We start from the raw sequence: 72,089 nt of genomic DNA, 5'->3' as shown, positions 1-72,089 counted from the left end.
GGTTATTCCACAAGGCAGCACAACAAAGCCGAGTCTTTTGTGCCAACACTTGAGAGTGTGGCATTGGATGGAGGGGGAAGGGCTGGGAGTGCTGAGGGCAGGAATACAGTGAATTATCTCCTGGGGCTGCCCGCCTTTTAATGAAGCAACACAGAGGAGAAACTCCAAGCCAATTAACGTTTCTCAGCTGTCACAGCAGCCTGACAGCAAAAATCATGGGATCAATGGGGATTGTTCACCCTGGAGAGAGGAGGAGCTCCAAGGTGACCTCACTGAGGCCTTGCAGGCCTGAAGGAGCCACAGGAAACAGGGAGAGGAACTGGGGAAAAGGAGTGGAGGGACAGGAGACAGGGAATGGCTTGAAGCTGACAATGGGTGGATTTAGATGGGATATTGGGAATTAGGAATTGTTCCCTGGCAGGGTGGGCAGGGCTGGGATGGAATTCCCAGAGCAGCTGGGGCTGCCCCTGGATCCCTGGCAGTGCCCAAGGCCAGGCTGGACACTGGGGCTGGGAGCCCCTGGAACAGTGGGAGGTGTCCCTGCCATGGCAGGGGTGGGACTGGGTGGCATTTGGGGTCCCTTCCCACCCAAGCCATTCTGGAATTCTGGGATAAACCCTGTTTATTAAAGGCAGGCATCTGGAACTGCATTTACCTTGTGCTCTTCATGCTAAAGGACAATTATCCAGCTTTACCTCTCCCTCAGGATTTCCCCCAGTTTCTTTTTCCTCCATGTTTTTTTCTGGATGAAGCAGCAGCGAGTTCATAAAGAGAGGAAGGGATTTAAATGAAGTGATGGACGAGCTCGGTGTGCAGGGGGAGAGTTTGGGGATGCAGAGGAGCCTGGCTGAGCCTCTCCTGGATCCCTCCCGTGGGAGCTCCAGGAGGGTTTTCCATCACCTCCTAAGTGCCCCATGCCAAAGGTTATTTCACTCCTTGCAACCTCTAATAGAGATTTACTTGAAGCTGTAAAGCAGAAAAATGTTAGCCCGTGATTATGATTCCCTTTACGCTGAGTCTGACAGGAGCCTGTAAATCCAACATTTACATCGGAAAAAACTGCTGAAAACAGTAGCCAATAAAATCCCAAACACCTCCAGAATCAGGGCAGCTCCACACCCAGGAATCCCAGGGGAATCTTAAGGAGAAAAGGGTGAATCTTTAAATTTACAAGGAGAAAGTGTTAGGATTAACACTGCACTTCCTAAGGACATTTTAAACTGCAGACAGGGATTTGTGCAGGTACTTTAAGCTCAGCTGTAGGATCGGTTCCAAGGTTTAAAAGTCTCACTATTCCTTGTGTGCCCAGCACAGACCTGCTCAGCTGCTGCCAGCAGAAATCCAGAAGAGCTTCCATGTCACTGTCATATTTTCTGGAAAAATCCCTTCACCAGGATTTCTTCTCCTGGGAAGCTGAGAAGCCTCAGAGAAAAATGAAAACAATAATTATCTGATCTGCTTCTCCTGTGTTTGGCTGCTTTGGAATGTGGCTTGGACATTGTTACCAACTGGTCATTGTTTGATTGGTTTCATGTGAATTGTTTTTACTTAATAACCAATCATGGTCCAGCTGTGTCAGGACTCTGGCAAGTCATGAGTTTTTAATTAGTGTCTTGTTAAGCCTTCTGTAAGTAGTGTAGTTTTAGTATGGTTTTAGTATAGAACTAACATAATATAATATAATATAATATAATATAATATAATATAATATAATATAATATAATATAATATAATATAATATAATATAATATAATATAATATAATATAATATAATATAATATAATATATAACATAACATAATATAAATAATAAATTAGCCTTCTAAGAACATGGAGTCAGATTCTCAATTCCTCCTAGGTCCTGGGCACCCAGCAAATCCCACACTTCCACACCCAGCAAAGGCAAGAACTGCAGCCAGGGAATTTCACCACCACTCTTCCCACAGAGCAAATTATTCCAAGGCCATGTTCAGGGGTTAGCACAGGCTCTGGAATTTCCTTGGGCTGAGGGGGACAGGAACAAACCTGGACAAAAGGAGGAAATTCTCTGGCCTGTATGCAGAGGCTGAGAGGAGGTGTTGGATTCAGGGACTTTTCCCACTCCATGAGAAAATCCCAAATCCTCCTCTCAGTTGTCACCATAGGACACAAAACAACATGGCATGGACTCACTGCTCTTCCAAGGTAAAAAAGGGACCTTTATTTTTGTGACCCCAACATTTCTAGATTTCCAGAAGTGACCCTGGATTGCAGGGTGACAGTGCCACCTCTCCAATGACACTGCACAAACCAACAGCCCATCAAATTTCTTCTCCTCCATAAAAGAATGCAAAACAATGAGTTATTTACAGAAAGTGTGTGAGGAAGTTCCTTACAAGAATGTCAACATCAGAAGGCTTGGAAAAACTTAAAAACTCAGGGAAACATTCAGTGCCACTGAACTGAGCTGCACAGAGCAGACTTGAAACTGAACTGGGCAAAGTTTCCCAATGTCCTTTCCTGGTTTTCCAGCATGAAAGGGCATGAATGGATTGACATGAATTACTCCTCAGTAATGAAAGGAGAAGGGGGTGCTGAGCTGAGCATGGCTCTGTGATCCCAGCACCAACACCCACCCCTTGGGCTGAATGCCACGGGAACAGCAAACCTGTCAGAATTCAGGACACCCCTCTGGCTGTCCTGGATTGCCAAGACCCTGCCAGGGGGCTCAGGGACTCTGGCACAGAGCCCAAGATGCCCCTGTGGGTTTGATTATGACCCATGGAAAAAATGACCAACCTTAGATGAAGATCTGTAATCCACAAAAGTATAAGTAGAATAATAATTATGTTTGTCACGAGGTAAAAAATAGATTTTTTGGTTTTTTTTAGAAAGGGGGTTCAAGAGGCAAGATGGAGGGATCTGAGCATGTCCAGCCTTTCTCCTTCTTCTCCTTGGCCTCCATCTTCTGCTATGATGGTGGCACTTTTAGATTGGTTTAGGGTAGAAGCTCCCTGTCTAGCATAGGTGATAACTATTGGGAAGTAATTGTAAATAATTAAATATGTTTTTAGTATAAAAATATAACACTGCCCTGGGGCAGGCAGAGTGCCTCTGTCTGTCCTGCTGAGTGGACCTCGGCTGGACAGGAGAAAGAATTTTATAGATAAGACACAATAAACAACCTTGAGACCGAGAAATGAAGAGCTCTGACTCCTCCTTCGAGCACCAGGCTGGGAAAAGAGACTTTTGAACACAACTCAGGGTCACTGTGAGCAGCAGAGAGCCCGAGACAAGCCCTGCAGTGGGGTAGGTAGGAAGGGCCTAAAGCCCTGCAGGGACAGGGACAAGGACAAGGCCACCCTGCCCTGCCCCAGGTTCTCCCTGCCCCGTGCAATATTCAATATTACACTGTGAGCCAGGGCTGCCTGTGGCTCAGAGATACCCAGACAGTCCTAAGCAGCCAAATGGGATCTTTGCTCTCCCAAAGAAGAGACATTTCCACTGCAATCTGCAATTCCTGCCCTTTTCACTCCTCTGCACATCTGCCATGAATCTTTTATGAGCACTTCATTAGGATTTCAGGGAGGCTTTCTCCAGCCAGGAGTGAAATATTCCAGCCTTGGTTTTATGGAGTGGTACAAAAATGGGAGTATTCAGTCCATGGTTTGAAGTTTAGAAACGGCATTTTTAATGGGGCTTTCCTTAGGTGAGTAAAGTTTACTCTCATGCTTTACTTAGACTTTATTTTCAGTTCGGAGCTGTTTTAATGCCTTGTTTGACACACAATAAGATGATAAATATAACTCATGTTTTTCTCCTGCACGATGCTGTCAGGAGGATGTTCTTATTACTGGCCTATTCCTGGAATTATGGGCGCTTTTAAAAACACTTCCTTCAATCCTTTATGAATATTTTCATGGAAATCTCTGGAAGTTTCTTGAAAAGTTTCAGTGCTATTTCAGTGCATTAAATGTAGTGAGAGAATTTTCAAGGTTCAGTAATTTTTTTTTAAGGGAACTTCTATTAAATTTGGGATTTAATATTCCAGACCACAAAAAAGCCTCTGTTTGAGGCTTCCAGGGCCTGAAGGGGCTCCAGGAGAGCTGGAGAGAGGCTGGGGACAGGGGATGGAGGGACAGGACACAGGGAATGGCTTTAGGCTGGAAGTGGGGTGATTTAGATAGGATTTTGGGCAGGAATCATTCCCTGTGAGCGTGAGGAGGGGCTGGGATGGGATTCCCAGAGCAGCTGGGGCTGCCCCTGGATCCCTGGCAGTGCCCAAGGCCAGGCTGGACCCTGAGATGGGAGCACCTGGGACAGTGGGAGGTGTCCCTGCCATGGCAGGGCTGGCACTGGGGGGGATTTGGGGTCCCTCCCACCCAAAGCCATCCAAGGTTCTGTGCAGAATTCCCAGATTTCTGCCCAGCAGAGGGAGGGAAGTGCCTCTGACATTCCCTGGCACTGCACAAGCCCCAGTGACCTTCACAGGCAGAGCCTGGAAGGGACAAACTGGAAATTTTCATCGAATGTAAATTCGGTCCCTTTTGTTACACAATTGAATCTGCATAATTTGCTTGGTGCTCCAGCCCTTTCCTGCTTTCTGTATTAAAGGAACATTTTCCCTCTAATAAACGCCAGTGTAGGCTCAGTGCCTGTGAATTCTATGGAATTAGGCTGATTTTTTCCTCCCCTAATAAGCAGGAGAAGCAGCCTGATTTTTTATGACACACTCAGGTTTGGGTTTTAAATTTTAAACAACTGAACACAGAATTAAGTTTTGCATTTAGCTGAGCTCCAAATCCCATAACCAGCGGTGCTAAGTCTACAGAGCTTTGATGATATTGCTCCAAAGGACCCAAAGACAATTATTGGCAAAAAGTCATTTTAGCTTTAGTGTTCCCTGGTTACTCAAGGCTGGGTTAGAAAGGAGATTGGGATGGTTTGGTACTTTGTTTTTTGGGTTTTTTTTTTGTTTTGTTTTGTTTTTTGTTTTTTTTTTTCTTAATTTTATTTTATTCTTTTTCTCCTACCTTGATGTGGAAGTGCCTGGAACTCCCTGCAGCCACACGTGCTGGGAGATGAAGTTTGAGCAGGGAGAGGCTCCATCCATCCCCTGCTGCTGCTCCAGCCCTGCAGGAAGGTTTGCTCCTGATGGAAACCACTGTAATCAGAGGGGAACTCCCTGCCCTGAGCCCCTGGAGAGCCTCAGGATTCCAGGAGCTCAGAGTTTGGGAAGCACGGCAATGCCAGAGGCACAGGGATGCCCAGAGGGATGGGAACCTCTGCAGCCAGCCTGGGACACCTGGGGGGGCTCACCTGGACAGGAGCAGCTCCAGGGAGAGCTCAGAGCCCCTGGCAGGGCCTGAAGGGGCTCCAGGAGAGCTGCAGAGGGACTGGGGACAAGGGATGGAGGGACAGGAGCCAGGGAATGGCTGCCAGTGCCAGAGGGCAGGGCTGGATGGGAGATTGGGCATTGGGAATTGTTCCCTGGCAGGGTGGGCAGCCCTGGCACAGGTGCCCAGAGCAGCTGGGGCTGCCCCTGCATCCCTGGCAGTGCCCAGGGCCAGGCTGGGTCTTGGCTCATTCACCAGTTACAGTGGGAGACTCCAAGAGCTCACACCTCTGAGCCACCAAACATCCCAAAGTGCCTCTCTCAGGCAGCTTTCCTTCAGGAACTCCACAGCCAGAAATATCCCAGAAATGCCCCAGAAATGCCCCAGAATTGCCCCAGAAATGTCCCAGAAATGTTCCAGAAATGCCCCAGAAATGCCCCAGAAACATCCCAGAAATGTTCCAGAAATGTTCCAGAAATGCCCCAGAAATGCCCCAGAAACACCCCAGAAATATCCCAGAAATGTCCCAAAAATGCCCCAGAAATGCCCCAGAAACATCCCAGAAATGCCCCAGAAATGTCCCAGAAATGTCCCAGAAACACCCCAGAATTGCCCCAGAAACATCCCAGAAATGTTCCAGAAATGTTCCAGAAATGCCCCAGAAATGCCCCAGAAACACCCCAGAAATGCCCCAGAAATGTCCCAGAAATGCCCCAGAAATGTCCCAGAAATGTCCCAGAAACACCCCAGAAATGCCCCAGAAATGTCCCAGAAATATCCCAGAAATGCCCCAGAAATGCCCCAGAAACATCCCAGAAATGCCCCGGAAATGTCCCAGAAATGCCCCAGAAATGCCCCAGAAATGCCCCAGAAACACCCCAGAAATGCCCCAGAAATGCCCTGCCAAGGAGAGGCCGTGCAGGTGCAGCCAGCAGCCCATAAAATAAAATGTAAATGAAATTCTCCTGCCCAGCAGCGCTGGCATGTGAGCAGCTCCAGGCACAGCTCCCCAGCCCTGTGCTCCCCATCCAGCCCCAAAGCAGCAGCACAGGGAGACCCCACCTGCAAAGGCAAAATAATCCAGAAAATGAAGCAGCCCCGAGTTCTGGGGTGGGGAATGGCAGGAAATCCAAGGGGCTGGGCTGAGGGAACACTTTTCCTTTGAGCTGAAAGACAGAGATTTTTCTTTAATATTATTACACCTGCTTGGAGCCGCTGTAATTACAATTGAAATTCAATTTAATGATGGCACAGAAATGCCTGTGTCAGCCTGATCCCTTGAATTTATCACTTCCATGGACACAAACCTGGGAGGCAAAGCTGACTCAGAAACCAAAACGCAGTTTTGGGTTCTGATGGGATCCCTCATGCTCCTCTGGGAGCCCTCACACCCCTCTGGGATCCCTGAGACCCCTCTGGGATTCATCACACCCTTTTGGGATCACTCACACCCTTTTGAGATCCCTCGTACCCTTTTGGGACTTCTCATACCCCTCTGGGATCCCTCACAGCCTTTTGAGATCCCTCAGACTCCTCTGGGATCCCTCACAGCCTTTTGGGACCCCTCACACCCTTTTGGGACCCCTCAGACCCCTCTGGGACACCTCACGCCCTTTCGGGACCCCTCTGGGACCCCACACACCCTTTGGGGATCCCTCACACCCTTTTGGGACCCCTCTGGAACCCCTCATCCTCTTTTGGGATCTCTCACACCACTCTGGGATCCCTCACACCCTTTTAGGACCTCTCAGACCCCTCTGGGACCCCACACACCCTTTTGGGATGGCACTGCAGGAGGGCTGAGCCCCATGGGATGGGGCTGTGCCACCCCCTGGCCCACGGTCAGCACTGTCACAGCCGCATTTTCTGAAAAATCCTTTTGCCAGGATGTTCTTGCTCAGAGAACTCTGGGCTGGGCATGGTGCTCACAGGGGTCCCAGGATGAGGGAAGAGACCAGGATCTGACTCCATGTTTCACAAGGTTGATTTATTATTTTATGATATATATTACATTAAAACTATACTAAAAGAATAGAAGAAAGGATTTCATCAGAAGGCTGGCTAAAAATAGAAAAGGAAATAAATAACAAAGGCTTGTGACTGACCAGAGAGTCTGGACAGCTGGGCTGTGATTGGCCATGAATTAGAAACACCCACATGAGCCCAATCCTAGCTGCACCTGTTGCATCCCACAGCAGCAGATAACCATTGGGTACATTTTGTTCCTGAGGCCTCTCAGCTTCTCAGGAGGAAAGATCCTAAGGAAAGGATTTTTCATGAAACATGTCTGTGACAGCAAAGCTGCAGGGATGTTCTCCCTCTCTGAGCTCCCCCTGGCCAAAGCTCAGCAGTCCCAGGTAAAATCGGGGCTCTCCACACCCAGAGCGGATTCCCAGGACCAGAGGCAGGAGTGGGACTCCAGGAGCCCTTGAAGAGCAATCACAGCCATGTCAAAGCCTTTGTCACTCAGCAGAGAGATTTAATACCTCGTGTCTCTTGGAAAAGCCATTCCCGCTCTGCTCTGGCTGAAGGCAGTCTCTGAGTGTCTGTCCAAAGGAGAGGGAGCTGATATTTTACACTTATTGCACTTGTCAGGGCACAATGGCTCACTCCCTGCCTTCTGGCAGACACAAACCCGTTTAAAGGGAGCATCAGCCCCATCCTGCCCTGCCCTGCCCTGGCAGTGCCCTCCTGGAGGGTGCAGGCTGTGCCAAGGGGGTGAATGTGCCTTCTTCCTCACCCCCACAGGAATGAATTCCTCACCAATCCTCCCAGACAGTGCTTGCAGAGAGCCCCCCAACCTCCACCTGCCCTTCCCAGCCATCTGCTCTCTCCCTTGGGCTGGAACAGGAGGCACAGACCAGCCCACAGCTCCTGAGACGCAACCCACAGCTCTGGGAACACAAACACAACCCACAGCTCCTGAAACACAAACACAACCCACAGCTCTGAAACACAACCCACAGCTCCTGAAACACAACCCACAGCTCCTGAAACACAAATACAACCCACAGCTCCTGAAACACAAATACAACCCACAGCTCCAGGAACGCAACCCACAGCTCTGGGAACACAACCCACAGCTCCTGAAACACAAATACAACCCACAGCTCTGAAACACAACCCACAGCTCTGGGAACACAACCCACAGCTCCAGGAACACAAACACAACCCACAGCTCTGGGAACACAAACACAACCCACAGCTCTGAAACACAACCCACAGCTCTGGGAACACAAACCCACAGCTCCTGAAACACAAATACAACCCACAGCTCTGAAACACAACCCACAGCTCTGGGAACACAAACACAACCCACAGCTCCTGAAACACAACCCACAGCTCTGGGAACACAAACACAACCCACAGCTCCTGAAACACAACCCACAGCTCCTGAACACAAACACAACCCACAGCTCTGAAACACAACCCACAGCTCCTGAAAAACAACCCACAGCTCTGGAAACACAACCCACAGCTTCTGAAACAACCCACAGCTCTGGGAACACAAACACAACCCACAGCTCTGGGAACACAAACCCACAGCTCCTGAAACACAACCCACAGCTCCTGAAACACAACCCACAGCTCCTGAAACAACCCACAGCTCTGGGAACACAACCCACAGCTCCAGGAACACAACCCACAGCTCTGGGATCACAAATCCACAGCTCTGGAAACACAAATTCACAGCCCTGGAAATACAATCCGCTTCTCCTTTCCCCTCCTTTCCTGCAGGGGCCAGGCTGGCCCCCACCCCCCTTTCATCCTGCCTGGCTTCCAGAGTCAAACTGTGCCCCAGCTGATGCACACAGTGTTTGGCATGAGTTCACAGCCTCTCTCTCCTCCGAGGCAGCACAGCCTTTGAGCTGTTTTCATGTTTTTTCTGCTGCTGCTGTTTTATTTTTCTCTGAGCAAACCGCACACCTTGAGCGGTTCATTTATTCTGCTTTCCAGGAAGGCTGGCTGGGCGAAGGATGAAGCATCACCCTCAGCAATAACAGCTCTTTGCTGGCTAACCCATCAGAATGAGTTCCTAAAGAGCCTTCTAGGAGAGCAATGAGCTCTTTGTTTGGCCACCACAGGCCTGGCAGGCTCTGACAGCTACAGAAGGAATTATTCAGGGTTTTTAGGACACGTGCTTTGCTGGAGCACTGCTCCTTTATAAAACAAACTGAGCTACCAGTGCAACCCCACCCTTCAAATAGCCAAAAACCCCCAACGATCTCAGAGCCGTAGGAGCATCTTTGATGCCAACAGAAATGTGAAATATTGCTGGGGAAATGAAGAGGAGAACGTTTCACAAGGCTGTCCTCCTGCAGCTGCAAGTGCCCAGGGCACACCAGGGCAGTGTGCTCCTGCTGAAGCACTGGCAGCTGTCTCACACCTGACGGAGGTGAAAAGGTCCCTGGAACAGCCACCAGATCCCAGGCCAGGACTGGGAACCTGGAGAAGGAACCAGCAGGGAGTCACCCATAGCACACCCAGGCAGCAGCCCGGGCACAGAGGACAGGAAATATCTCTGTTTATGGCACCAGGAGTGCTCCACTGGGCTCTCCTCGATGGAATAAATGCCATTATTCCTTCCTGCAGCCCCAAACTCTGAGCTGTGAGAGGCTGAAGCCTCAGGAGGGTGGAAGCAGGGCCATTGCCACTGAAGTGAGACATTGGCATCAGCTTTAGGGTCCAGGGAGGGAGAGCTTCCCTCCAAACACAACCCAGCAGAGCTTCAGCTTTGCTTCTCTCTGAAAATCAGCCCCAGCAACATTTCCAGGCAGCCCTGAGGTGGAAGGAGTGAAGACCATTGGTATCTCATGGGGATGAGGAAATGTGTTTGATCACAGTGCTGTGGAGAGCTTAGGCTCACCAGAACCAACTGGGGAGATTTCCATAAAATCCCAAATGCTTTGGGTTGCAGGGACCCCAAATCCCACCCAGTGGCACCCCTGCCATGGCAGGGACACCTTCAGGGACACTAAATCAGTCTGTGCCAAGCCCCAGTGTCCAACCTTGGGCACTGCCAGGGACCCAGGGGCAGCCACAGCTGCTCTGGGAATTCCACCCCCACCCTGCCAGGGAACAATTCCTTCCCCAAAATCCCATCCAAATCTCCTCTCCTTCAGCTTCTGGATCATTCTGCATTTTTCTCTGCGCATTTTTCTTTATGGTCAGCCTGTTTTGCTGGGAGTTCAAAAGGCTCAGAAGCACAAACCCACACAAAATAAACAAACCGAGCAAACAGAAAAACCCCAGCAAAGCCCTTTAGCTGTTTTCCCAGCAGCGTGTGAGCAGCAGATGCCACGTCCCCGTGCCATAATCCAGCTTTGCTAAGCCTTGTGGAACTTCCCTGATTGCCACTGGCCGAGTGCCTGCCCTGGGTGCTCAGGGAGCTCTCTCAGAGCTGGTGGCTCTCCACAAGCTGGTGTTTGCAGCAATCTAACCCTGTCCAACCCAGTCTAACCCAGTCTAACCCAGTCTAACCCAGTCCAACCCAATCTAACACAATCTAACACAATCCAACCCATTCTAAACCAATCCAACCAAATCCAACCCAATCCAACCCAATCTAACCCAATCCAACCTAGTCCAACCCAGTCCAACCCAATCCAAGCCAGTCCAACACAGTGCAACCCAATCCAACCCAATCCAACCCAATCTAACCCAGTCCAACCCAATCCAACCCAGTTCAACCCAATCCAACCCAATCTAACCCAATCTAACCCAATCCAACCCAGTCCAAGCCAATCCAAGCCAGTCCAACCCAATCCAACCCAGTCCAACCCAATCCAACCCAATCCAACCCAATCTAACCCAGTCCAAGCCAGTCCAAGCCATTCCAAGCCAGTCCAAGCCAGTCCAACCCAATCCAACCCAGTCCAAGCCAGTCCAACCCAGTCCAACCCAATCCAACTCAATCCAACCCAGTCCAACCCAATCCAACCCAATCCAACCCAGTCTAACCCAGTCTAACCCGATCTAAGCCAGCACCCCTCAGCTCCCAGCAGAGCCCTGAGCAGCTCGGGGGCTGCCAGAGGCAGGCAGGGGTGCCTGAGGAGCTGCTGCCCTGAGCTTCCAGGGATGATAAAGCTCCTCTGCTGGTCCCTGCCTGGTTTACAAACCTGGCTCCTGCTGAGCAGAGCATCTCTGTCCCTGGGCATGGGACCCCAGCCCGGGAGGGTGTGCTGGGGGTGCTGGGGGTGCTGGTCCTGGCAGGGCTGCTGGAGCTCAGGGGGGCTGCAGGTGAGGAACAGGGAAAGCCAAAGGCAGGAACAGCCTTGGACACCTGGGGGGCTCACCTGGACAGGAGCAGCTCCAGTCAGAGCTCAGAGCCCCTGGCAGGGCCTGAAGGGGCTCCAGGAGAGCTGCAGAGGGACTGGGGACAAGGATGGAGGGACAGGAGCCAGGGAATGGCTGCCAGTGCCAGAGGGCAGGGCTGGATGGGAGATTGGGAATTGGGAATTGTTCCCTGGCAGGGTGGGCAGCCCTGGCACAGGTGCCCAGAGCAGCTGGGGCTGCCCCTGCATCCCTGGCAGTGCCCAAGGCCAGGCTGGACCCTGGGGCTGGGAGCACCTGGGACAGTGGGAGGTGTCCCTGCCATGGCAGGGCTGGCACTGGGGGGGATTTGGGGTCCCTCCCACCCAACCCATCCAGGATTCCAGGGTTCTGTGCAGGAATCCCAGCAGATTTCTGGCCAAGCCAGGACCCACCAGGATGGGGCCCCCACACCCAGGCCCCCTCCCACAGGGACAGAATGCTCTCAAATCCAATGCCACCCTATAAATTAAACAACTCGTAAATATTAAAACCATAAATTGAAGATCTTTGCTGGATTTCACCCCCTTTGCAGAAGCACTTTTTTTTTCCCAGCTGTTTCTCTGGTTTGATTTTTGTTTTCTTTCCATAACTTTATGATTCTAGGGCAGAGCAAAGCTCCCTGGTTTCTGTCAGCCTTTGCTTGCTGGTGACTCAGGTGTTCTGGGGGGAAAGCCAAGCCAAGGCTGCAAATGGAATTCATTCCCAAACTCCTGAACCGCTCCTGAAGAGATGGAAAGCACAGATTTACATCTGCATAGATTTAAAGTACATCTTCATCATATTTGGAGCTCTAGAAGAAGCTTGTGTGTGAGCAACACCCCAAACTCATCTTGTGGCTTTTGTTTCAGAATCCATTTCAATAGCAATCAGGCACTCTGAATTTTGAAGGAATGGTATCAGAAGCTGTCAGGAATTTTGCAGGAATGGGAACAGAGGATGGATACACTCAACTTTTTCGATATTGAAAGATTTTTTGGGTGTTCTTAAACACAGACATTAAACTTTCTAAAGACATCCTGAGGTGCATAATTGGGATGGGAGAACATTCCAAGAGAATGATGAATTAATTATCTGTGAGTGAGGGAATCCTGGGATCTCTCAAGGTGGAAGGGACCCTCAAGGATGCCTGAGTCCACCTCTGCTCCTTACCTGAGGTAACATCTCCCGCTTGCCTCTGGAGCGAGTTCCTCACCCAAACCCAGGCCTGTGACCTCACCTGGTCCCTCCTCTTTTGTTTTCAGCCTTTTTCACTCCGAGCTCTGTCCAGGGAGAGAATTCCACTGCTTTGTCCTGCAGGATAAATGGGAGCCTCCTCCCTGTGCTGGATGGTGACTCCTGGGATGCTGAGGGGAAGGAGCAGCCTGGTCCTTCCCTCTGCCCACCTGTTCAGGAGGGGCCTCCTGCAGTCAAACCCCTGCAAGGGTGCTGGGGAAAAGCCAATAAATCCAGCAGCAACCTCCAAAACCAAGGGATGAAAGGGAACTGGAAGGATTATTTTCTCCATCCTACCTTCTCACAGTGCTGGGCAGCACTGGGACACTCCCAGGAATGATTTCCCTCAGCAATCTCAGCCCTGTTGGGCACAAATCCTGTTTTATCCTTTGCACAGCAATGGCTCCAGGGCAGCCAGGGCCAGGCTGTGCTGGGGGCTCTGGAAACTCAGCCCTGGGAGCCCTTTTCCAGCCAGGGATGAGGAGAAATGCCCTATGGGGTGTGGGGCTCCCCCCAGCCCAGGGTCCTTCCCCATGGGGCACGGGCAGCAAAGCAGCAGGAAAAGCAGAAAGAGAAGAAAATTGGGTTGGTTTTTCTCTGAAAAGGAGAAAGAAGAAGAGGAGGAGCCACAGTTTCATATTTGGCAGTGCCATAAATTGAGGCCAGCTCAGGTGGGTTTGGGAAAGCCTGGTCTGGTGGAAGGTGTCAGGAGAGGACAAGGGGGGGAAGCTTTGAACTGACAGAGAAAAGCTTTAAACTGGATGTTGGGAAGGAATTGTTCCCTGGGAGGATGGGGATGGAATTCCCAGAGCAGCTGTGGCTGCCCCTGGATTCCTGGAATGTCCAAGGCCAGGCTGGAGCAGCTGGGACAGTGGGAGGAGTCCCTGCCCTTGGGACAGGGATGAGCTTTAGGATCCCTCCCAGCCCAACCACTCCAGCATAAATCACAGCCCTTTGGTATTTACTTGCAGCAGAAAGACTCACCAAGGCCAACTGGCTCCTCTTGGAGGCCAGCACCAAACCCAGCCCTGCACAAACTCGGGAAGGATTGAACTGGAAAACTTCCAGGCTCTCCTGCAGCACTGCACACTGGATGTCAGGCACCAGCAGGGGAAAACTTCCCCTTTGAATGCCCAGGCCTGCTGGGACTCCTTTGTAATCCACACTCTCCTCCAGGTCTTTTGAAGCTTCACTTTAGGCTGAGTTCAAGTGAGTAGTCTTGATTTGTGATTCCTCACGGCATTTTCACTCTGGAGCTCTCTGTTGCTTTGTTTGCTTGGAAAAGAGGATAAAAAACAGAGAGTGAAGGGAAATCGCTCTGTAAATCAATGCCTGGCGAGCTCTTAGCTGAGAAATGATTTTATTTATTAAAGATGTGAAAATCCCCCTTCCATTTCACACCTAAATCTTCACTTAAGCAAGATAACTCCAGTCCTGGGTGAGGAGCAAGCAGGAGAAGGAGAAATGTTTGGGAGTAGCACAAATGGTGGGGGCTGAGCTCATCAGGATTTTATAACACACAGAACAGAGACAATGGAGTTCACAAAGCCAGAAAGAGAGAATAGAACCTGAAATATGGCCCTAAAATCTGCTCCATCCGTGCAACAACAGCTTTCCCAGCTGTCTGACAGCTGTAGAGGTGTTCCATCAGGAGGAATAACAGGAATTTGTCTGAGGCCAGTGGTTATCTTGTCCCCAGTTTGGTTTTCTGACTCATTCAGCCATCAAAGGGCTGAGACAGGCACAGGATGAGGAAGGGTCTGGGCAGTGCTGACCCCCAGCACGTCCCCAGCTCTGCTGTGTGCAGCCTGCTCAGGAGCTGCCCTTCCCCGGCTCCTTTCTTATTTCTACTGAGACAAATAAACGTTCCTCTGGTCGTGTTTTGTAGTGAAGCAGCATCATTTTAACATTAACCCATTCTCTGCTGGAGAAATCAAAGTTCTGCAGGGGCTTCCAGTGATTTGGGAAGAGAAAATTCCTCTTTTAACATCACTTACTTGATTTAAGTTTCCTTTTTTTTCATTTTAACTGTAAAATTCCCATTGAGCTCAAACCAAAGAGGGTTGATTTTCAGTTATGGGGTTTTTTTAAGCAGGAGAAATTTTGGAAATGAGGAAAGAGCTGCATTGGCACCAGGGCTCGGTTCAAGTCCTGCTGCTTCTCCATCCCACAGCCCCTTTCCCCATCCATAGGGCGGGATGGGACACTGGGGGGAATGCTGGGTGCAAGGGGCTGGGCTGGGATTCCCAGAGCAGCTGTGGGGGTCCCTGGCAGTGCCTGGACCCTGGGGCTGGGACACTGGCACTGGGGAAGGTGGCCCTGACATGGGATGGACTTTCAGGTCCCTTCCCCCCAAAAAAGCATCTGGGGCTCCATCCCATCTCAGGGCAGGCTTTTCCCATGGGATCCTCGCCTTGTGCAGGCCCCCAGCCCCAGCCCAGCTCCTGCAGCTCCCCTGGCAGGGCAGGGGGACCCCTGGGGCACCCCAGGGCACAGGAGGGCCAGGGAGAGCTCTGGTCCTGCAGGGAGAGTGAGAAACAGCCAGGAGAAACTGCAGGCCAGGGAGCCTGCAGGCCCTGAGCAGCACTGCCCGGAAACCCCAAAATGCAGGGAAACCCCCCAAAGCACAGGGAACAACCCAAAATGCTGGGAATCACACAAAATGCAGGGAAACCCCAAACACAGGGAAACCCCCAAACACAGGGAAACCCCAAAATGCAGGGAATCACACAAAATGCAGGGAAACCCCAAAATGCAGGGAAACCCCCAAACACAGGGAATCCCCCAAGGCACAGGGAATACCCCAAAATACAGGGAATCACACAAAATGCAGGGAATCACACAAAATGCAGGGTATCCTCCAAAACACAGGGAAAAACCCAAAACACAGGGAAACCCCAAAATGCAAGGAAACGCCAAAATGCAGGGAAACGCCCCAAACATAGGGTATCCCCCAAAACACAGGGAAACCCCCAAAATGCAGGGAATCACCCAAAATGCAGGGAATCACCCAAAATGCAAGGAAACCCCAAAACGCAGGGAAACCCCCAAAACACAGGGAATCCCCAAAACAGAGGAAATCCCCCCCAAAACTGGTCCTGCAGCCTACAGCCCTCCTGCCCCAGAGCAGCACTGCCTGGAAAACCCCCAAAATGCAGGGAATCCCCCAAAGCACAGGGAAACCCCAAAACACAGGGAGTACCCCAAAATGCAGGGAAACCCCAAAATGCAGGGAATCCCCCAAAGCACAGGGAATGGCGCAGAACAGAGGGAAACCCCAAAATGCAGGTAATCCCCCAAAATGCAGGTAATCCCCTAAAATGCAGGGGATCCCCCAAAACTCAGGGAACCCCCAAAACACAGGGAATATCCCAAAATGCAGGGGATCCCCCAAAAGGTAGAGAATCCCCCAAACTGCAGGGAAACCCCAAAACATGAGGAACTCCCCAAAATGCAGGGGATCCCCCAAAACGCAAGGAATCTACAGCAGTTCTGGTTCCAAAGGGGTGAGTTTCTGTGCCTGGCTGGGATGGGGAAACCCCTAAAACACAGGGAATGGCCCCAAAATGCAGGGAAAGCCCCAAAACACAGGGAAAGCCCCAAAGCAAAGGGAATGCCCAAAATGCAGGAATTGAGTTTCAGAAGGGGTGGGTCTCTGTGCCTGGCTGGGATGGGGAATGGCCCCAAAATGCAGGGAATGCCCCAAAATGCAGGGAATGCCCCAAAATGCAGGGAATGCCCAAAATGCAGGAATTGGAGCTCAGAAGGGGTGGGTCTCTGTGCCTGGCTGGGATGGGGAATGGCCCCAAAATGCAGGGAATGCCCCAAATGCAGGAATTGGGGCTCAGAAGGGGTGGGTCTCTGTGCCTGGCTCCAGCATCCTCCCCATCCCGGGGCTGTTGGAACAGGGGCTCAGGGAAGGGCAGCTCCTCCTCTGCTGCTGGCTGAGGAGCCTTAGGAAGCTGAAATAAAAATGTTCCTCCTGTTGTCGGGGTCTGTGAGCACAGGAGAACCACGGGAGGCACCACTGCAGCCACAAAGTCAGGAAAACCAGCACAGTGCCAGCACAGCACTGTCATGAACAAGTTGTAACAATTGAATCCATTATTGAAAGCTAAATTTCCCCTATTTTCAGCAAGTTCTGGTGCCTTTGGGATGGATTGTGCAGCTCTGTCCCCTCCAGCAATAAAACCTTAATAGACTGAAACTTTTCAATTGTGTGGCAGGCAATGGGATGCAGTTTCATTTTATAAGGGGCCATCAATAATACATAAAAAATATTGTAAAGCACAATGTGATTATTTTAATTCCTCAGAGCAGGTCTGCAGAAACAGGGGGTGAAGTGCAACACTCAGCAGGGGCCAAATGCAATTATTTATTCCTGCAGGGGCCAAATGCAATTATTTATTCCTGCTAGATTCCACTGGAGCTGGTCAGGCCCTGCTGTTCCAAAACCCTCCCTCCAGTCTTGGTGCCCAGAGAATTGTGGATTCCTCATCCCTGGCAGTGCCCAAGGCTGGGCTGGATGGGCTGGGAGCAGCCTGGGATGGTGGAAGGTGCCCCTGAACGTGGCAGGGGGTGAGATGGGATGAGCTTTAAGGTCCTTCCCACCCAAACCATGCAATTCCATCTTAATTAAATAATAATATAGGAAAATTAATATAATATAATATAATATAATATAATATAATATAATATAATATAATATAATATATACTGTTCTATGATAATTATTACTATAATAATATTATTTATAATAATAATAATAGTTATATATAATCCCTCTTAATTAAACCCTAATATAATATAGTAGTTCTAAAATACCACCCCTGCTCAGTAAACTGCACCAGGCTCTAGCTTGGAAGAATGAACTGGGCAGGAAATAAATCCTAAATTGAGTTTTTCAACCAGAAACACCTCTTGGGGCACAGGCAGGGGCTTGAGGACCCATTTTTCCATCCTCCAGAGCTCTGATCCCTGGCCAGGGGCACACTGGGGACAGCCCAAGGGTGTAGAGGAGTTTCCTGCAGGCAGGCCTGGAGACCCCTTGCTTTTGGTTACAATGCATTATAGACTTTTCTTTTGGTCACAATGCATTATAAATTTTTCTTTTGGTTACAATGCATTATAAACTTTTCTTTGCTAAGCATCTTCATACAGTAGAACCAATCTATCCCTTAACTATTATCTATAGCCAATCATAACTGCTGTAATTACCATATTCCTGTTACTGTTCTCCAATCACTCACAGTCAGTACATTACAGTTTAAGCCAGAAGTTGTTTTTCAGTTTTCTTGCAGTGGAAAATTCTGAGACCTTTTTTCTATTTTCAGCTTTGCTGCCTTGTTTGCCTGTGCTCTCTTCCTGCTTGGTAAAAACATCTTCTTGTTTGGGGTGGGTTTATCCTTTGCTCTGAGCCATAAAAACCCCTTCTAACTCACACACCCTGTGCCTCCTTGGTTATCCAGTGACACTGGCTCTGCAATTCTTTTCTTCTATACCAAAACTCGCTTCCATCTCTATTCCTTCATCAGACTCTACATTTAAAAATCTTTCTGCTAAGTTTACACATCTGTGAGACTTTCCTGTCAAACTTCCATCCTTCCCAGCACAGGAGCTGAGCCATCTGTGGCACCCTGCCCTCCTGGGTGCCCAGCACAGCTCCAGCTCCCACAGCCACGCGCTGAACGCTCTGACACTCACAGCTCCTGCTCCAAACCCCACGGCATCGCCCACATCTGCCCAAAGACAGCTCATCCAGATGGCAATGGCACCTGTGTGAAAATGTGAGTGACACACGCAGGGCCCGGGCTGCCAGCTCTGTCCTCCCCCTCCACGCTCTGTCACGCGCTGGGCTGGTGTCACTGGGGATGAGAGACTGGGGCTGGGAGAGCACCTCCTCTGTGCAGGGAGAGTGGAGAAACAGCCAGGAGAAGCCGGGCCTGCAGGCCTCCTGCCCCAGAGCAACACTGCCTGGAATGGCCCAGAGCACAGGGAATGGCCAGAGCACAGGGAATGGCCCAGAGCACAGGGAATGGCCCAGAGCACAGGGAATGGCCCAGAGCACAGGGAATGGGCCAGAATGCAGGGAATGGCCCAGAGCACAGGGAATGGCCCAGAGCACAGGGAATGAGCCAGAATGCAGGGAATGGCCCAAAGCACAGGGAATGGCCCAAAGCACAGGGAATGGCCCAGAACACAGGGAATGGCCCAGAATGCAGGGAATGGCCCAGAGCACAGGGAATGGCCCAGAGCACAGGGAATGGGCCAAAGCACAGGGAATGGCCCAGAATGCAGGGAATGGCCCAGAATGCAGGGAATGGCCCAGAATGCAGGGAATGGCCCAAAGTACAGGGAATGGCCCAAAGCACAGGGAATGGCCCAGAACACAGGGAATGGCCCAGAATGCAGGGAATGGCCCAGAGCACAGGGAATGGCCCAGAATGCAGGGAATGGCCCAGAACACAGGGAATGGCCCAGAACGCAGGGAATGGCCCAGAATGCAGGGAATGGCCCAAAGCACAGGGAATGGCCCAGAGCACAGGGAATGGCCCAGAACACAGGGAATGGCCCAGAATGTAGGGAATGGCCCAGAGCACAGGGAATGGCCCAGAATGTAGGGAATGGCCCAGAACACAGGGAATGGCCCAGAATGTAGGGAATGGCCCAGAACACAGGGAATGGCCCAGAACACAGGGAATGGCCCAGAATGTAGGGAATGGCCCAGAACACAGGGAATGGCCCAGAGCACAGGGAATGGCCCAGAACACAGGGAATGGCCCAGAACACAGGGAATGGCCCAGAATGTAGGGAATGGCCCAGAGTACAGGGAATGGCCCAGAATGTAGGGAATGGCCCAGAACACAGGGAATGGCCCAGAACACAGGGAATGGCCCAGAATGTAGGGAATGGCCCAGAATGTAGGGAATGGCCCAGAACACAGGGAATGGCCCAGAGCACAGGGAATGGCCCAGAACACAGGGAATGGCCCAGAATGTAGGGAATGGCCCAGAATGTAGGGAATGGCCCAGAACACAGGGAATGGCCCAGAATGCAGGGAATGGCCCAGAACACAGGGAATGGCCCAAAGCACAGGGAATGGCCCAGAGCGCAGGGAATGGCCCAGAACACAGGGAATGGCCCAGAATGTAGGGAATGGCCCAGAACACAGGGAATGGCCCAGAGCACAGGGAATGGCCCAGAACACAGGGAATGGCCCAGAGCACAGGGAATGGCCCAAAGCACAGGGAATCCCCCAAAATGCAGGGAATGGTCCAGAATGAAGGGAATGGCCCAGAACACAGGGAATGGCCCAAAACACAAGAAAACCCCTAAAACGCAGGGAATCCCCCAAAGGGGTGGTCAGCTCTTCTGGCCAGGCTCCTTCCTAGGAAGGCATGGATTTGGGGAAAGGGGTTTGGGTGGATTTTGGGAAAGGTTCATCCCCAGAGGGTGCTGGCTCTGCACAGCACCCCAAAAATCCTGGCTTTAACCCTTCCTGTCATGGAGACTCCACACAAACCCTCACAAGGAACATCCCCACATCCCAGGAAGTCCCTGGAGTCTGGACAGGTTTTGGGATGGGGTTTGAGCCTTTGCAAACCCCCACAGCTCCCCTGGAACCTGTCTGTGCCTCCAGGGAATCCAGCCCAGGAACAGGGTCCTGGAACCTCCTTGCTGCTCTGCTTCACGGTGCAATTGCCAACAGACAAAAGGAAACATGTTTGCTGCATGAGAAATGTGTTCCTAGCTCAGGAGAGGGAAGAAATCTTCATTTTCTTTAAAGAATGGCTGGAAAATTGGATATTTCTGAAAAACAAACCCTGTGAATATCAAGCAGCCGAGTCCCTGAGGAGCAGCAGCTTCCCAAGGAAGCCTCAGAGAATCCTTCCAAGCACACAGCATGAATAATTCCTGAAATCATTATCAGGGGAGCAGACTGGGGCTCCACAACCTCCAGGGAGGGAATAACACAGGGAGACAAACCTGAGCCTCTGCCATTCCAAGGAGTTTGGTGACAGCCAGGGGGAGTCCCCAGCCCTGGAGGGGTTTCAAGGTGTGTGGATGTGGCACCTGGGGACATGGTGGCCTTGGCAGCGCTGGGAGTGGCTGGACTTGGTGTGCCCAGAGGGATTTTCCAAAGAAAATGATTCTGTGACCCCCCTGTGCATCCCCTGGGGACAGGGATGGTGACAGGCCCTGGCAGCAGGTCCCTGGCACCCACCCCTGTCACTGCCCAGCCAAGCCCGGGATTTTGGGGCATTAAAGGCCACTTAAACCCTGCACTGTCCTTGGCTCTGAGGCATCACTGAGCACTGCAGACAATCTGTGTCACCCTAGGAAAGGACCAGAGCCAGGATTGCCCCACACAAGGCCAGCAGAGGGAGGGACACAAGGAGCAGGGGCTGAGATGGCTCCAATTCCCTTCTCAAGAATCATCCACACCTCCATCCATCCATCATCCATCCATCCATCCATCATCCATCCATCATCCATCCATCCATCCATCATCCATCCATCATCCTCCATCCATCCATCATCCATCCATCATCCATCATCCATCCATCATCCATCCATCCATCATCCATCCATCATCCATCCATCCATCATCCATCATCCATCCATCATCCATCCATCCATCATCCATCATCCATCCATCCATCATCCATCCATCCATCCATCCATCATCCATCCATCCATCATCCATCCATCCATCCATCCATCATCCATCATCCATCCATCCATCCATCCATCCATCATCCATCCATCCATCCATCCATCCATCATCCATCATCCATCCATCCATCCATCATCCATCCATCATCCATCATCCATCATCCATCCATCCATCCATCCATCATCCATCCATCATCCATCCATCCATCATCCATCATCCATCCATCTCCCATCCATCCATCCATCATCCATCCATCATCCATCCATCCATCATCCATCCATCCATCCATCCATCATCCATCCATCATCCATCCATCCATCATCCATCATCCATCCATCATCCATCCATCCATCATCCATCCATCCATCATCCATCATCCATCCATCATCCATCCATCCATCTCCCATCCATCCATCACCCATCCATCCATCCATCCATCCATCCATCATCCATCATCCATCCATCATCCATCATCCATCCATCATCCATCATCCATCCATCATCCATCCATCCATCATCCATCATCCATCCATCTCCCATCCATCCATCACCCATCCATCCATCATCCATCCATCCATCATCCATCCATCCATCCATCCATCATCCATCCATCATCCATCCATCCATCATCCATCATCCATCCATCATCCATCCATCCATCATCCATCCATCCATCATCCATCATCCATCCATCATCCATCCATCCATCTCCCATCCATCCATCACCCATCCATCCATCCATCCATCCATCCATCATCCATCCATCCATCCATCATCCATCCATCCATCCATCACCCATCCATCCATCCATCCATCATCCATCATCCATCCATCATCCATCATCCATCCATCCATCATCCATCCATCATCCATCATCCATCCATCATCCATCCATCCATCATCCATCCATCATCCATCATCCATCCATCCATCCATCATCCATCATCCATCCATCCATCTCCCATCCATCCATCCATCCATCCATCCATCATCCATCCATCCATCATCCATCCATCCATCCATCCATCCATCCATCACCCATCCATCCATCCATCCATCCATCATCCATCCATCCATCCATCCATCCATCCATCATCCATCCATCATCCATCCATCATCCATCATCCATCCATCCATCATCCATCCATCATCCATCATCCATCCATCCATCATCCATCCATCCATCCATCCATCCATCCATCCATCCATCCATCATCCATCCATCCATCCATCCATCATCCATCCATCCATCACCCATCCATCCATCCATCCATCCATCCATCATCCATCCATCCATCCATCCATCCATCCATCATCCATCCCTCCCTCCCTCCCAGCCCATCTCCAGTGCTCAGCAGCTCTCACACAGACCCTGGGGACACTCAGTGCCTGATCCCCAGCAGATCTGTTCCCAGATCCTGCTCCCTTATCTCTGCACAGTGAAAGTGGGACAGGCAGGATTAGGCCCTGGGCTGCCCTAGGGCCGGCTTTAGCTGCTAATCCCTGTTTATCTCTGCTCGAGATTAATTCCTGACAACAGCTAAGCCTTACTTTGAGAGGCAGGCACGAGCTGTGGGAGCTGTCTCTGTCACAGGGAAGGCAGGGACTTCTCATCCTGACAGCAAGAGTGGGAATGATCCAGTCCTGAGGGACAGGGCCATCCCCAGAGGGTGCTGGCACTGCCCAGGGAATGGGCACAGCCCCGAGGCTGCCAGAGCTCCAGGAGAGCTTGGACAGCACTGCCAGGGATGCCCAGGTGAGATTTGGGGGTGTCTGTGCAGGGCCAGGGGCTGGACTGATGTTCCCTGTGGGTCCCTTCCAGCCCAGGATATTCTGGGATTCTAAAATCCCCTTTCCTTGCCCCCATCCAGTCCCTCAGGTGACTCTGGGGCTGTTCAGTGCCTGCACCATTGACTGCTCACAGGGAAACACCAGAATTTTCCTAATTCCCAATTCCCAAAGTGTTTCCAGCAGCATAGAAGCGACCAAAACAAAAAGCAAAGGCTCTTGGTTATTAAGATTGGAAATTAAGGTTGGAACAAACCTTTAGGATCATCAGCCACCATTCAGCAGCCCCGTGGTCACCGCTGTCCCTGTCCTCAAGTGCCACATCTGCAGGTTCTGACCACTGCCGGGTGACTCCACCTCTGCCCTGTGCCAACGCCTGAACACCCTTCCTGTGGGGAAATTCCCCTTCATGCCCCATCTAAACCTCCCATGGTGGCATTCCCTGAGGCCATTCCCTGTTGTCCTGTCCCTGGGAGGAGCCAGTGCAGGCCTGTAGCAAGGGCCAGAAATGATAATAATTTTATTATTATAATATTTTTTGATAACAATAATTTTTGATAACAAGGGCCCGGGATTCCAAGGGTTGGCATATTCTGTACCAAAAGCATCTTTTTCCTGCTTAGGCTGCTTGGCAGAGCTCCTCTCACAGAGACCCCCATTTGGGATTATTTGGGATGATCCCCAGCAGAAGAGGTGCATGACATGATTTCCAGCCCCAAACCCTTCTGACTCCTCATAAGCCATTAACAGCAGTGGTAATGAGCGTGCACTAAACATTCCATAAAATATGTAAAGCCTGGATGGTGCTCAATAGATCTTGGCAAGTGCCTCGTTTAACCTTCACAGCTCATGAAAAACTGCTCCAGCTTCCCCTCTCAGACATGAGAACCATTGATTGTTTACAGCTCTGCATGACCTTTAGTGACAAGTGAGGGAAATGATGAGGTATTCGGGTGTAATTCAATCCTGAAATGGGCTCCAAATGAGCTGGGGCTCCACAGGGCCCACGTTGCTCGTGCACATTTATTTCTGCCCCGAGTCTCATCCAAGTCTTTGGAGAAGGTGTGGAGGAAACTCTTTCAAAGTGTTCTGAGTGCAGATAAACTGTTAATATCTGGGAGACAGCAGGGCTGAAGAGCTGCTCATAACTATAAAATCTATAATTAATTTAAAAAACATCAGCTGAACGACACTTTGCTGTTATAGATGGGCAGCACACGCACCAAGATCCTCTCCTAGAAAAGCTGTGCAAGGACTTCTTCAGACTCACAGGAAACATCCAGCCTCCACCCCACCCCATCTGTCTGACAGCACCTCCATCACCCACCCTGGGCTCTTTGCTTCCCTGCTGGTCCCACAGCACCCAGCCCTTCAGGGGTTAAAAACAGGACAGCCACTCTTCCTCTCCTCTGGCCTCTCATTTCTCCTCCTCATATTTTCGGTTTATTTCCCTTCAAACCCTTCTCACCACCCAAACTCCACCTCCTGTGGCAGGGAATTGTTGTCTCTTCCTACAAACCTGTAATTACAAGGCAGGAGCACGCCCTGAAATGGATTTTTTGGGAGCACAGTGTTACAGAAGCACCTGGGAACTGGGCTGTGCCAGAACACATCCCTTGTTATCAGTGATTTCAGTGGTGGTGGCCCCGTGGCTCCTGTGCCTGCCAGGGGTCAGGGAGTCCTGTGCCAGAATATTTCCTTTATCCCTTGTTATCAGTGATTTCAGTGGTGGTGGCCCCGTGGCTCCTGTGCCTACCAGGGGTCAGGGAGTCCTGGCACGGCCATTCCCAGGTGCTGGCCCTGCTCACAGGGCACAGCTGCAGCCCCAGGGGTGTCCCCTGCCAGGCTGGGCACTCTCAGTGGCCTCAGCTGCTCCTGGGGCCATGCCCGTCCCCTGAAGGCTGAGCCTGCCATGCTCTGGGGGAAACAGGATCACAGAATCACTGTGTGTTCAAATCTTACTGCAAACAGGATCACAGAATCACTGTGTGTTCAAATCTTACTGCAAACAGGATCACAGAATCACTGTGCAGGTGTTCAAATCTTACAGCAAACAGGATCACAGAATCACTGTGCAAGTGTTTAAATCTTACAGCAAACAGGATCACAGAATCACTGTGTGTTCAAATCTTACAGCAAACAGGATCACAGAATCACTGTGCAGGTGTTCAAATCTTACAGCAAACAGGATCACAGAATCACTGTGCAAGTGTTTAAATCTTACAGCAAACAGGATCACAGAATCACTGTGTGTTCAAATCTTACAGCAAACAGGATCACAGAATCACTGTGCAGGTGTTTAAATCTTACAGCAAACAGGATCACAGAATCACTGTGTGTTCAAATCTTACAGCAAACAGGATCACAGAATCACTGTGCAGGTGTTTAAATCTTACTGCAAACAGGATCACAGAATCACACAATGTGAATGTTTAAATCTGCCTGCAAAGAGGATCACAAAATCACACTGTAAATATTTAAATCTTACTGGACACAGGATCAAAGAATCACACTGTAAATGTTGAAATCTGCCTGCAAACAGGATCACAGAATCACACTAAATATTTAAATCTTACTGGACACAGGATCACAGAATCAGTGCATAATTGTTTAAATCTTACAGCAAACAGGATCACAGAATCATTCTGCAAATGTTGAAATCTGCCTGCAAACAGGATCACAGAATCACTGCATAAACGTTTAAATCTTACTGCAAACAGGATCACAGAATCACTCTGCAAATGCTTAAATCTGCCTACAAACAGTATCACAGAATCACACTAAATATTTAAATCTTACTGGACACAGGATCACAGAATCACACTAAATATTTAAATCTGCCTGCAAACAGTATCACAGAATCACACTGTGTAAATGTTTAAATCTTACTGCAAAGAGGATCACAGAATCACACACTGTAAATGTTGAAATCTGCCTGCAAAGAGGATCACAAAATCACTTTGCAAATGGTTAAATCTGCCTGCAAACAGGATCTCAATCACACTAAGAATGGTTAAACTGGCAGACAGGATCACAGAATCACAATAAATATTGAAACCTGTCTGCAGACAGGATCTCAGTGACCCTGTGCATGGTTAAACTGCAGACAGGATCTCAGTGACCCTGTGCATGGTTAAACCTGCCTGCAGACAGGATCTCAGTCCCCTGTGCATGGTTAAACTGCAGACAGGATCTCAGTCCCCTGTGCATGGTTAAACTGCAGACAGGATCTCAGTCCCCTGTGCATGGTTAAACTGCAGACAGGATCTCAGTCCCCTGTGCATGGTTAAACTGCAGACAGGATCTCAGTCACCCTGTGCATGGTTAAACCTGCCTGCAGACAGTATCTCAGTGACCCTGTGCATGGTTAAACCTGCCTGCAGACAGGATCTCAGTGACCCTGTGCATGGTTAAACTGCAGACAGGATCTCAGTCACCCTGTGCATGGTTAAACTGCAGACAGGATCTCAGTCCCCTGTGCATGGTTAAACTGCAGACAGGATCTCAGTGACCCTGTGCATGGTTAAACTGCAGACAGGATCTCAGTGACCCTGTGCATGGTTAAACCTGCCTGCAGACAGGATCTCAGTCCCCTGTGCATGGTTAAACTGCAGACAGGATCTCAGTGACCCTGTGCATGGTTAAACTGCAGACAGGATCTCAGTGACCCTGTGCATGGTTAAACCTGCCTGCAGACAGGATCTCAGTGACCCTGTGCATGGTTAAACCTGCCTGCAGACAGGATCTCAGTCCCCTGTGCATGGTTAAACTGCAGACAGGATCTCAGTCCCCTGTGCATGGTTAAACTGCAGACAGGATCTCAGTGACCCTGTGCATGGTTAAACCTGCCTGCAGACAGGATCTCAGTCCCCTGTGCATGGTTAAACTGCAGACAGGATCTCAGTGACCCTGTGCATGGTTAAACCTGCCTGCAGACAGGATCTCAGTCCCCTGTGCATGGTTAAACTGCAGACAGGATCTCAGTCACCCTGTGCATGGTTAAACCTGCCTGCAGACAGGATCTGAGTCCCCTGTGCATGGTTAAACCTGCCTGCAGACAGGATCTGAGTCCCCTGTGCATGGTTAAACTGCAGACAGGACCTGGGGCTGTCAGGGCATCCCCAGCAGAGCATCCCCAGCAGCTCTGCCAGCCGTGCCCTGCCCAGCCCCAGCAGCAGAGGCCAGGGGGCTGCAGGCCCAGGGGCCCAGGGCTGTGGCCAGGCAGGGGAGCAGGGGCAGGGGGGCTCAGCCTGGCCCCAGCACTGCTGCACCCCCTAAAATCCAACCTTTGGTGTCCAGGGCTCTGCAGGGAGCAACCCAGTCCTCCTGGAGAGCTGGCATGGGAATGTGATGGCATTCCCTGCACCAAGCCCCCTTTAATTCAATTAACTGATTTCACAAGTTACATTGCTTCATATAAAACAGCTTCAGACAGTTTGGGTGTTCTCACCTTTAATGCTCCACTGTCAGAGCCTTTTTCTCAGATAAGTGAGAAATTAGTGCCCCATTTGTTCCTTGTCCAAGTGGATTTTTTCACTCAGATTTCATTTTTACTGAACAGCATCTTCCCCAAATCTCAGATGCAGAATAAAATCCATTGTTGGATTTGTTTTATGCACCACATCACAGACACACATCCTTGAGGCCAGAGCATCCCAACTATCTGTACACTGGCACAGCTTCCCTGCCAAAATCCACAGTTATTCCCACTTTCCCAAATAAATCATACAACAGCCAGCTCTGCACCCTTCCCAAGCTGCAAACAAAACCAGATTTGCAGCTGCCTTTCCATGGAGAAGGATTGTTCAAGATAATTTTTCTCATTGATTTATTTCCCTGAAGCTCAAACTCTTCCTGTTTAAAGGGGAAATTTTAACGTGAGGGGTGAAGCTGTGTAGCCAGAGAATTTAGAGCTCAGCAGGATTGTTTTCTAAATTCTAAACATTCCTGAATTCAAGTCCTAAGGCACAAGGAAACTCCAAACATTAAAACAGCAAACCCAGCCCAGGGTTTGAGAAATGATCTCTTTAAATCAGCTGAGCTCCTTGGCTCACAGAGTGGGATGTGCTCTCCCTCTAGAGTTGCAGCTGGAGCCCAGAGCTGGAGTGGTTGTTGTTCTTGCCCATTCAAACAGAGAAGTGGCCTTGAAAATCCATTTTTTGCATCAAATCCTACCAACCAGCATTTTATCCAGCCTTGACCGGGGGCCTGAACACATCCCAGAGCCCCTTTGATCAAATAGCTACTAGAAAATCACTCACAAAACCTCCTATTTCCACCACTTGTATTTCCATATTTCTCAGCACTCATTATCCTCAGCACATCTTCCTCTTCCCTTCTGCCACTGTGATACAATCAAGCAAATTCCCCCTGAAGAGGTTAATTAAAGCCCTCTCTGCTCAAAAAAGCTGCAGGATTGCAGGATCACTCCTTGGAACAGCACAGGAATAAAAAGCATTTGCCTAGTGCCCATTCAAACATCTGAAGTGCAGGCAGGAAAAAGAGGAATAAATATAAAAGCTCCCAGAAAAGCAGCTCGCCAGGAAGAGCCATCTGCTCCCCGTGCCCCCAGGAAAAGCAGCTCCTCTGCCTTGCCAGGAAATGCAAGCAGCCTTGGGCTCCAGGGAGCCAGGAGCTCTGGGAAATGGCAGGAATAATCTGGTTTGCACCCTGGTGCATGATGCACGGGCTGCAGGGAGTGCTGCCCTGGGGCTGGCAAAGGGAGCCCTGGAAACTGGGATGGGGGCCAGGGAGCCTGACGCCTCTCAGGGCTGCAGTTATTCCATGTTTTTATTGTATTGGAAGGAAATGGGCTGGAATTCACAGAATCACAGAGTGACCAGGCTGGAGGAGACCTCCAGGACCATCGAGTCCAGCCCAGCCCCAAGAGCTCAACTCAACCCTGGCACCCAGTGCCACATCCAGGCTTTGTTAAACACACCAGGGATGGGGACTCCACCATTCCCATTCCCTGGGAATTCCCAAAATTCCCCCAGATTCACAGAAGTCACAGAATTCAGAGAATTCACAGAATCACTGGGTTGGAAGAGACCTCAGAGATCATCAAATCCATCCCAGCCCCAACAAAACCTCACCCAAACCCTGGCCCCCAGTGCCACATCCAGGCTTTGTTAAACACACCCAGGGATGGGGACCCCACCACCTCCCAGGGCAGAACATTCCAGAACTTTATCACCCTTTCTGTGAAAAACTTTTTCCTGCTATCCAACCTGTATTTCCCTTGAGGCTGTCCCTGTTTTCCCTGGGAGCAGAGCCTGACCCCCAGCTCCACCCTCACAGCCCCTTCCTGTTCTGATTCTCCTGGTTTTGCCCCCATTCTGCTCAGTCCAAGAGCAAATGGGCCCCAGCAGCCCAGGGCTGGTTCTAAGGGATGTTCTGGGGCACAGCTTGGGAGTTTTGCCTGCAAACTCTGTCCCAGGACTGGAAGCTTTCCATGGCATTCTCTGAGGAGTGCCTGGGCTCAGTCAGTGATGCCCAGCCTGGGGTGGGCTGCAAGGGCTCCAAATGCCCCCAGTGCCAGCCCTGCCATGGCAGGGACACCTCCCACTGTCCCAGGTGCTCCCAGCCCCAGTGTCCAACCTGGCCCTGGGCACTGCCAGGGATCCAGGGCAGCCCCAGCTGCTTTGGGAATTCCATCCCAGCCCTTCCTCATCCTCCCAGGGAACAATTCCCAATTCCCAATATCCCACCCATCCCTGCCTCTGGCTCCTAAGGAATATTTGCACCCATTCTCTTTGAAAAGCACAGAGGAAGGAGCACATCAGGTGATAGTGGAGCCCTGGAAAATGTTAAAGATAGAAAACGAAAATGTTGGGCTTTGTGTTTTCTCAGGTCACTGCACCTGTGTAAGCAGTATGATAGATGGTATAATTGTTAGATGTGGTGATTGTTTAGTAACTAAATATAATTATTGTATAAGCATCAGAAGAATCATGAGAAACTATGTTAGAAATTTAAGGGGGGGACCATGAGAAGCCAGGCTTGACTGAAATCTATGTATACAATAGAACAATATAAGTGTAATAATTAACATGAAAGTTATATAACAATAGAATATAAAAACACGATCACCTCGAATGTATGGTGGGAGTCAGATTTGAGTTGAATACTCCTGACACCCAGAGCTCTCAATAAAAAGTACCACATATAATTGCTTATGTGATCTTGTGTTTCTGAACACTAACACAGGAACAACCCTGTGGAAGCTGTTTGGCAGATGCTGGAGAACAGGACCAGAGCTCCCCAAACCCCTCAGGCAGCCAGTGGGAAAACCCCCAGACCCTCTGCTGTGGCCATTTCACTCCCTGGGTGATTCCTGGGTCCCAGCCAGAGACAGGAGCCAGTGGGACGCCCCCCACATCCCTGGGGGGCTGCAGCTCCCAGGGCTCCCTAAATGCCCCATTTACCTCAGGGGGGCAAAGCTCCTCCTTTGTACCACGGGCAGGCATTTACTGATGGCATGGGCTGTCCTCAGGAGGGTCTGAAGGCTCCTAAAAGGCTTGGAGCATGAAGGGGAGTGGGAGATGAGGCTGGAATTGTGCCTGGCGCTGGTTCCTCTCCCCTTGCCCCGTGCCAGGCCCAGGATGGTGATTAGAGCCCTTCCCCTGGAAATGGGAGTCATCAGGGGAGCCTGGGAGGAGGGAGCTCAGCTCATCTCTGTTCCACATAACAGCTCCTGAAAATACAGCCAGGCTGGAATCACCGGGGCGACACAGCCTGGAACAACAAAGCCCGGCTTTAATTGAGCCCTGACCAAGGTGGCCCTGCAAGGACCTCTCCAGCCCCTCTGCCAGGGGCTGCAGGCAGGAAAAGAGCAAAAGTTCCTGCAAAGCCAGCCAAAGGAAACCTGCCCTGGCAGATCTCTGTGCATTAATCAAGACAGCAGAAATGTTCGTGTGGAGGGAGGGCAATTTGGCTCCACATGATCCAAACCCCACCATTTCCCAACATCCTAAAAGCTTTGGCTCCACATGATCCAAACCCCACCATTTCCCAACATCCTAAAAGCTTTTCTAACTAACACAGCCTCTTATACTGTCATGTGCTGCCCCTAAACCATCTCAGCCACTAATCTCTGATGAAAGAATCTCTCTGCTGAAAGGGACTCTCAGGGCCGTGGTGAAAAATGTAATGATTCAATTATTTGGTATGGTTTTAATGAAGTTATTTCAAGAACTTGAAATTGATGCCACTTGTGGAATATCTTTTGTATTTTTGATGAATTAGGGGCTTTTTCAGGTCTGAGATTGGTGTTTCCAGCAGCCCTTTTGTGCAGTTATTTACCATTCAGTTTAATTACAGCATCCTGCAAGCTCAGCTGTCAGCCCTGACGTTATATAACCCTCTTTAAAAGAAACAGATTATTTAATACAGGAGTTGGAAACTGTGACAAAAATCCAGAGAATGAAACAGAAATTTATCTTTCTGAACACATTCTCATTACCCCATAAATTTCCCTGCAAGCTTTGGGAGGCAAACAGGGCTCGGTTGAATTTATGGAACGATGTTATTCCAGTTATATAATGGAATAAAGGATAAAAGTCCGTTTGATCCCTGTGTTCTAACACGAGGTTTCTAAAGGAGTTTCAAAATGCCAAGTGCAATGTTAGCTTTACACAACCACTGGGTCTGTTGAGACTGATGATACCTCTTTTAATTAAAAAAAAATATGGAGAAATTAAACATCAAAATTAAATATCAAAATTAAATATCAAAATTAAATATCAAAATTAAATACCAAAATGAATATCAAAACAACAAACCCCGTCTTCATTTTCACTGTGCAATAACTTAATTCAGAGCTCTCTGATGGAATAAATGTTTTAAAAGTGAGGGTAAAAATTGGGTTGTTCAAAATGCCGTCCTGTAATGTCAGGTATTTTCATTTTCCACCAGTGGAATAATGAAGGGTTTTCCCCTCAGTTACACTAACACAGGATGTGACCTCTCACCCTGGGATCAATGAAATCCCTTCCTTCCAGGGGAGAGAAATCTCCCAAATAAACTGGAGATTGCACAGCTGAGGAAGAGGAGCAAAAAAAGGAGGGCAAAGAGAGCATTTGTGTTGGTTTTCAGCTCCTCTGGAATTCATTCACACTTGACCTGAGAGAATATGAATATTAAAATTGCACAAAGTAGGTGAAGAAAAAAACCCACAAAATGCCAGAGTTATAAGAGGAAGCACTGAGTAATAAATGGGAAATAAAAAGCTGTTTAAGTGGCTTTAATGCTGAATTGAATCCTCATGAAGGTTTATTAATGACCTGAGGAATTCCTGCATTAAATTCAGATTCAGGCAAAGCTTCCATGCAGGAGGTTCCTGCAGTTCTCCTGCTGCTTCCCACAGGGAGAACCCCAGGAAGGACCCTAAACTGCTCAGATTCCATGGGATTTCTCCAGAAAAAGAGCCTGGAACAGAGCAGGACAGGCTGCAAGAGCACCAAGGAGACAGGGCTGGAGCACCCTGAAATGGTGGGAAATGCACCTCAGAGCAATTCTGTTGCATACAAGTAAAGATATTATTAAAAAAAGGCCTTATAAATTCAGGTCTTACCCTACTGAATTAACCAGTTAAGCCTACAAGTTCCCATTAAAAAAAAAATCAGAAAAATAGAAAATCAATTAACACAACAACCTGTTCCTGTAAAGGAAAATGAGTTGCATCTGTAATTACAGAAGATCTTCTCCCATGAGATTCCACAAGGAAAATATGTAAACACCTGTAGATAAAGTCCTAACATGCACACACACAAACACCTTCTGACCAAGGAAGTGAGTGGCAATGAAATCTGCTGGCCAGTTAAACACAAGGTCTGTGAAAGCTGTATAAAAACAAGTTCTGTGGATAAAACATTGGCTTTTCCTGCCCAAAGCCCTGTCTGCTGTACTGCAACACAATTCCAGCCGAAATCCAGGGGAGGAAAACAGAGCTGAGCATCAGAGGGGGCAGGGGCAGCACCTCGTGATGTTCTCCCAAATCACAGGGAGGGTGGAAGGAATTCCCCACAGTGGGGACACAGGGGTGAGGAACGGTCACTGAGCTCTGAGGCTTGAAATGCCTGCTCTGAGTTCACAGCTCACTCCAGAGATAACACTGCAGATAACAGTGCAGATAACAGTGCAGATACCCCACAGACACCCCACAGACACAAATAACACTTCAGACACCCCACAGACACAGATAACACTGCAGATAACAGTGCAGACACCCCACAGACACAGATAACAGTGCAGATAACAGTGCAGATAACAGTGCAGACACCCCACAGACACAGATAACACTGCAGATAACAGTGCAGACACCCCACAGACACAGATAACACTGCAGACACCCCACAGCCACAGATAACAGTGCAGACACCCCACAGACACAGATAACACTGCAGATAACAGTGCAGACACCCCACAGACACAGATAACACTGCAGACACCCCACAGCCACAGATAACACTGCAGACACCCCACAGACACCCTACAGACACAAATAACACTGCAGACACCCCACAGACACAAATAACACTGCAAATAACACTGCAGATAACAGTGCAGACACTCCACAGACACCCCACAGACAGAGATAACAGCACAGACACCCCACAGACAGAGATAACAGTGCAGATAACAGTGCAGACACTCCACAGCCACAGATAACAATGCAGATAACAGTGCAGACACTCCACAGCCACAGATAACAGTGCAGACACCCCACAGACACCCCACAGACAGAGATAACAGTGCAGATAACAGTGCAGACACCTCACAGACACAGATAACACTGCAGATAACAGTGCAGACACTCCACAGACACTCCACAGACAACACTGCAGACACCTCACAGACAGAGATAACACTGCAGACACCCCACAGACACCCCACAGACACAGATAACACTGCAGATACCCCACAGCCAGGGCAGGGGGTGGCTGGGGAGGCACCTGGGATGCCAGGCAGTGCCACCATGGCAGGCACACTGGGATGCCAGGCAGTGCCACCATGGCAGGCACACTGGGATGCCAGGCTGCTCCCAGCCCATGCCAGGCCAGCCCCAGGGACCTGGCCCCGTCATTCCTGTGGCCCCAGGCATGGGGGATGTGTGGCTGAGCTCCCGAGGGGCTGGGGCAGGCAGGAGCTGCTGAGGCAGCCTTTCCCTGGGGCCACAGGGCTTTTCTGAGATCAGCAGCCGCCCTGTGCAGCTGCTGAGGGCTGATCTTTCCTGACTGAACGGGGTCCTGGAGCAGGGTGGCACTGATGAGGGTGTCAGCCAGGGAGGCAGGTGTCACACTGAGTCACTGGGCTGTGACAGCCTCTGCCAGGGCCCTGCTGCCTGGCACAGCCCCAGCCGTGCTGCTCACGCCACGCACGGGGTGCTGGGCAAATCCCAACATCCCTGGGGCTGGAAAAGCCCTCCCAGCCCATGGAATCCCTGTGGTGGCCTGTGCCCAGCCCCACTGTGTGCCCAGCTCTGAGTGCCACCTCCAGGGCTGTGCCAGTGTCACAGGGCTCCCAGGATGAGGGGAGAGACCAGGGTCTGACTCCGTGTTTCACAAGGCTGATTTATTATTTTATGATATATATTACATTAAAACTATACTAAAAGAATAGAAGAAAGGATTTCATCAGAAGGCTGGCTAAGAATAGAAAAGCAAAGAATGATCACAAAGGTTTGTGTCTCAGACCAAGAGTCCGAGCCAGCTGGGCTGTGATTGGCCATGAATTAGAAACAACCCCATGAGCCCAATCCCAGCTGCACCTGTTGCATCCCACAGCAGCAGATAACCATTGGGGACATTTTGTTCCTGAGGCCTCTCAGCCTCTCAGGAGGAAAAAACCCTAAGGAAAGGATTTTCCATAAAAGATGTCTGTGACACGGGGATTCCTGGGACACCTCCAGGGATGGGCACTCCAACCCTCCCTGGGCACTTCCAATCCTTTACAGCCCTTCCCTGAAGGAACTGGTTCCAGTATCCACAAACGTGAGCCTGGTTCCTGTTTTTTATTTCCTTTATTTAAAAGGAAATAAAATCTGGCATGGTTTTAATTCCAGCCCTGCACAGCCAGCCTGGCACAAACTTTTGGTTTTTTTTTTCCTCATCCATCTCTGAGGGAAATGAAAAGTCAGAAAGGGCTTTTTGCTTGGAACTCTTTGATCTTTGTTCCTTGGCCTCATCTGAGGGGAGACCTCCTGCCAGGGTCACCCAGCAACGGCAGTGAGGGCATGGTGCTGAAAAAACAGGCACAGTTTTTTTATTTTATAATTTTTTATATTTTTATATAAAATTATAAAAATTATAATATATAAATATCTACATATTATAATAAAATTTATAATATTATAATATTTATTTATATAATATTATATAATATTATATAAAATTCATAATATTTTATAAATAATTTTTTTATGATATTGTGAGATCATAGTATATAAATATATATTATAATATAAAATATTTTTATATAATGATATTCTTTTCTCTTAAATCTGCATTTCTTTATCCCAGAATGGTTGAGAGGGACTGTAAAGCCCATCCCATCCCAGCCCTCCCATGGACAGTGACACCTTCCACTACCCCAGGGTGCTCCAAAATGTTAAAACCCTGAATTATTTCCATATCCTGTGTAACTTAATGAACTTGACAAACACATAAACCCCAGGGTGAACAAAAACTGCCCCAGAGCAAACCAAATATTTCCCAAACTTGACTTAAGCAGCAAGGTCAGAATCTGGACATGGCCTTGTTGGTGTCACTTGGAAAAGATGGATTTTGACATCCAAATGTGAGGATTCATTTCCCACCCTGAAAAACCCCACGTGGCACCCAACACAAACAGTTCATTCAAACAGGGGCCACTGAAAATGCAAACAAATAAAACAAGGATCCCTGAGAACCAAAGGTGTGCTGAGAATATAAAACCAGCACCTTTAAAGCCACTCTTAAAACCACACATAAATAGCCTGTGACTTAACTTTATACATCTATAATAGATAAATAATAAGGGTTTTAAACTCGCTCATGGCTGAGCAATCAAGGAGAAAGCCACTCCTGAAGACTCAGGGCTACCAGAACTCCCTGCTACACATTTTAAAAGCAAGCAGCAATTAGGAAGTTGCCTGATCAAAGCTTTTAATGCTGAATTTTCAAAGCAATTTGTAACCATTAAGCAAATGTTTCAGCTCATGGGCAAGGCAAACATCGCTGTGCAGCTTCACTGAAGAGTTAAATTTGAGTAAAAGAGGAAAATGAAACTTCCAGGGTTATGCAAAGAATTTGTATCATCTGAACCAGAGCATAAAGCCCCAATTCATCCTTTTCTGCCTTCAAGAGACGTGGAAGCTCCTGCCCTGCTGTAATTATTTTTGTGATAATATTTGCATTATTTTATTGAGAAGGAGAAGAGCCACACTTTGAAATATCAGCACCAGTCCAGAAAACCATTATGAGAAGCAATTACTGCAGGTTACTGATTTGGAGCATCAGGGGAGACGGATTAACTTTGGATTCAAATTTAAAACAAGAATTCTGTTAGCCCCTGCACATCAGATTAATGCTGATAAAGCTCTGGAAGGGTTTGGCCCCTCTGGGCTGGACAGGAGGGTAAAACCAGAATTGTGCTGAGGGTAAAACCAGAATTGTGCTGAGCCCTGAGGAGGGTGGGCCTGGCTCTCCAAACAGCACCTTTGCAATGCCTGAGGCTCCTCATCCCCCAGGAACCGCCTGGAATTGGGTGTTTAGTGAGGGAAAAGCTGTGGGAAAGGCTTAGGAGCAGCTTGGGAACCACTCCCAAGAGGAAAAAAATTCCAGTTTGTCCAGTATTAAACTCCAGGTGAAACGTGGCACAAAGTTCTCAGGAAACTGGGGATTTATTTCAGCTCTGGGGTTGGTGGGAGCAAACAAAGCTCCTGAATCCCCAAAACCCAGCTTCAGAGCAGGGATTTGCCATTTTCCTGCCTGAATCCAAATCCAAACCCAGGTTCAGAGGAGGATTTGCCATTTCCTTATCTGAATCCAAGGGCAAACCCAGGTTCAGAGGAGGATTTGCCATTTCCTTACCTGAATCCAAGGCCAAACCCAGGTTCAGAGCAGGGATTTGCCATTTTCCCAGGTTCAGACCAGGATTTGCCACTTCCCTACCTGAATCCAAATCCAAACCCAGGTTCAGAGCAGGGATTTGCCATTTCCCTGCCTGAATCCAAATCCAAACCCAGGTTCAAAGCAGGATTTGCCATTTTCCTGCCTGAATCCAAATCCAAACCCAGGTTCAGAGCAGGAATTTGCCATTTCCTTACCTGAATTCAAGGCCAAACTCGGGTTCAGAGCAGGGATTTGCCATTTTCCCAGGTTCAGACCAGGATTTGCCATTTCCCTGCCTGAATCCAAATCCAAATCCAAATCCAGGTTCAGAGCAGGGATTTGCCATTCTCCTGCCTGAATCCAAATCCAAACCCAGGTTAAGAGCAGGGATTTGCCATTTCCTTACCTGAATTCAAGGCCAAACTCAGGTTCAGACCAGGATTTGCCATTTTCCTATCTGAATCCAATGCCAAACCCAGGTTCAGAGGAGGATTTGCCATTTCCCTGCCTGAATCCAAGGCCAGACCCAGGAGCTGGGATGTCCCTGCAGGGCTCTCCCAAAGCTCCCTGGAGCCATTCCTGAGTTCCTGCAGGAACCACGATGTTCTGCCTCTGGGGAGGGGAAAATCTGGGTTATTTTCTCCTCTTGGGAGCATTGTCCAGGCTCTGGCTGGGTGTGCTGGTGCCCAGGGAGGCAGGAGTGGTGCCCCCCTGCCCTGGAGGAGACACTGGGACCCTGCCAGATGTGGGCACAGCCCCGCCTGCTGCTGGCACATCTGGAGGGAGCCGCAGGAGATGGGGCAGGGAGAGCTCCTCAGCAGATGAATCTGGGAATTGTGGAATCAGGGAGGCTGGGAAATCCCTCTGGGAACACCACCCCAGCCCTGCCCCGTGTCCCCAAGTGCCACATCCCCAGGGATGGGGACTCCACCCCTGGCCAGCCCTTTTTCTGTGGGGGAAAATTCCCTAAAATCCGTCTGGAAGGACACCTCACCTGCAGGGTCCGTGGTTCTGGTGAACTCCCAGCCAAAAAAAGGAGCTGAGCTTTGGAATAAGGGCTGGAGGGGGGGGGATGCACCCCAATCCCCTGAGCTGGGCCTGAGCAGCTCCCTGACATGGAATTCTGTGACAAACCTCTGTGACCTGAGCAGAACCACACCCAGACCCAAGGGAACGTTCTCAGTCGCCACAGAGAGGATCCCAGGGGTGGAAACTCTGTCCCAGAGGTGTCACAGGTCTGGTCCTTGAAAAGGAAGGAAAAGGAGATGAAAAATCCCTGGGCTGGTGTGGGAACTCAGCACATCACTCCGGATGTCCAGAGATGCCAGGAGAACCCTTGGGGGTCTCGGAAATCCTGGAATGTTGCCAAGAGTGCTTGGTGGCTTGATTTTGATCCATCCACAGAAGTGACAGCAGTTTGAGGATGTGATAATCACTTGGGAGTGAAGGGTGTAAAAGGGACACATTTAGAGGGTGAAATATAAACTTTAAGGTTTTTGGTACAGGGGGGTTATGGAGACAAGATGGAGGGATCAGGGCGTGTCTTGTCCTTCTTCTTTCTTCTTCTTGCCATCCATTTTCTGTGGTGATGTTGGCACTTGGGGATTGGTTTATGGTGAAGGTGCACTTGCTAATATGGGTGAAAGGTATTGGAAAATAAAGGTAAATATCATGTAGGTAGATTTTAGTATAAAAAGACATGACGGCCTCGTGGGTGGGCAGAGTGCCCTTGGCTGCCTTGCAGATCAGACCTCTGTTGGGCAGACAGAAAATTTTGTAGATAAGAAACAATAAACAATCTGAAGATGGAAAAGCTGAAGAGTCCAGACTCGTCCTTTGAAACGCGGGCCGCCCCAGAACCGCCCTGCCCGTGTCGGGGCAGAGACAGACAGACAGACAGACGGACCCGACAGGCTGGCAATGCCACCACGAGGAGCCACTCCCATGAGGAGCCTCCTGCTCGTGCTGGGTCCCGCAGGGGGAGGAGAAAGCACCACCAGGAGTGAGGAGTTACATGTCAGTTACTGCAGAAAGTGACTGGATTCCCCCTAAATGGAGGGGTGTAACCCTCAAACATCACCTCAGAAAAGAGAAAAGCCCATCCCACTCCAGCCCTTCCTTGGGCAGCAACACCTTCCACTACTTCACATTGCTCCAGGCTGTTAAAAACCTGAATTATTTCCATGTCCTGGTTTCTTTAGGTGATCCTTCGGGTGTGAACACATCCAGCTGCTCTGGAAAAACACTGAAAATTAAAAAAAAAATAAAATAAAATTAAACACTCAGATGTCAGAGAATCCCAGAGTGGTTTGGGTTGGAAAGGACCTTAAATCCCACCCAGTGCCAGCCCTGCCATGGCAGGGACAGCTCCCACTGTCCCAGGTGTTCCCAGCCCCACCCAGTCCCTCTCCAGGTCTGGCTGGGTATGAATTTCACAGCAGAAATATTCATTTTTTTCATTGAGCATGCAAAAATGAAAAGGATTAGTGCTTAATAGATGATCTTCCATCATCTGAATTTTAAATGCATTTTAGAGCAGCTTCATTATCTGCTCAGTGGAGCTTTATTTGTAGCAATGCTTCTTCCAGCAGTCCAGGCAGGGGTCAGCAGGAAAAATGGCATTTGCTGGGAATTTAATTGCCCAGGAAAGCAGAACAAAGTAAATTGTGGGGCTTGAGGAATTATCACCAGCTTCAGGGCAGCCAGAGAGGGGCCAGGGATGGACAGAGGGGCCAGCATTCCCAGAGAGAAATTCCTGAATTCCTGTGGGATGGAAACCCAGCATTCCCAGGGGAGAACTCCTGAATTCCTGTGGGGTGGAGATCAAGGATGGAGATCCAGCATTCCTGGGGGAAAATTCCCAAATTCCTGTGGGATGGAGATCCAGCATTCCCAGGGGAGAATTCATGAATTCCTGTGGGATGAAGACCCGGCATTCCCAGAATTCCTGAATTCCTGTGGGATGGAAACCCAGCATTCCCACGGGAGAATTCCTGAATTCCTGTGGGATGGAGATCAAGGATGGAGATCCAGCATTTCCAGGGGAGAATTCCTGAATTCCTGTGGGATGGAGATCCAGGATGAAGGTACAGCATTCCCAGGGCAGAATTCCTGAATTCCTGTGGGATGGAGACCAAGCATTCCTGGGGGAAAATTCCTGAATTCCTGTGGGATGGAGATCAAGGATGGAGATCCAGCATTTCCAGGGGAGAATTCCTGAATTCCTGTGGGATGGAGACCCAGCATTCCCAGGGAAAAATTCCTGAATTCCTGTGGGATGGAGACCCAGCATTCCCAGGGGAGAATTCCTGAATTCCTGTGGGATGGAGATCCAGGATTCCCAGAGGGAAATTCCTGAATTCCTGTGGGGTGGAGACCCAGCATTCCCAGAATTCCTGAATTCCTGTGGGATGGAGATCCAGCATTCCCAGGGCAGAATTCCTGAATTCCTGTGGGATGGATATCCAGAATTCCCAGGGGAGAGTTCCTGTGGGGTGGAGATCCGGGAGAAAGGTACAGCATTCCCAGGGGAGAATTCCTGAATTCCTGTGGGATGGAGGCCCAGCATTCCCAGGGGGAGAGCAGAATTCCCCATCCACAGAGCTTCTCCCTGTTGGGAACATAGCAGTGCCAAAATGAAGCTGCTAGAAAAAAAAAAGAGGGAAGGGAAAAGAAGTTGGTGGAAAAGCAGCACTGAAATGTGGGGTGGGAGAAGGGAAAAGCAGGAATCTGCGGGAATCTGCACGTCCAGAGTTCATTTCTGAGGGTAAATCAGGATCACACAGTAAAGAACTGCAGGAATCTTCCCTTTGGAACACACAGGGTTTGGTTTTCCTGCAGGATTTGCATGAATCCAATAAAATGAATGATTCATGGGTACCTGTGGAACCCAGTCCTGCCCTGAAGCGCACACACACGTGCTTTAGGATTCTCAGTTTTCTTCAAACATTCTCTCCAGCTGGGTTTGCTCTGGGTGGTTTTGAGTTTGTTTTGGGATTTTGAGTTTGTTTTGGGATTTTGAGTTTGTTTTGGGATTTTGAGGTGTTTGGGGGTTCTGAGGTGGTTTTGGGGTTTCTGCCAACAAAGCTGATACAGGAGGTGATCACTCCCTCCATCCCCAGCTCCTGCAGCATTCCCAGGCTCCAGGTGGACGTTTCCATTCATCCCACTCCCAAAATCCCAATATCCCTCTCAGGGGCCTCAGAGGGTGCTGGGGAGGAGGAGCTGCCATGGGAACCCCCCTGCCCAGCCCTGGCTGATTTTGGGAAGGGAGCCCATGGAATATCCAACCCCGGAGCCTCTGAAGCCCCCTGTGAGCAGCCTCCTGCATTCACTGAACATTCCCCAGGCACAGCCCAGCCCCAGGCAGCAGAGCTGCTGAGAGCTGCATCCCCAGGGGAGCCATAAAGGACGGGGCAGCAATTTGGGAATTGTGCAGCCCAGATCCCAACAGCAGCCCTGCTCCTGGAGCCCCTGGGGCCCAGGCATCGCCTGCTAGGGACAGCCTGGGGGGCAAAATAAATACTGCAGTGGATTTGCTTCTCTGTGCTGTGAAACTTCACTGTCTCTGCCATTCCTGGAGGGTTTATTCCTCCTTTTTTCAGGCAAAGAGCCCCCTGGAGTGGGCAATGGGCCTCCTCTCCCTGTCTAGGATCACACAGGATTATTGTCCCTGTCACACTCTGACTGCACAGTGTGGTGGGGCTCACAGGGGTCCCAGGATGAGGGCAGAGACCAGGATCTGACTCCATGTTTCACAAGGCTGACTTATTGTTTTATGATATATATTGTATTAAAACTATACTAAAAGAAGAGAAGAAAGGATTTCATCAGAAGGCTGGCTAAGAATAGAATAGGAAGGAATGATAACAAAGGTTTGTGTCTGGGACAGACAGTCTGAGCCAGCTGGGCTGTGATTGGCCATGAATTAGAAACAACCCCATGAGCCCAATCCCAGCTGCACCTGTTGCATCCCACAGCAGCAGATAACCATTGGGTACATTTTGTTCCTGAGGCCTCTCAGCCTCTCAGGAGGAACAATCCCAAGGAAAGGATTTTCCATAAAATGTGCCTGTGACAGGACAGGACTCCCAGCCAGGTCCTCTGCTTTGGTTGGTGCCATAAAACCCAGCCTGGGCTGAGGGGGAGGGCGATGACAGTGAGGAGCTGAAATGACTGCAGGGTTTTTTACACTTTTCCCTGGAATTATTCCCACCCTGGAAAATGAAGCAAGTTTTGCCATCTGCCCACAAACCTCTCTCTGCTTCCAGCTTTGACTTGGCTGCTGGTCTCCATAAATCTCAAGCTCCTGTGGAAATCACAAGGGTCCAAGGGATTAAACAAAGCTGGGTGAGGGCACCTCAAAGCTGGTGTGGGCTGGCAATTGTCCACCTGCTTCCTGAGGCTGGGGCTGGGAAAAGAGAATGGACAGGAGAGAAAATTCCCACTGCAAAAATGCTCCAAATGGCCTGCAAAACAAGACCTTTTTTTTTTTTTTTTTTCCCCTTGGAGAGGAGGGATGGCTGCAGCAAATAAATGGTGGAGGAAATTGCCTGGAGTTAATTACTTATCCTGTTTATTGCTACGCTGCAATCAGAGCGAGCTGCTTTCCAGACATGCTCTTAAATCCAAGGAAACAAACAGCAGCAAGGATTTGGGAAATGAAAACATCCCCAAAATGTACCCTGAGTGTCCTGCAAACAGCACAGGGACATGGGGCAGCTCCAGATGGTTCACCCAGGCCCACGCCTGGAGCTCAGTGATCCTGATGAGGATCCACCCAGCCAGGGGATGCTGTCTGTTGGAAAACAAGAAGGAACCAGGGTGGGTGGTTTTGTTTCCCTCTGCTTGTTCTCCTTTGGTTGCTTCCCTCTGCTTCCCAAGGTCACTGTGCTGGATTCCATTTCCTGCAGACAGTGGGGCAAGGCCTTGTCCATATGTCAGGGGATCAAGGAATGAGCTGGTGCTAGAACCAAAACACTTCCTCTGCCTCTTCACATTGTCACCTCTCCACAAACCACCCCACAACTGTCCCATTACTGTTCCTCCAACACCAGGAATTCTTCTCTCCTGTTATGTGCCTTCAGCACTTTCACACCCTGGATTTATGTGAATTTTCTCACTTGTTTGGTGATTTTGGTTTTTTTTTTACTTTTTGGGTTTTTTTGGGTTGGTTTTTTTTGTTTGTTTGTTTTTTGTTTTTTGGGGGGTTTTTTTTTGTAAAAATTGTGGAGAGAAGCCACTTTAAGCCTGGACATTGGAGCAATTCCAGAACAGGAAGATCCAAAAAACCAGGAGTTTTCCAGGGTCTTGGAGAATATTTCCAATATTCTTGTAGAATATTTCCAGTGAGTAAGGAGTAAGGGAGCCTGTGGGGCATCTTGAGCTGTGGAGACTGAAATTCCTGCAGAAGTAGTAGTAGCAATAATAGCAATAATAGCAATAATATTAATAATAGTAATAGTAATAATAGTTGTTATTATTATTATTATTACTATTACTATTATTACTATTATTGTTAGTATTCTTTTAAAACACACAAAAAAAACCCCAAATAATTTCCAAACCATTTTTTTCTTCCATCAGTTAAACCCCAGTTTTCTCTACCCAAATCCCTCACTTCTGATCCAGGCACTGATATCAATTTACTCCACAAAACAGAAGAACAAACATTTTGGGAAGCCTGACCCCTCCCAGGCACCCCAAAGGCCCCGTTTCATCTGCTGCATTATCGAACTCCATTGCAATGATTGGCTTTATTTCATATTTTAATGTAATTATGCTCGGCCTTTGCTCTAATAAATTCCTGAACCAGGAATTCAGACAAGAAATTCAAACACCCTGAGCCTGCTGAGGAAAAATGCTGAGAGAAAGGTGATGGTGCTCACACAGCTCTGCTCCCAAATCAATACAGAATACATTCATAAATTAACAATCACTCCAGAGTCAAACACTCATTGCTGGAGGAACACTGCATAATTAAACCACGGGAATGAATAAGTAATTAAAATTTAATTTTCATTTTTGGTTCCTTTTTTAAGCCTTTGGTTAAAAATTAGCTTGGCTACCTGACTTTATTTCTGCTGGAGGTTACCCTGGTCATGACTCCAAACACTGCAGGATTTTAACTGGGTTTGGGCCATAACCTGGGAAGGGAAAGGAATGAGGAATGAGGAGAGGGAAAGGGGAAAGGGGAAAAGGAAAAGGGGAAAGGGAAAGGGGAAAGGGAAAAGGGGGAAAGGGGGAAAGGGGAAAAGGGGAAAGGGGGAAAGGGGGAAAGGGGGAAAGGGGGAAAGGGGGAAAGGGGGAAAGGGGGAAAAGGGGAAAAGGGGAAAAGGAAAGGGGAAAAGGAAAAGGGGAAAGGGAAAGGAAAAGGGGGAAAGGGGAAAGGGGGAAAGGGGGAAAGGGGGAAAGGGGGAAAGGGGGAAGGGGGAAAGGGGGAAAGGAAAAGGGGGAAAGGGGGAAGGGGAAAGGGGGAAAGGGGAAAGGGGGAAAGGGAAAGGGGGAAAGGGAAAGAGGGAAAGGGGGAAAGGGGAAAAGGGGAAAAGGGGAAAAGGAAAGGGGAAAAGGAAAAGGGGAAAGGGAAAGGAAAAGGGGGAAAGGGGAAAGGGGGAAAGGGGGAAAGGGGGAAAGGGGGAAAGGGAAAAGGGGAAAAGGGAAAGGGGAAAAGTGGAAAGGGGGAAAGGGGAAGGGGGAAAGGGGAAAAGGGGAAAAGGGGAAAAGGGGAAAAGGGGAAAGAGAAAGGGAAAGGGGGAAGGGAGAAAGGGGGAAAGGGGGAAAGGGAAAAGGGGAAAAGGGGAAAGGGAAAGGGAAAAGGGGAAAAGGAAAGGGGAAAGGGGAAAAGGGAAAGGGGGAAAGGGGAAAGGGGAAAAGGAAAAGGGGAAAAGGGGATAAGGGGGAAAGGGGGAAGGGGAATGGGGAAAGGGAAAAAGGGAAAGGGGAAAGGGGGAAAGGGGGAAAGGGGGAAAGGGGGAAAGGGGGAAGGGGGAAAGGGGGAAAGGAAAAGGGGGAAAGGGGGAAGGGGAAAGGGGGAAAGGGGAAAGGGGGAAAGGGAAAGGGGGAAAGGGAAAGAGGGAAAGGGGGAAAGGGGAAAAGGGGAAAAGGGGAAAAGGAAAGGGGAAAAGGAAAAGGGGAAAGGGAAAGGAAAAGGGGGAAAGGGGAAAGGGGGAAAGGGGGAAAGGGGGAAAGGGGGAAAGGGAAAAGGGGAAAAGGGAAAGGGGAAAAGTGGAAAGGGGGAAAGGGGAAGGGGGAAAGGGGAAAAGGGGAAAAGGGGAAAAGGGGAAAAGGGGAAAGAGAAAGGGAAAGGGGGAAGGGAGAAAGGGGGAAAGGGGGAAAGGGAAAAGGGGAAAAGGGGAAAGGGAAAGGGAAAAGGGGAAAAGGAAAGGGGAAAGGGGAAAAGGGAAAGGGGGAAAGGGGAAAGGGGAAAAGGAAAAGGGGAAAAGGGGATAAGGGGGAAAGGGGGAAGGGGAATGGGGAAAGGGAAAAAGGGAAAGGGGAAAGGGAAAAAGGGAAAGATATCCCCCAGATAACTCTCCAGAGTCCAAAAGAGCTGCAAAAGCTAAAAGCAAAGCCCTGCCTGGCAGCTGAACATGGGCCAGAGGCAGGACAGGCCTGGAGGCAGGGTTGGGATGCTGTTACCCAGGTCCAGGGAAGAAGTTAATGATATTCCTTACACCAAACGTGCTTTATCATAACCCTGGCTGAGTTTGCACAGGTACAAAAAGGGTTTGCTCAACTGAGCTGACAGGGGAGGTTTTATTGAGATAATAACAGGAACTATCAGGAAAAAGAAAAGATGGATCCTTGCTGGAATCAATCAAAAGGCCTTGAAGAGACTAACAGAAAAGCCAAGTGAGTTTGCCTGCCAATTCAGGAGTTTAAAGGAGGCAGGAAAATACATTTCAATTATGCAATCAAAGATCACTGAACAATCCAAAGGCTATAAAAACAGGGGCTGAAATATTAAAATAGATAAATCTGAAATAACCCCAAAGACAGGCAGCTCAATAAAGACAACAGCAGTGAGAAGTAATTACAGGGGGAGAAGTGAGCAGCTTGTGAATGAGTTCCCTGGGCCCAGCCACTGGGTCTGGGCAGGAATAAAAGGAATAAAAAGTGCAAGAAGGAAGAAAAGCAGTGGAGTGTCAGGGAGGTGAGGATGGATTTAAAAGGAACATTGGTAACAAGTGAATGGGAGCTGTGCCCTGTGGAAAGAAGCTTGGAGCATGAGAAGGGAAAGGACAGGTGAAGTTAAAAGTCATACTGGGAATTATTGGGAATCAAGAGAAGGAAAGCTGTTTGTCTTTAGGAGATAACAAAATTCTGATATGCAGGGAAACTTACAGGCATGGAAAACTGAAGATTTTTACAGAGGACACGGAATTCCTTCTTCCTGGGTGCTGACTGAATGGTTTTTGGTGGGAATCTGGCTTTCCCCAGTTCCCAGGTTGTTTTCAGTGTTTCCCGTCCCTCCCAGTGGGTTTTGTATTCCAGGGATGTCCCTGCCCCGCTGGTGGCTGCTGGAGCAGGAATTACAGGTCACAGCTGCAGGGCAGTGATGGAGCTGTTGGACAGTGATGCAAAATCCAGTTTTATCAGGAATAGGAAAAGTCAACCTCAGAGTTGGAACTGGGGGGGCACAAACATAGACCACAAAATCCCAGGCTCACAAAATTCACTCCAACTTTGAATTTTGATCAGGGAACCAGAGGGAGACAGCTCAGATGTGCAGGTATGACCTTGGCTCCACCACACCAGGAAAATTCCCTTTTTTTCCTCATTTTTGTAGGAAGCTGAGGCCGTTTTCTCCCCTGCAGAGTGTCCTGACTGGGGATGCTGGGCTGGGGATGCTGGGCACTCCACAGTCTCTGAAAGGCTGCTCAGAGACAAACCAGATTTGTTTCATCCATGAAGGAAAACACAGGCAAGGGGTGGGATCTGCTGTGATCCAAAATCCCCTTTTCCAGCCCAAACCCCGGGCTGCCCCTCCTGAGCTGAGCAGAATCCACCAAAGCAGCAACTCCTCACATTTGGAGTAATGAAAATCTGGCTACACTGACTTAAGGCAATTCGCAGTTGTTAAATTTAATTTCCCATCAATAAATATAATTACCTAATTCAATTTCTGCCTCTTAATAAAAATGGTTTCCAATGTCGTTAGAGCCTCAATCCCCAATATCTGAGGCTGCTCAGGATTATGGGCTGTGTAAATACAATTTCTGCAAGCAGATGGATTTTCCATGCAGATGGAGAAACACAAATTGGAATCAGTGGCTCTGGCAGCTTCCAACACCTTCAACCTGAAAAAACGAGAAACAATAAAATTACAGAGGTTTTTTTTCCCTCTATCTTGCTGAGAAAGGAAAAGCTCTGCTTGTGCCTTCTTTAATTTGACAAGGCTTAAGATGTTCCTTTTCAGGGATTTAATTAGCTAAAATATATCCCCAGCAGAAAAATTAGGAGCGTCCTCGAGGTTTATTTGACACTCTGCAAACACTGGAGCTCCCTCTTGAAAGGGAAATTTCCTGCCTGGGATGATGGTGCAGGTTTTAATGAAGCCACTTGACCACAGCCCTGGCAGCCAGGAGAGGATTTCCCCTCACAGATCTGTGCCAAAATGTGATTATGATGAAAGGCCTCGAGCTGCACCAGGGGTGAGGCTGCAGAAGGGGAAATTTCCTCATTTCTCCATGGAAAGGAGAGGGAAAGGCACAGGGAGGGGCAGTGGTGGGGTCACGTCCCTGGAGGTGTCCGAGAAATGTGGGGCTGTGGCACCTGGGCACAGGGACAGGGATCAATGTGGGGGTGTTTGGGTGGGGAGGACCCCAAACCCCCCCAGTGCCAGCCCTGCCATGGCAGGGACACCTCCCACTGTCCCAGGTGCTCCCAGCCCCAGTGTCCAGCCTGGCCTTGGGCACTGCCAGGGATGCAGGGGCAGCCCCAGCTGCTCTGGGCACCTGTGCCAGGGCTGCCCACCCTGCCAGGGAACAATTCCTGCCCAAAATCCCACCTAAATCTACCCACTCTCAGTTTAAAGCCATTCCCTGGCTCCTGTCCCTCCATCCTTGTCCCCAGTCCCTCTGCAGCTCTCCTGGAGCCCCTTCAGGCCCTGCCAGGGGCTCTGAGCTCTCCCTGGAGCTGCTCCTGTCCAGGTGAGCCCCCCAGGTGTCCCAGCCTGGCTCCAGAGGGGCTCCAGCCCTTGGAGGATCTCTGTGACCTCCTCTGGATTTGCTTCTCCTGTGGCTCCTTCAGGTGCTGTGGGGCCGCTCTGAGCTCACCCCAACCTTCCCCTGTCCAGGTGAGCCCCCCAGGTGTCCCAGCAGAGCTGCTCCATCCTCTGAGCATTTGGTGCCTCCCCTGGATTCCCCACAGCTCCAGGTCCCTCCTGGGCTGGGCTCTGCAGGTGGGGCTCACCTGGGCACAGAATTCTCCTTTCCTGCTGCCCTCGGGGATGCCTGGACACAAAGATCTCTCCTTGGCCAAAGTTTCCTCCCTGGGTCCCACATTTCCAAGGCTGAGCAGAAGTTCCCACTTCAGGGATCAGTTTTGAACCTCAGCTTGGGAGCTGCACCAACATTCAGGCACTGAGTGACTGAGGGGCCCTGGTGCAGGAATGAGGTGAAAATCCATCACTGCCACGGCTGCCACCTGCAATCCCAGCCACTCCTGGGCACCTGCAGAGCAGGGGAACGGGGAAGAAAAGGGAGTGAAGGCAGCCTTAAAAAAACTAAACCCGAGAAAACTTTGCAGAATACAAATCAGAGCCCAACCACAGCTGGTGTGGAGCTTTTAATTGCTTTTAAGGGAAGCAATTCCCCGTGGGCCGGGAAGATGGGACAGCTTGAGGTCTGAAGTCATTTACCAAGTCTATTGTTCTGAGGTGCCTTCAGGCAGAATCACTTCTCTCTTTGCTGGGCTTTTTTTCTTTTTTTTTTTTAATATTGTTTAGCTGTGGGAAGCATCATTCCAGCCTGCCATGTGCCCATTTGTCTTGGTTTTGCTGGCAATTAGGCCGGTTCTGATGGGATGGGGGATGCTCCAGCAGGGCAGGGATCTGCTGGCACCAGGCTGGGCTGGCTGGGGCAGGGACCCCTCCAAACCCCCCTGCAGCTTCCCAGCCTCCCCTTGCCCGTGCTGGGAATGCATTTTCCAGCCGAACAAAAATGCAGTTTGCTCCTTTTCCACCACAGGGAGCTCGGTGGGGAGTTCCAGCAGGGAGGAAAAGGATAAATGCAGGTTTTGCCACCCAAACTCCAAAGAGGATCTTTGGCCCATTTCTCTCCCCTGCACAAACGCTGTTCCCTTCTCTCTCTCCCCATTCCCAGGCACTGGGCCCACATCCCAGATTTTCACTTGGAAGATCAGACTCCAGGCTCAGCCTCAAGAACAGTCCAGACAGAAATGGTAAAAGCGACCCCAGGCATCCCAGGAGGCTGGGAAAGAAGGTTGGATCCCTCCTGGGGGAGGCTTGGCAATGAGCTAAAGTCATTTTAACCTTCAGAGCCTCTGAGCAGCCAGGGCTGGTTCCAGGGAGAATCTCCCTGAAAACAGGCAGAGCTCGTGATTCCGTGGATGTTTCCTCCCTGGGCTTGGGGTATTGGCATTTTCTGCCACCCCAGGTGCCCACCAGGGTGCAGAGAGCCTCCCCCAGGAGGGGCTGGGCAGGAGAAGGTTCCTCAGCCAGGGGCAGTGACTGCAGAGCCCAGAGAGCCTCTCCCAGGGGCCCCAGCAGCCAGGGCAGGGCTCTGGGCTGGTTCTGCAGCTGGGAGGATCCAATTCCCACTGCACTGCTCCCTGCAGCCCCTCGGGAGCAGCTCCAGCCCAGCCCTGGCCTCACACGGGGCTCTGTGCCCAGGGCCCCCAGGAAAACAACTAAAGGAAACCAAAAACTGCTGGGAAAACCATGGGTCCAACACTTCTGGCTCTGCCACTGTACAAACATCAAACTCTTTTATCACCGTTTTCATTATTGATGAAAATCGCAGCTGGGATCATCAATTAACACACATTAATCAAAACTCACCACGGTTCCCCATTCCTGGCAGGTGTTTGCTACAAGGACCCTCCTTCCATCTTCCCTGCACTCGCCCTTTGTGTGAGGGGAACAAGCAGCAGCTCGGGACAAGCTGTGTGCATCAATCCCTGCGTGTGAGGATCAGCTGCACAATCCTCATGGAAAACCCTTCCCTGACAAGTCCCTCGTTCCCCCACACCTCCCTTTTGTCCCTCATTCCCCCACACCTCCCTTCTATCCCGGGCTGCCATGACAGCACCTGCTTTATCTGCCACCAGGGGCTGTTTTTCACGGCCAAATTGATGCACTCCTTTTGTTTTTCCCTTTTCTTCTTTTTGTCTTTCCCTTTTCCATAATTCATCCTTTAAAGATAACACCACTGGCAATGAAGAAGTGCATCTGAGCTCTGACAAACTCCCCAAAAGCTCCTCAGCCTCTCGCAGCAGTCTGCAATAAATCAGGTGTTTCAGCCAGCCTGAGCAGACAGGCTGGAAAGCAGGCAGAAATAACTGCAAATGAAGTGACTTTGGTTTAAATGCAACCAAGTCAGGGCCTGCTGATACTGCAGAAATATTGTTCTCTGAATTTCCTTCCTCTCCACGAGTTTCTTCCTCATCACACTCCTGACTCGCTTGGGATTATCTCCGAAAATGTAAATATCTGCCTCATTTGCTGTGGCTGCTGCTCTGCTGGGAGTTCACCTGGTGAATTTTACAGGACCAGTGGCTTATTCTGCTCAGAGAGAGCGAGGCAAAGGATGAGGCTGTGGTTTGGGGGAGGTTTTCAGCACAGCCTCTGTGAAGGGATGGGTGTTAAAGGACATCACCAGGGTTATTCTGGTAAAGGACATCACCAGGGTTATTCTGGTAAAAGACATCACCAGGGTTATTCTGGTAAAAGACATCACCAGGGTTATTCTGGTAAAAGACATCACCAGGGTTATTCTTTCACAGGACATCACCAGGGTTATTCTGTTATTCTGGTGAAGGACATCACCAGGGTTATTCTAGTAAAGGACATATCCAGGGTTATTCTGGTAAAGGACATATCCAGGGTTATCCTGTTATTCTGGTGAACGACATCACCAGGGTTATTCTTTCACAGGACATCACCAGGGTTATTCTGCTCAGAAGAGAGGAGGCAAAGGATGAGGCTGTGGTTTTAGGGGGAGGTTTCCAGCAGCAGCCTCTGTGAAGGGGTGGGTGTTAAAGGACATCACCCCATGCCCTGAGCACTGGAGGGGGGTCAGGGTCAGCCTGGGAGGATCTGGGGAGGATTTGGAGAAGGGAAATGGGAGAGGAGGCCCCACCAGCCCGGGTGGAGTCAGGGGTCCCCCACAAGACCCTCCTGAACTGACCCAGTCTGGTTCCACAATTGTCATTCCCATTCCACAATTGTCATTCCCAATGCACAATTGTCATTCCCGACCCACAATTGTCATTTCCAACCCACAATTGTCATTCCCGACCCACAACTGTCATTCCCATTCCACAATTGTCATTCCCGACCCACCATTGTCATTCCCGACCCACCATTGTCATTCCCGATCCACAATTCTCATTCCCAATCCACAATTGTCATTCCCGACCCACAACTGTCATTCCCGACCCACAACTGTCATTCCCGACCCACAATTGTCATTCCCATTCCACAATTCTCATTCCCAATCCACAATTGTCATTCCCGACCCACAACTGTCATTCCCGACCCACAATTGTCATTCCCGACCCACAACTGTCATTCCCGACCCACAACTGTCATTCCCGACCCACAACTGTCATTCCCGACCCACAATTGTCATTCCCGACCCACAATTGTCATTCCCGACCCACAATTGTCATTCCCATTCCACAATTGTCATTCCTGACCCACAATTGTCATTCCCGACCCACCATTGTCATTCCCAAGGCAGGTTTCTGCACCCATCCCAGCACAAGAAAAGCCTGGTGCAGAGAGTCCAGAGTGCCCTGCTCTGCAGCCAGGCTGGGAGAGTTCACCTGGAGCCCCTTCCAGACTCATTCCAGCCATAAACACCCAAACTTCATTTTCTTCATTTCACCACTGACCTCTGCTTTCCCCTGAGCAGAGAAAACTCCATTTGCAATTATCCATGGGAAGGAGCCAGGTTGTTCCAGGGCTGCCCTTGGATACCATCAGACTATAAATGCAAACTCTGAAGTGCTCAGAACCTGCCACCTCCACGCCTCAAATACACTGGAACACCAGGAAACAAACCAAACCCCCCCAAAAAAAACCCCAAAAACCAAAAAAAAACCCACAAAAAAAACCCCAAAAAAACCCAAACCACCAAAAAAATCCCAGGGATGACAATCTCCCCTTCCCAGAGGGTTTCTGAGAGCCTCTCAGCAGTCAGAGAGCTCCTGGTGTTTCTCCTCTCTCAGGCTGAGATTTCAGCCCACACATTTGCCGTCTGTACCTTTGCAGGAAGGTGCTTTCCCTGAACTGCCCCTGGAGAAACTGGGCTCAGGAATGCCCACCAGAGGAGCTCCTTGTTATTCACAATAATTATTATGAAGCATCTGGTGGAAAAGACCTGCTTTATTCTGACAGCCCCTAGGGCTGGTGGCTCCAGTCAGGGGTTTCAGCATGAGCTGCACACTGTAAAATTCATGGCATGGTTGGGTTGGAAGGGACTCCAGTTCCCAGAATTCAAATCTCATTTTCTGGGGATGTTTGATCCCAGCAAGGGCCAGCTAAACAAGGCAATTTGGTCCAAAGCCTGGGGATGCAGCATGGAAAATACAACAGCAGCTGATTTACTCCACAGCCTCAGAAATGTTTTCACTCCAACCCTGGCAGACAAATGGAGAGCTCAGCCCAGGATCTCCAGCAGAGCTGTAGAAACAATTGATTTTTCAGTTCAGTAGCCAAATTGGAAAAGTAAATAGTTTGAAATTACCCAGAATGGGGCTTTTTGTTGGTTTTCTTGTTGAATTGAAACATGGGCTGAGGAGCTGCAGCTCCTCCAGCAGCCTGGGCAGGGGCATTTCCAGCCAGGAATGGTCAGGACTGAGCTCCTTGATCCCCCCAGAAAAGGGTCCTTGCCACCACCTGAGCCTGGTGGGAGGAGGGCGGGGGCCCTCTCCTGCTCCTGTTCCCATGGGCTCCATCAGCTGAGAAAAGCCAGGGCCAGGTGTCCTCCCACCAGCCCTGCCACGCATCAGGGGGTGGAATTATCCCCAGTGGAATTATTCCCGATGGAATTATTATTCCCACAGGAATTATTGCTGATGGAACCATTGCTGATGGGATTATTCCCACAGGAATTATTATTATTATTCCCACAAGAATTATTATTCCCACAAGAATTATTCCAAATGGAAATATTCCTGATGGAATTATTATTCCCACAGGAATTATTGCTGATGGAGCTATTGCTGATGGGATTATTCCCACAGGAATTATTATTATTATTCCCACAAGAATTATTATTCCCACAAAAATTATTCCCAATGGAATTTTATTTATTTATTATTATTCCCGATGGAATTATTATTCCCGATGGAATTATTATTCCCACAGGAATTATTGCTGATGGAGCTATTGCTGATGGAATTATTCCCACAGGAATTATTATTCCCACAAGAATTATTGCTGATGGAGCTATTGCCAATTGAATTATTCCCACAGGAATTATTTCCACTGGGATTATTGCCAATGGAATAATTCCCACAGGGATTATTCCCAATGGAGTTATTCCCACAGGAATTATTACTGATGGAATTATTCCCACAGGAATTATTATTCCCAATGGAATTATTATTCCCACAGGAATTATTGCCGATGGAATTGTTGCTGATGGAATTATTCTCACAGGAATTATTATTCCCACAGGAATTATTATTCCCAATGGAATTATTATTCCCACAGGAATTATTATTCCAAATGGAATTATTAGTCCCACAGGAATTATTGCCAATTGAATTATTGCCAATGGAAATATTATTACCACAGGAATTATTATTCCCACAGGAATTATTATTCCAAATAAAATTATTATTCCCACAGGAATTATTATTCCCACAGGAATTATTCCCAGTGCCCAACCTGGTGCCAGGCAGGAGGTGCCAGCTGCAGACCAAACTGACTAAACCCCACAAAACACAAAACATGAACCAAACCCCACAAAACACGAACGAAATCCCACAAAACACAAACCAAACCCCACAAAACAAAACAGCACAGAAAAACACCCAAATAAATCCCACAGGGAAAATCCCAACAAAAATTAAAATTGCAGCAACAGTTCTGATTGGTTCCAGGAAGCCAAAAGCCCCATTTCCCAGGTCTTGGATGGAAAACCAAACACATCAGAGCTTAAATTGCTGCTCTACAGCTGGAGCTGCACCACAGGATCACTGAGAATGCTGCCAGCCCATCGAGTCCAGGCTGACAACCCCACCCTGTCCCCAGCCCTGAGGGCCACCCCCAGGTGCCACCTGCAGGGATGGGCACTGCAACCCTCCCTGGGCAGCTCCTGAGCCCCCTTTGCATGGGGAAATTCCTGCTGTGCCCACCCTGAGCTGCCCTGGCCCAGCCTGAGGCCGTTCCCTCTGCTCCAGGAGTTCCCTGGAGAAGCAAAGGTTCCCCCTGAGGCTCCTGTGCCCAGGTTCTGGGGGTTGGTGCAGAAGGGAAGCGGGCACAGATTCCAGTCCCTGGCACCACCAGATTGCCAGGAACAACCCCAGGGGCTGGCACCCACACAGATCCAGGACATTTTGGCAGGCTGGAAAAGCCAGCAGGAAGGAACTGGGAACAGGGAATGGCTTTTCCCTGCTCAAGCCAACCAGACACAAGTGAGAGCTCTCAGCCAAAGCCAGTCACAACAATTAACTGTAAATTGCAAATTATTATTAAAAATGACTGAAAAAATTATCTTTGTTTTGAATCACAAATGCAAAATCTGTGAGTTCTGCTTTATATTTATTTAGAAAGATAATAATCTCCTAAAGATAATAAGAAATGCTTTACCAAACATTAGGAGATGCTCTTTCCAGTATTTTCTTAAAACTAATCAAGTTCGAAATCCCAAGTTTCCTTTTATAAACAAGGTCATAAAATGCCTTAAAAATCTCCCAGGAAATTCATGGAAATTTATTCAGTCGGGTATGAGAGAGTAAATCTCTGTTATGCTTGTGGATCCTTCCCCAATCCATGTACATTTTAATTAAGCCCATTAATTTTACAGGATTGCTGCTTGTTTGTTGCTGGATTGTTGTTCTGAAGAAAGCAGCTTTTTTTCTATGGAAATTAAATTCCAAGAGCTTCAAAGTAAGTTTTTATACCAACCAGCACTGAAACCAGCACTGAGAAACACAAAACACTTCTTGCTGCATAGAAAGCTTGGTTTGGTTTTCTTGTTTGTATAACATCATGAAAAAATTCTTTATTTTATTATGGGTCCACTGGGAAAACCCATGTGCTTCCTTAGGCTCAGTGTCATTCCAAATGGTCCTGATCCATTACCTGCTATCTAAGATTACTGGAGGAATTTCCATCTGTCATTGTGGCTTCCATGCCAAATTTCCTAAATTTCTCATCATGCCCTGACCTGGTTTGACCTTTATTTGCAGCAGCTCTTCCACCTCTGACATTCGATTTTATCTCAGTCTTTACCAGCACTCAAAAATTTCAAAGCCAATTAAAACGTCCTCAGGGAAAAATGGGTTTGTAGTTTGACAGATATTCCATGAAACTGCTCAGGACTGGGATTGAAAGCTCAGAATCCTAAAAATAAGGAATGGTTTGGGCTGGGAGGGACCTAAAGGGCCCTAAATCCCCCCCAGTGCCACCCCTGCCATGGCAGGGACACCTCCCCCTGTCCCAGGTGCTCCCAGCCCTGCCCAAACTGGCCTTGGGCACTGCCAGGGATGGATATCTACAATTTTCCTTGGATATCACTCTCCCTATTGGCACAAAATCCACACAAAACCCATCACACAACAAGTTCAGCGAAGCAGACTTGAGAATCTCTGAGCTTTCTGTCTAAATTACCGTCAGCACTGGAAGGAAAAAAAAAGAAAAAAAGCCAAAAAACAACTTACTTCAGTGTAGGGACTTAAATTGTCAGAAGAATTCCTTGTGTCTCCATAAAGGCAACATAAATCCTGGCAAAACCCATTCTCTACCCAAAACAACTCATTCTCCAGGTTGTGTTTTCCCAGGCTGCCTCCGGAACCTGTCTGGGAGGAAAATGAAGAACGAGTACATGAAGGAAATCATAATTTACAAGATGTTCTGAAGCCAGGCTGCATTTAAAACAACTGGAATTTGAGATTCACTTGTCAGGGGGAAAAAAAAAAGAGCTAACAAGGAAACCATGTAAATGCAGCGCATTTGTTGTTGTGCTCCTGCTAAAAATGCTGGAAGTGTCTGACAAATCCCCATAATGAGCTCCCATCTGCAGGTGGAAGGAAAGGGAAACTTGTTCAGGGCTGCAGGGAGTGGGAGAGCAGGGAAAACCTGGAAAAGCAGAGGCAGCACCAACAGGAGCTCTGAGCCTCGCTGTGTGTTTTCCTTGGAATCCAAGAATGAACCGGTTCATTGTTGGGAAAATAATTCAGTATCCAGAAGGGGAAAGGCTCGTGAGGTTTGTGCCCTCTGGCAATAGCATTGCTCCAAGGGAAGCAGATCCCAGAATCCCAGACTGGTGTGGGTGGGAAGGGACATGGAAATCCATCCCTAAATCCCAGCCCTGTCCCACATCCCTTGGGCACTGCCAGGGATCCAGGGGCAGCCACAGCTGCTCTGGGCACCTGTGCCAGTGACACAGAACATGGTAAAAGACCCAGAGTAGCAAAGTTGAAGGAAAATGTTTTGAAATATTATTATAAATAACAATAAAATTCCTGCCAGCTAAGAGCAAAGCCAAGCCCCAAGGCCTTGAGGCTCTCCATGGGCGCAGAGGGAGAGCATCCTAGAGTAAACCCAGGCTTGATCCACACTGGAGCTGGACTCTGTGGTCCATGTGGGTCCCTCCCAGCTCAGGATATTCCAGGAGTTCTCCCACCTGGCACTGGCACCTTCACCTCCCACCTGTGCACACCATTCGTGGCTGTTGCCCTTCCAACCCCAATTCCAAGGTGCATTTCTGTGCCACTCGGGTGTCCAAGGTCCCTATTTTGGGCTCTCTCCCTTCCTTCACCAGAAAAGAATATCTTCTGTCAATCACAAAACAAACAAGATTCAACTAAACCTCACAGAATTGTGGAAAATCCTGAGCTGGGACCCACAGGGATCATCCAGTGCAGCTCCTGACCCTGCACAGGACTCCCCAAAATCCCACCCTGTGCCTGACAGCATTGCCCAAACCTAGCAAAGGCTTGCCCATGGTGAATTAATTTAATATTTGGGAGACAAAACCTCAGTCCTACACAATTTTGTCTCCCCCACTGCCAGTCCAGGCCTCAAAAATTACGCAAAAATCCCAACTCCTCCTCCTCCTCACTCTAAACCCTCCCAACAATTGCTCCTTTCCATTTCCAGCTCTTCGCCCAAGGCTCCTGAAACATCACGTGGGGATTTGGGAGCCCCATTTGAAACAAATTGTTTTAATTAAACCAGTAATTTCCAACCCCGAGAGATGTAAACTATTAAAGAGCTGCCAGGAGGGAGAGGCACTAACGGAGAGCAGTGAGCAATTACAGCCAAGCTGCTGCTGGTTCTCTGGGAAAAGGGCTGGGAAAGCAGAGCCAGGCATCCCTCATCACCCCCAGAGCCCAGGATCCCCCTCCTAAAAAGGCTCAGCATCCCCAGAGCCTTTCCAGAGCTCAGGATCCCTCTCCTAAAAAGGCTCAGCATCCCCAGAGCCTGCCCAGAGCCCAGGATCCCTCTCCTAAAAAGGCTCAGCACCCCCAGAGCCCAGGATCCTCCTCTGAAAGGCTCAGCAGCTCCTTTTCCCAGGTGTCCAGTCGTTGGGATATAAAGGGGAGGGATCAGGGATGGGAGAAAAGTCTCCAGCTGCACCAAGGGAAATACAGGTTGGATATTGGAAGAAGTTTTTCCCAGAAAGGGTGATAAAGTTCTGGAATGGCTGCCCAGGGAGGTGGTGGGGTCCCCATCCCTGGGTGTGTTTGACAAAGCCTGGATGTGGCTCTGGGTGCCAGGGTTTGGTTGGGGTGCTGAGGCTGGGTTGGACTCGATGGTCTTGGAGGTCTCTCCCAACCTGGTCAATCTGTGAATTCTGTGAATTAACCCCCCCTCCACAGAACAGCTCCTCAAAACAACAGAGCAAGGGGAGCAGGAAAGGTTTTAACTGGTGGGAGTGAAGGCTCTGTCTCAGACAACTCAGCTGTGCTGCCCCCACACAGCCAGGGCCTCGGGAAGATGTGTTTGGGATGGGCTAAAGCTCAGGAGAATTCAGAAATGTCAAGTTCATGTGCTCTTTTTCCCATAAAATGGATCTTATCCAACTCCAAACCAAATTCTTGGAGGCTTCTCTGGAAACGCCGCTGTCAGCCAAAAGAAGAAAAGAAGAAGCTTTTTTTAAAAACATTTTTTCTCAAGTTGTAAATGGAAGGAAAACAAGAAGAATATCCAACAACAATCAATAATAACAATTTCAACAGCTTATCCAAGAGCCACCTGTCTTCTTCCAAAATGAACCTTCCCCATTACCATTTCTAATCCTGGACTATTCACAGAATCACAGAATTTCTAGGTTGGAAGAGACCTTCAAGATCATCGAGTCCAACCCATGTTCTAACACCTCAACTCGATCATGGCACCAAGTGCCACATCCAGTCTTTTTTTAAACACATCAAGGGATGGTGACTCCACCACCTCCCTGGGCAGCCATTCCAGAACTTTATTCACAAATTCAAACCTCAGAAGGCAAAATCTGCTTCTTGTTACAAAGGTCAGTATTTCTAATCTGCACCTGTTTCATGTCTGAGGGCTGCATTTACACCCTACACGTGGCTGAAAGGAATTTCACTGCTGTTCTGACCTCTGGAATGGCTCCTGTTCCAGGGAAGTGTTGGTTTGGGTGTAGAGCTCCAGGTACCCAGCTGCCCCAGAGCCAGGGCATAAAAGGAGAATTCCCAGCTGGAAATCAACCAGAGAGTGGCATCTAAAAATAAATATATTTGCATTTTCCACTCTGATCTGCTGAAGTGCAGCAGCAGAGAATCATGGAATGGTTTGGGTTGGGAGGGACCCCAAATCCCACCCATTCCACCCCTGCCATGGCAGGGACACCTCCCACTGTCCCAGGTGCTCCCAGCCCCAGTGTCCAGCCTGGCCTTGGGCACTGCCAGGGATGCAGGGGCAGCCCCAGCTGCTCTGGGCACCTGTGCCAGGGCTGCCCACCCTCACAGGGAACAATTCCTGCCCAATATCCCATCTAAATTTACCTTTTTTAAATTTAGCCATATTTCAGCATTTCGGGGGCTTACCATTCTCAAGAAAACCACCCTGTTCTGGAAGCCAGGAGATCCAAATTTCACTTCCAGGCACCATCATCTCTCCTGAAACAATCCAGAATTCTCTATATTTGGAAACACACACACACAGGAAAAAAAAAATAAAAAATTAAAAGCCATTTTTGCAATGTGGGTTGCTAGTGAGGAACACAATTCAGTTGGTGTTCAACAACTCAGCTTCTCAGAGCGAGAAACAAAGCATGGGAGCACAATTCCTGAGGGAGGAAAAAGTAAGAAAACAAAAAATTGAAAACCCCAGAACTTTTCCCAACCAAAATCTCCATCTCTTTCCCATCAATAACAGCCAGATTTCCCCTGGGTGTCCCTTTGGGGAGCCCAGAGCAGCTCTGAGCACCCACAGCCCCCAGAGCCGCTCATTTCTCCTGGGAATTCCCTCCAGCCGCAAGCTCCTGGAGACAGCCAGGAGGAGGAAAGTGGGATTGTTGTTAACAACTCCCCCCTCGCTCACTCCAAGCTCGTTAAATCCCAGCAATATCAAGCAGCCATTCCAGGCAGTGCCACGTGAAGCCCTTTTCCCTCCTCTCACAACCCTGGTGTCACCAAGGGACACGAGCGGGCGACGCCGCACTTTGTCACACACATCTTTTATGAAAAATCCTTTCCTTAGGAATTTTCCTCCTGAGAAGCTGAGAGGAACAAAATGTACCCAATGGTTATCTGCTGCTGTGGGATGCAACAGGTGCAGCTGGGATTGGGCTCATGTGCTTGTTTCTAATTCATGGCCAATCACAGCCCAGCTGGCTCGGACTCTCTGTCCCAGACACAAACCTTTGTGATCATTCTTTCCTTTTCTATTCTTAGCCAGCCTTCTGATGAAATCCTTTCTTCTATTCTTTTAGTATAGTTTTAATGTAATATATATCATAAAATAATAAATCAGCCTTGTGAAACATGGAGTCAGATCCTGGTCTCTTCCCTCATCCTCAGACCCCTGTGAGCACGGTCACAGCACTTCACCCGTGGCTCTGCTGCAAGAATTAAACAACATTAAACAGAATTACCAGGGCTGGAATCACGGGCAGATCAGGCCTCTTAAATCCCACAGAAGGATGTTTAAGCAGACATCCCACAAGGGCAAACAGATAAATTGAGGTTTCCTGCTGCAGTCCCGGGGACAGCGGGAGAATGCTAAACAGGGAGCGCGAGGGACGCGGCGCAGCAAAACGTTTTGCCTTATTTTTAATTTAAATGTAGTTATAGAGATGAGGAGCCTGGAGGCACCAATCAAAGCCCACAGGATGATTAAGTCCTCTGAGCACACCGAAATCACCACTGCCCAGCACCGCTCGAGTCGTCCGAGGAGGAATTCTCTCAGCACAAAGTTGCTTTCTGCCTTTCATTTTTTTTAAAGTGTTTTCAAAAAACATGATTTCTCTGTGGCAAAGGAACCCTTTGAAGCGGCCCAAATAGCCTTTGAAGTGAAAATAGAGGAGTCATTTTGTATTCATGCCCCCTTTTTCCCCTCTCCCCCCTCCCAAAAATGAAGGTGTAGGACTTGGTGAAAAATTCATGTCCTGGAAGAGGGCAGCCTCAGCTGGTGACATCAGAGGCATTCAAGGGAACAAAATGGCACTAAAATAGAAGTGGAGAGATCCTCGGGTGCAAATCAAAGACACTGGATGGAAATGCTGCTTAATTAGTGCAGATGAAGAGGCACGAACTGGCAGGCAGAAGGTTGCAATGTAGAAAATTCAGGAGGCATTAATGGGCTGGTGAAAATGTCGCTCTTTGGAGCTGCCAGCCTCGCTTAGAAAGCTAAAAAATTTATTAAACCTCGGTGAATGTTGCTTTTCTCAGTCACAAAGGCCATTAAGAACTCCTGGAAGTGGTGGATGCCACACAGTCCATTAGCAGCTGGATGTTAACGCTGTTCTCTCCCTCCTTCCATCCCCATAAATGTATTTCTCTCCTCTAATATTTCCTAAGAGGCTCCTGTGGCACAGATTTTCCCTTGTACATCTTTCCTCAGCCTCAGAACAAATGAGACTGGCTGGTCTCACTCAGAAACTAAAAGTTTTCAGGTAGTTCTCTGCGGAATGATGAAATATCCCACAGGTTCCAGAAAGCAATTGGTAAATACAGGCTCCTGCTTCCATAAAAAGCAATTTATTAAACACAAATGTTCGGCAATGTGAAGTGTTTTACTGCTGCAAATTCAATACTGCTCGAAACATGCTCTGAAGTCAATAACCCAGCAGTAAAAGCAGCAGCACACACACAAATGTCTCATCTTATTCCACAAGCCACCATTTCCTCCCACACAAAATTCCCATCAAAACATCAGCTTCAAATTCTTACCCAAGCTGTCCAGTTGAAGAAGCAGCAACTTGGTTTTTTTTTATTTTTACCTTTTTTTTTTTTAATAATTCCTCAGCACTTAAATCCCTTTTCATGTATATTGGATGTTTAGGAAGAGGGAAATAGTCTTCCTGGGAAAGAAAAAAATCATGCAAATAAATCATGCAACAGGAAAGCTCATAAATCTGCATTTATATTGGAAGTAAAACTGAACTCACCAGAGGTGATTTACTGCCTCTAATAATGAATGTGACTATTGGGTCCTTAGATTTTCATTAGTGTGGTGAAAGAATTTATTTTATGAGCAAATATTTAAATACTCGTAGAAAGCAAATGTAAAAATATTGCAAATATTAAACCTCCAATTACTTCGAGTTATGTGAAAATTCATTGAAAAATAATTTCCTGCCTGCAGAAAAACAGATTGTCAAAATCTGGGGTTACTGCTTTGCCCGGGAGGCCGAGGAGTTTGATGGCTTTGTTTGGAGACTGGCTGAGGAAATCTGAGCATTTCCCACAGACACGGGCAGGGAGCAGGTGCCACTTGGGAACTTTGGGGATTCCTTATGAATCGTGGAGTTGTTAAGGCTGGAGAAGATCTCAGAGCCCAACCAATCATTCCCAGCCCTGCCCCATGTGCCCAAGGGCTGTGAAACCCCCCAGGGATGGGCACTGCAGCCAGGGCTTGACCACAGTGCCAGGGACAAAATTCTCCCCAATGCCCAACCTGAGCCTCCCGTGGAGTGTCACAGACACTTTTTATGGAAAATCCTTTCCTTGGGATTGTTCCTCCTGAGAAGCTGAGAGGCCTCAGGAACAAAATGTACCCAATGGTTATCTGCTGCTGTGGGATGCAACAGGTGCAGCTGGGATTGGGCTCATGTGGGTGTTTCTAATTCATGGCCAATCACAGCCCAGCTGGCTCAGACTCTCTGTCCCAGACACAAACCTTTGTTATTCATTCTTTCCTTTTCTATTCTTAGCCAGCCTTCTGATGAAATCCTTTCTTCTATTCTATTAGTATAGTTTTAATATAATATATATCATAAAATAATAAATCAGCCTTGTGAAACATGGAGTCAGATCCTCATCTCTTCCTCATCCTAATACCCCTGTGAACACCATCACAATGGAGGAGGGAAGAGCAGAACCTGTGAAGGAGCAGAACCTGTGACCAGCTGATGGTTTGGGGGACAGCAAAGGTGAGGAGTCCTTGCTGCCACCAAGGGATCATGGATTTGTCATTCCCTGGTGGATGCCAGGATGAGGAGGACATGGAGCAAGGCCAGAGGAGGCCATGAGGTTGGTAAGAGGACTGGAAAACCTCCCCTGTCGAGCTGGGGGTGCTCACCTGGAGAGGAGAAGGGTGTGGGGAGCCCTGCCAGAACCTTCCAGGGTCTGGTGGATCACAGGGACCTCCAGCAGGAGCTGATGGAACAAGGAGCAATGGGCACAAAGGGAGAGAGGGGAAATGTAGCTGGAGACTGGGAATTGGGAATTGTTCCCTGGCAGGGCTGGATGGGAGATTGGGAATTGGGAATTGTTCCCTGGCAGGGCTGGATGGGAGATTGGGAATTGGGAATTGTTCCCTGGCAGGGCTGGATGGGAGATTGGGAATTGGGAATTGGGAATTGTTCCCTGGCAGGGTGGAATGGGAGATTGGGAATTGGGAATTGTTCCCTGGCAGGGCTGGATGGGAGATTGGGAATTGGGAATTGTTCCCTGGCAGGGTGGAATGGGAGATTGGGAATTGGGAATTGTTCCCTGGCAGGGTGGGCAGCCCTGGCACAGGTGCCCAGAGCAGCTGGGGCTGCCCCTGGATCCCTGGCAGTGCCCAAGGCCAGGCTGGACCCTGGGGCTGGGAGCACCTGGGACAGTGGGAGGTGTCCCTGCCATGGCTGGGGTGGAATGGGTGGGTTTGGGGTCCCTCCCAGCCCAAATAACTCCATGATCCCATGGTGGAGGAGGATGAAGGAGAGCCACAAACACCCTGAGCTGCTTCTCAAAATGAACAACAACAGTCCCCAGGGTCCTGCAGGCAGAAGATCCAAGTTCAGACAATTCCCTGCAAGACAAAGCAGAAAACCCCACAAATGTTCTCATTTCACATCTCCCGTGGTCACACCACAACTACCAGGACACAAAAGCCTTTTCTTCCTCCAGATGCAGAATTCTGGTGATTTGGAACCATTTGAGTTCAGCTCAAACCAAAAGTAACCTCAATGGCAATGAAAGTTCAGCTCTTCCCTCACAGCACAGGAGGGTGGGAGAGAATTCCTGTTGGGTTTATGTGATTTGGGTTGATCACTCTGTGCCTACTTACCTTAAACAACCAGCTGTGAGCTGTGATGCTGCTTTATTTTTCAGAGCTTCAATAAAGAAAATGCTGCAATTTTGTAAATTATAGCCCTGCCATGGATGGCTCCATTTCCAACGTGCTTATCTTATCTCGTGCTTAAATCAAATCAAACACTTCCCCTAACAGCAAACCCTGCAAAAACCTGACAGGACAAAATGCAGAGGGAAATCTGAGATGTGATTTAGCTTGATTGCCAAAGGCACTTGCCAAAAGAGGATGGAATACAAAGGTACAAGGGGTTTGGTGCAGCCCTCCCCGAGGAGTCAGCACAGAATTCCAGCCATTAGGGGGGCAGATTTCCATCCCCAGAATTCCCATCATCTCCTCAGTTTTGAATATATGACAAAATGGTTTGGGTGGGAAGGGACTGAAACCCACCCAGTGCCAGCCCAGCCATGGCAGGGACACCTCCCACTGTCCCAGGTGCTCCAGCCTGGCCTTGGGCACTTCCAATAACCTCAAGCTCTGAAAGATGAGTTCAGGAGACTCAAATTAACTCATTTCCCAAAGAGTGGGGCTGCAGCAGGCACCTCACCAGCCTGCTCCCCTCCCCAGAACGTGCCTGGTCACAGACTTGTATCCAAAACAAATGTTGGATTTTGTGCTCACCCTCCATTAACTGCCACGAGCACCTTCACTGGGATGAAAGCCTGTTTATCCATTTTAATTGGATATTAAAGTGTGTTTTGTGGCTACAGCCCAAACATCAGCGGCATATTAACTTACAACAGCTTTAACAACGAGAAACCCAACCCACCGTTGGCACACGGGCAATTATTCTGCAATTATCCAGAAATCACATTACCCACTAATTGCTCTGGCAGGTGCCTAATTGCTTCTCTAAATAGGGGGTGAGGCTCTACCCCTGGGCTTTCTCCACTACTTTGCTGGACCACCTTTCCTTCAAGCACTGAAAATATGGAGCAGCAGGGACCAGATTTTGTTCTGCTGGGGGCTTTTCCCAGCCCAAATCCGTGTGCGTGCCCTCCCTGCCCTGTCCTGGGCACCCCAGCTCAGTGCCACCCACCAGGGCACCCTGAGGATCCAAAAGCTGCTCCTGAAGCACCCGTGGTGAAACTCCAGCAGGTTTTTAAGGCAATTTGGGCTGGGGACTTGGATGTGCCTTGGTGTTCGTGGAGGTCTTTTCCAACCTCGATGATTCCATGCACGTTCCCAACCCTCCCAGTGTGAGCAGAGTAAAACCTCCCACGCCTACCCCAGGTGTAAATGATCCCATTCCAAGCAGAGATAGATAAATAAATATCTTGGTTTGTGTGTAATTTATCTCCTCTAATTTGAAGATCCTCCTTCTCCAAGAGGAAGAAGCTGAGTTAGGAAGACACACAGGTGAGGAAAAGGGAGAGTCTGGTGGCTCTGAGGGGCCCTGAGTGATGAGTGCTGGAGATAATTGGCTGCAGCAATTAAGGCACTGGTGGGAAATGCTGCCCAGAAATCCAGCTCCTACCTCTGCATCCCGGGGAGAGAAATGGGAATCCCAGGCTGGAACAGCAGGCGTGACCCTCCCTGTGCTTTAGCCCAGCAGCACAGCCTGCTTTGGGTGCAGAGGGACCTGGAATTCACCTTGATCCAACCCTGACCTGTGACCGTGCTCACAGGGGTCTGAGGATGGGGGAAGAGACCAAGATCTGACTCCATGTTTCACAAGGCTGATTTATTATTTTATGATATATATTACATTAAAACTATACTAAAAGAATAGAAGAAAGGATTTCATCAGAAGGCTGGCTAAGAATAGAAAAGGAAAGAATGATCACAAAGGTTTGTGTCTCTGACAGAGTCCGAGCCAGCTGGGCTGTGATTGGCCATGAATTAGAAACAAGCCCATGAGCCCAATCCCAGCTGCACCTGTTGCATCCCACAGCAGCAGATAACCATTGGGTACATTTTGTTCCTGAGGCCTCTCAGCTTCTCAGGAGGAACAATCCCAAGGAAAGGATTTTCCATGAAATATCATGGCCACACCGACCCTTCCAAGGCTGCTCCCAGCCCCAGCCTGGCCTTGGGCACTGCCAGGGACCCAGGGGCAGCCACAGCTGCTCTGGGAATTCCAGCCCAGCCCCTCCCCAATATCCCATTTAAACCTCCCCTTTCCCAGAGGGAAGCCATTCCCTGTGTCCTGTCCCTCTGCCCCTTGTCCCAAATCCCTCTCCATGTTTCTTGTTGGCTCCTTCAGGTGCTGAAAGGCCACAGCCAGCCCAGAGCTTCTCCTCTGCAGCTGCACCATCCCAGCTCTCCCACGTTTCCCTCATAGCAGAGGTGCTCCAGCCCTCAGATCAACTTGTCACGTTGAAGGGAAAATAAAAAAAGAAGCCTTAATGAGGAAATGAGAGGATTTGCAGGAATTAGCTGAAGGGCACTCGGGTTTCTTGTTAAGAGCAGCAGCTTTGTGGGAATGTCACAGAGCAAATGGCACAGCAAAGCATCATTACAGCGGAATTAATTCAATGCTACATTACAGCACATCTCATTTGACTACTGTAAATCTCCTTCTGTGCTTCCTAGTAGTTATTTAATGAAAAACAAGCAAAAAAATGGTGTATTGCTCTCATATCTGTCCCTACAGCTCACAGAAATCCCAGTGCCACTGCAGCAAGCCTCATTCAAACACGACAAAAACACAATTCCTGCATCAAAGCGGGAATGATCTTCATCAATCCTCCTGCAGCCACTGAAAACACAGAATCTGTGCTTCTTATGACAAATAAATCTTAAATATTCATGTCCTGGCAGAAATTCTCTTCTTAAACATAAAATTAACTCCCTGAGTCCACGCTCCTTCAGACAATTGACACCTTCAGTGATTGAGGCCAAACAAATCACAGAGGTAAGGAGAGGCTTCATTTAATGGAAAAGCTGTCTGGAAAGAGCTTTTGATAAAGCTGAAGTTTCTCAGGATTGTGTCCAGTGGCCTTCAGCTGATTCTTCATAATCGTAAGAGCAGGAAACACAACCAAGATTGTTTTGCCTCCTTGTTGTTGTATTTTGATGCTTCTCACTTGTTCTGAGCCCATCTGCAGCCCTGCACTGTGCAATGGACACATACCCTGATTTAAGGATGAAGTGCCTGAGAAGAATGTTCTCTGTTTGTCCAGCTTTGGGCTAAATTACCCCATTTAATTTTCCCCAAATTTCCCCAATTTGGGGTAAATTACAGCCACAGCTGCTCTGGGAATTCCAGCCCAGCCCCTGCCCAATATCCCATTTAAATCTCCCCTTTCCCAGAGGGAATTTAACCCAGTTTGGAGTAAATTACCCCGTTTTATGCCCACAATACATGCTGTGCTCCCTGGCAAATCAAGCACCACCCAGACACATTCTGCCTCTGCACACAGCAGCAGCAGGGTTTAGCCTGAGCTAGCAGCCCATCCATCCTGCATTTTTCCATCTCCTGTACAGTTTGTGGAGTCCCTCAAATGAAGTTTTACACGAGATGCTCAATTTTTGCACAGCAGACCAAAGATTGTGTCTGGAACAAGGCTTGAGTTGCAGCACTCCAGGATTTCCCCCCGGGAATCAGGAGTTATTTCAGTGGAAAACAAGAACAGGAGGGACTGGGCACCTGATCCAAGACACTGGGGGGAAAGAGCTGGAAAAGGAAATAAGGAAAGAGCTGGAAAGGGAAAAAAGGGAAAAGCCAGCAGGAAATAAGGAAAAGAGCAGAGCCAAGCCAAAGACATCCAGAGGGAATTCCTCTTCCTTATGGGATCAGCCTCCATTTCCCAGGTGAACAAAAACCCTGCTGTACTGGGAGATCATGGACACCTTCAGCCTCTGGGTAATGTGGAAAACTCCTGGATCATGACAGGAAAATCCCATGGCAGGGGTGGCACTGGGTGGGTTTTGGGGTCCCTTCCCACCCTTTGGAGTCGCTCACCTCAGACTGGAATTTACCTTTCCAAAAATGTATCCATCTCAAATGTAAATTATCCACAAATTCAAAGTGTGCAAGTGATTTCAGCTGAAACAAAAATATTTCTTATAAACATTAAAAGTATTTTTGTCAAAACTCTTGGGTACTCAAAGTGAAATGAGCCCTGACATGGGCCTGAGCTGCAGGAAAATCGCTGTCCTCAGTAAAAAGGTGAAAAGGATTTAAATTTTGGTGAAAAGTCTTTCAGCAAATGAGTGAGAGAAAGCCAGAATGGCCAATTCTTCACCTCCCACAGGTGAAGGGTCTGGACAGTTCTGAGGCTTTAAACCCCAACCCTTTAAAAGATTTCCCTGAGCAGCTCTCCCTGATTCCTCACTGCAGAGTGCGGAGGGAAAAGCCGCCAAAGCAGATGGAGGGATGAGAAAGCAGCAGGGATCTGCAGGGGTCAGAGCACTTGGTTTATCAAAGAGGGTGGCAGGGGCACTTTGATCACAGGTTAAGGAGCCAGAAAGGATAACAGAACCTGCCCGAGCAAGCACTTCATCCACACAGGAACACACATCCATTTCCAGGGGTTACGAGGGGAAAAGTGCCAGAGCCACAGAGGAAAAAGCAGCTCTTGAAGCAAAGCTGTGAATAATTAATGACTGAAGAAAATTACCAAAGGTTCTCGGGGCTGCTCCACTGCCAGAGGTCTTTAACACAAGGCCGAGTGTTTTTGGTTTTTTTAACAAGAAATGTTCCAGTTCAGCCAGAGCTGCTGGACTGGAACGAGCTCAGGGAAACCCCAGTGCTGGGCACTGATCAGATCCTGACTGGGATGGGCCACAACCCCAAACAAACCCCAAAATTCTACTAATTTGTTTTCAATGCTATTGGAAAGCACAAAGAAACATCCCAGGTGGAGCATATTTCCATTTAAAAAATGCTGTGGCTGACGGTGCCAACAGCCAGGGAATGCAGTGCTGCTGCCACAGGAGCCATGTACTCTTCTTTTGAAACAATTCCCACTCCTCCAGCTCCACCTCTGCTCTTTCTAGAGGGTTGGGAACCAGAGCTGGTCCAACCTCAGTAACAAAATAATTACCCAAAGTAACAAAGATAATTACCGTGGTCAGAACACTCAGCTTGGTGGATTATCTCCTCTCCCAGAGCTCCTCTGCTGCCCCAGCAGCCCAGCCAGGCTCTTACTGGTTTGGGAGCCCCTTTCTTACTGGTTTGGGAGCCCTTTCCCAGTAGGGGCTGCACAATTGGCAGCCCCAGCCCACCCCGATTTCCTGGCCCTTAATTGCCTCATTAAGGCAATCACTGCTGTCATCTCCAGCGCTCCTCACAAACAGCAGCAAATTATTCTGAGCCTTTTCCCTCCCTGTGAGCCTTTCAAGGCCTCCCATCAGGGCTTGCTGGGCTCTTTGGGGTGCTGGGTACCCACCTGGAATTCCAGGGATGAAAAGCAGAGGAACGAGTGCTTTGCCATCAGTCAGTGACTTCATTTTCCCCCGCCGAGTTCTAAAATTTGTCACTTAAACAAGCACTGGTGCTCCTGATTTATAGGAGGGAGGGTTTGGCCACAAAGATATTTCATCCGTGGGCAAATCTGTTTTATAGCCAACAATTTGTCAGGTTTCTAAAGCTCTGCCAAGAGCTGTTATTGATGGCAGAAGGCAAAACCAGCAAGGAGAAAACCAGCAAAATTTTGGCATCACGCACCAGAAAAGCCACAGCAGCCCTAAGAAAATTGTTGTCTGAGAGGAGCAAATGCTTGGGTGTGGATTTGGTCAAAATTCCAAAGCAGCTTTTGCCCAAAGAGGGGTTTCATACGGCACATCTTCCCAGGCAGGTGAAAAAATTACCACATAAGTCCATCAAATCAGAGAATCATGGGGGAGTTTGTAACTCTTAAAGCTACAGAAATATAAATATATAAATATATATATATTTATATAAATATTTTAAATTGTACTGTGAATTTGGTATCCTGGAGTGGTGCCACAGCACTGAGAGCAGAGCAGCTCTGAACCATCCCCTGGACCTGGGGAGCTGCTGGAGCATCTCCAGGTGCCCAATTTAGTGTCAGAGCCCTCCTCTGAACCTCCATGAGAGGGATGGCAGATTTGTCTTTCCAAACCAGCTGTGGCTCTGCTGGTAGGTAAAACCAGCACTGAGAGAGAAAAGACAATGGGAAGGATTCCACTGACTGATGAATGGAAAAAGAGATTTGCTTTTAACAAATGAACTTTAGGTTTGCTGAGAAATGAAATTAGACATTGAAAGATGAAAGAAACAGTGAGGAAGAAAAATCCCTAAATTCCATAAGAATTAAAAATGAAAAGGGAGGGTTATACATTATAGGGAAATCCCTGGTATCAGGTGTTTTGGGAAGTCTGAACCTCTCAAGTACCTCAGAAATGGGGAAAGAGAGAAGGGAAATGTGGCTGGAAATTGGGATAAAAAGGAGGCTGCGCCTTCCGAAACTTGGAGAGACCCCAGGGGATGCCCCATGGCCTCTGCCTGTATTGGAATAAAGTTCCAGGACTCCTCTGTGTCCTGTTTGACACAAACCTCTGGTGTTTGTGCATGGATTTTCCTCACCTCCACAAGGGGTTCAGCCCCTCCCAGCAGCAGGGACAGCCTGGCAATGAGCACAGCCAGGGAGGGAGGGCTCCCCTGGAGAGGAAACGGTCATTTTTTACTGCATTGAATCATGGCAGCCAGGCCTGCACTCCTCTTAGTGTTCTCCTTCCATTTTCCCAAGTTTTGAGGCCTGCAGAGGTTGGGGAGGGAGAGAAGAGCCCAGAGGGGGAGAGGGGAAGTTCTGCAGGGAGGGGAGGGGAGGGGAGAGGAGAGGAGAGGAGAGGAGAGGAGAGGAGAGGAGAGGAGAGGAGAGGAGAGGAGAGGAGAGGAGAGGAGAGGAGAGGAGAGGAGAGGAGAGGATTGACAGATTCTGTCCTGTCCCTGGTTCTCCTACAGCTCTGTGGGAACTCAGCACATCACTCCCGATGTCCAGAGTTACCGAGAGAACCCTTGGGGGTCTTGGAAATCCTGGAATGTTGCCAGGAGTGCTTGGTGGCTTGATTTTGATCCATCTACGGAAGTGACAGCAGTTTGAGGACGTGAGAATCACTTGGGAGTGAAGGGTGTAAAAAAGACACATTTACAGGGTGAAATATAGATTTTAGGGTTTTTGGTACAGGGGGGTTATGGAGACAAGATGGAGGGATCAGGGCGTGTCTCGTCCTTCTTCTTTCTTCTTCTTGACATCCATTTTCTGTGGTGATGTTGGCACTTGGGGATTGGTTTATGGTGAAGGTGCATAATGCTAATATGGGTGAAAGGTATTGGGAAATAAAGGTAAATATCATGTACGTAGATTTTAGTATAAAAAGACACGACCGCCCCGTGGGTGGTCAGAGTGCCCTTGGCTGCCTTGCAGATCAGACCTCTGCTGGGCAGACAGAAGATTTTGTAGATAAGAAATAATAAACAATCTGAAGATGGAAAAGCTGAAGAGTCCAGACTCGTCCTTTGAAACGCGGCCACCCCAGAACCGCCCTGCCTGTGTCGGGCCAGTGACAGACAGACAGACAGCCGGACCGGACCCAGCTCCTCAGGGCACATTGTCCCACTGGTCTCTGGGGAGCCCTCAGGAGGTGGCCAGGGCCAGC

The 72,089-nt window shown here is 49.1% G+C and overlaps 1 long non-coding RNA gene across 5 annotated transcripts; it reads right to left on the bottom strand.

Annotated features, from left to right (window-relative positions):
• Window positions 1-37,860: 37,860 nt before the first annotated feature.
• On the bottom strand, window positions 37,861-69,987 carry LOC139599160 (uncharacterized). 5 transcript variants are annotated; one of them, XR_011682179.1, is made up of 7 exons: window positions 69,857-69,961; window positions 68,445-68,511; window positions 59,828-62,304; window positions 56,477-58,882; window positions 48,812-49,071; window positions 47,511-47,697; window positions 37,861-43,802 (listed from the first exon to the last, which is right to left on the bottom strand). It is a non-coding gene; the product is annotated as an uncharacterized lncRNA (long non-coding RNA). The 5 variants fall into 5 exon arrangements; XR_011682176.1 differs by lacking the exon at window positions 68,445-68,511 and having other exon boundaries at window positions 69,857-69,987; XR_011682180.1 differs by lacking the exon at window positions 68,445-68,511 and having other exon boundaries at window positions 37,861-39,644; window positions 69,857-69,987.
• Window positions 69,988-72,089: the final 2,102 nt, after the last annotated feature.

This window comes from Agelaius tricolor, unplaced genomic scaffold, assembly GCF_023055355.1.
Source record: "Agelaius tricolor isolate 1412-34295 unplaced genomic scaffold, bAgeTri1.0.p SCAF_22, whole genome shotgun sequence".
NCBI classification, from domain to species: Eukaryota; Metazoa; Chordata; class Aves; order Passeriformes; family Icteridae; genus Agelaius; species Agelaius tricolor.
Note: the sequence above shows the minus strand (reverse complement) of the source record. Positions and strands in the feature narration are given on the sequence as shown.